Source organism: Cherax quadricarinatus, unplaced genomic scaffold, assembly GCF_038502225.1.
Source record: "Cherax quadricarinatus isolate ZL_2023a unplaced genomic scaffold, ASM3850222v1 Contig2382, whole genome shotgun sequence".
NCBI classification, from domain to species: domain Eukaryota; kingdom Metazoa; phylum Arthropoda; class Malacostraca; order Decapoda; family Parastacidae; genus Cherax; species Cherax quadricarinatus.
In genome coordinates this window covers 1-62,173 of record NW_027197408.1, presented here as the reverse complement: position 1 = coordinate 62,173, position 62,173 = coordinate 1, and the positions used below count along the sequence as shown (strand labels likewise).

The 62,173-nt window shown below is 47.1% G+C and overlaps 1 protein-coding gene across 1 annotated transcript; it reads left to right on the top strand.

The window, feature by feature from the left end:
* The first annotated feature begins 11,981 nt into the window (after positions 1-11,981).
* On the top strand, positions 11,982-46,292 carry LOC128704934 (uncharacterized). The gene is made up of 4 exons (XM_070081340.1): positions 11,982-12,085; positions 12,230-12,308; positions 12,783-13,083; positions 45,634-46,292. The coding sequence occupies exons 3-4, from the start codon at positions 13,020-13,022 to the stop codon at positions 46,020-46,022; spliced, it is 453 nt and encodes a 150-aa protein (XP_069937441.1). The 5' UTR covers positions 11,982-12,085; positions 12,230-12,308; positions 12,783-13,019; the 3' UTR covers positions 46,023-46,292.
* Positions 46,293-62,173: the final 15,881 nt, after the last annotated feature.

Genomic DNA, 62,173 nt, shown 5'->3' with positions numbered 1-62,173 from the left:
TTCTATGTTCAATAAAGCCTAGAGATAAGGCCTGTGTTTCTATCACAACAGGCTTCACCCCAGGTATGGTGCTAATGTTAAAATTGTGAAAATGATGTATCTTGCTTATATTAGATCATTGGTTGATTATGCTGCGCCACTACTTGCTCTTGTGTCTGACTGGAAGCTTGGAGGGCTGGAAAAACTGCAGAACGAAGCAATGAGGATCATCCTAGGATGCCCTCGTACTGCCAAAATTTTAAATATGCAAAAAGAACTTGATATTCCAAGCATCAGAGATCGTGTTACTGAAAGAAATATCCTAATTGGGGTTAATATGCTCAGGCAAGCTCATTCAAACCCCTGCACAGAAGCCCTCCAAACTTTCCTCAGCACTGGTGAACACTCCTCCAGATGGATCGAAAAGACTGGAACCGACCTCCGCATGAATCAGATACATGATCTATGTCAAGTAAGGCAACAGCGGCACTTCTCCGCTCCATGGAATATTACCCCATTCCAAACTACCTTTCCTCCATTTCCCCCCAAACTACTTCTTAAATCACAACCAAAACTTCGCCTTGAAGCCAAACATGAGGCCTTAAGCTGTATTGATAACTTAGTCACACAGCACACACTCTCGCAAATTATTTACGTTGATGGTTCTGTTCACCAATCCACTGGTGCAGCTGGTAGTGCTGCTGTTGTCGTACAGAGTGATGGCTCTCTTAAAGAAATTGGAGCACGCATCAATAATTGGGCCAGTACCCTTCAGACAGAACTGTTTGCCATACTCCTTGCACTGAAATGCATCTATGTATCAAAGATTGACAGTTTAATTGTAACTGATTCTCTGTCATCCATAAATGCTCTCAACTAATTAAGCATAAATTGTGGCATGCTTGTGTCAGAAGCCAGACACAGGTATGGTAGGATTGTGGACAGTGGAGTCAGAGTGCACATGCTGTGGATTCCATCTCACATTGGTCTTCAGATGCATGATAGAACTGATAAATTGGCTAAGCTGTATGCTTTCAAAGAGGGAGTAGATTACAATCTTGGCTTGTCAGGTAGTAGTTTGAGAACAATAATACGAAAAGAACTTCAGCTGAATTTTAAGGACTTAAGGCTCAGGGAGATTGACACCAGAGAGTCCATCTATCATCATTCTATCATGCAGGAGGAGCCACATGTCTATGGTGCATCCAACAAAATAAGCAGACTCTTGGATGTCACTACCGCCCGGCTCCGGCTGGGTTACAAGTATCTTTGGCAGGTTAAATCACCACCACCAGATGTAGACCAAACGAAATGTAAACTTTGCCAGATGGATTATTGTCACACCTTGCGTCATTATGTACTGGAGTGTGATAAAATTAATGAATTTAGAAACAACTCACTCAGAAGTGTTCAAGAAATGGCTAAGTATTTTATCCACAGTGGTATATTACAGACCATTCTGGAGAAATACCCTGACTTTGCTAGCTGTAAATAAAGCATTACCACATATGTGCATGTGTGTGTGTGTGTGTGTGTGTGTGTGTGTGTGTGTGTGTGTGTGTGTGTGTGTGTGTGTGTGTGTGTGTGTGTGTGTGTGTTTGTGTGTATGTGTGTGTGTGTGTGTGTGTGTGTGTGTGTGTGTGTGTGTGTGTGTGTGTGTGTGTGTGTGTGTGTGTGTGTGTGTGTGTGTGTGTGTGTGTGTGTGTGTGTGAGTATGAGTGTGTGTGTATGAGTGTGTGTGTGTGTATGAGTGTGTGTGTGTGTATGAGTGTGTGTGTGTGTATGAGTGTGTGTGCGTGTGTGTGTATGAGTTTGTGTGTGTGTGTGTGTGTGTGTGTGTGTGTGTGTGTGTTTATGTGTGTGTGTGTGTATGAATTTGTATGTGTGTGTGTGTGAGAGAGAGAGACTCAGCAATCAACATTTGCACCAATAACTCACTACAGTTGTGACCGGGTGTGGAAGTGTGAATTGCTCATTACTCTAAAATTTGTTCATGATTGCAGCCATGTATAAACGTAAGTAACCATTCTTACAGTATTCATTACCTTTGTAACTTGTGAGTTCATTACCTTTGTAACTTGTGAGTTCATTACCTTGTACCTAGTTCAGCCATCAAAACTTTGGAGCCCGGTCCCTGGACCCATTGTGTACCTCTGTAATCTGTAAATACCTTTGTAACTTGTCATGATTGTGACTAGACCTACCTGGAGTTCATTACCTTTGTAAATTGTGAGTTCATTACCTTTGTAAATTGTGAATTCATTACCTCTGTAACTTGCTCAGCTATCAAAACTTTGAGGCCCAGTCCCTGGACCAATTATGTACCTCTGTAATCTTTTGACTACCGCCCACAGGATGGGTATGGGGTGCATAATAAACATATTAAACTATTAAACTAACTCTGTCATACATGAGTGACACTCCTGACGCGGAGATCCTGACTCCCTCTCACCTAATATGTGGATGAAGGTTAGAAGCTGCACCTATCTATAGAGATAATCCCAAGGGAAGTGATGAGGATTACAATAACGTGACCGTGTTGAGTGATAAGTTCAAGATGTTAAATAAGGTAATTATTCATTGGTCCGATGTGTGGCGTAAAGAATATCTTCTTACACTACGTGAACACTTTTATGGTGCGCCAGAGGCAGTAAACTGACAGAACATTCAACCAGGTGACATTGTGTTAATTGATACTGAACAACATCGAACATTGTGGCCTCTGGGCAAGGTAGTTACATTATACCCAGATGCACAAGGTGTTGTCAGAAACGTCAAAGTGTTGTGTCGTGGTCAGGAAAGTTAGCGTACCATTAATGATGGAAGGAAAAATGTTCAATCCAGTGCAGATGGAAATCTATGGGAAAGTGACACGAGTGATATTGAAGACACTGACCGAGTGATGCAAGAAGAAATTGTAGTAAGACCCACTAGGAAAACAGCAGTGCAATCTAGAGAGGGCTGGAATCGTCTCCTGGAGGAAGACGCAATTTAAGTCGTCTAACAACGACTTCCGCCCGGCCACAGTTTACCTGGAGAGAGTTTCAGGGGTCAACGCCCCCGCGGCCCGGTCTGTGACCAGGCCTCCTGGTGGATCAGCGCCTGATCAACCAGGCTGTTGCTGCTGGCTGCACGCAAACCAACGTACGAGCCACAGCCCGGCTGATCAGGAACTGACTTTAGGTGCTTGTCCAGTGCCAGCTTGAAGACTGCCAGGGGTCTGTTGGTAATCCCCCTTATGTGTGCTGGGAGGCAGTTGAACAGTCTCGGGCCCCTGACACTTATTGTATGGTCTCTTAACGTGCTAGTGACACCCCTGCTTTTCATTGGGGGGATGGTGCATCGTCTGCCAAGTCTTTTGCTTTCGTAGTGAGTGATTTTCGTGTGCAAGTTCGGTACTAGTCCCTCTAGGATTTTCCAGGTGTATATAATCATGTATCTCTCCCTCCTGCGTTCCAGGGAATACAGGTTTAGAAACCTCAAGCGCTCCCAGTAATTGAGGTGTTTTATCTCCGTTATGCGCGCCGTGAAAGTTCTCTGTACATTTTCTAGGTCGGCAATTTCACCTGCCTTGAAAGGTGCTGTTAGAGTGCAGCAATATTCCAGCCTAGATAGAACAAGTGACCTGAAGAGTGTCATCATGGGCTTGGCCTCCCTAGTTTTGAAGGTTCTCATTATCCATCCTGTCATTTTTCTAGCAGATGCGATTGATACAATGTTATGGTCCTTGAAGGTGAGATCCTCCGACATAATCACTCCCAGGTCTTTGACGTTGGTGTTTCGCTCTATTTTGTGGCCAGAATTTGTTTTGTACTCTGATGAAGATTTAATTTCCTCATGTTTACCATATCTGAGTAATTGAAATTTCTCATCGTTGAACTTCATATTGTTTTCTGCAGCCCACTGAAAGATTTGGTTGATGTCCGCCTGGAGCCTTGCAGTGTCTGCAATGGAAGACACTGTCATGCAGATTCGGGTGTCATCTGCAAAGGAAGACACGGTGCTGTGGCTGACATCCTTGTCTATGTCGGATATGAGGATGAGGAACAAGATGGGAGCTAGTACTGTGCCTTGTGGAACAGAGCTTTTCACCGTAGCTGCCTCGGACTTTACTCTGTTGACGACTACTCTCTGTGTTCTGTTAGTGAGGAAATTATAGATCCATCGACCGACTTTTCCTGTTATTCCTTTAGCGCGCATTTTGTGCGCTATTACGCCATGGTCACACTTGTCGAAGGCTTTTGCAAAGTCTGTATATATTACATCTGCATTCTTTTTGTCTTCTAGTGCATTTAGGACCTTGTCGTAGTGATCCAGTAGTTGAGACAGACAGGAGCGACCTGTTCTAAACCCATGTTGCCCTGGGTTGTGTAACTGATGGGTTTCTAGATGGGTGGTGATCTTGCTTCTTAGGACCCTTTCAAAGATTTTTATGATATGGGATGTTAGTGCTATTGGTCTGTAGTTCTTTGCTGTTGCTTTACTGCCCCCTTTGTGGAGTGGGGCTATGTCTGTTGTTTTTAGTAACTGAGGGACGACCCCCGTGTCCATGCTCCCTCTCCATAGGATGGAAAAGGCTCGTGATAGGGGCTTCTTGCAGTTCTTGATGAACACAGAGTTCCATGAGTCTGGCCCTGGGGCAGAGTGCATGGGCATGTCATTTATCGCCTGTTCGAAGTCATTTGGCGTCAGGATAACATCGGATAGGCTTGTGTTAATCAAATTTTGTGGCTCTCTCATAAAAAATTCATTTTGATCTTCGACTCTCAGTCTGGTTAGCGGCTTGCTAAAAACTGAGTCATATTGGGACTTGAGTAGCTCACTCATTTCCTTGCTGTCATCTGTGTAGGACCCATCTTGTTTAAGTAGGGGCCCAATACTGGACGTTGTTCTCGATTTTGATTTGGCATAGGAGAAGAAATACTTTGGGTTTCTTTCGATTTCATTTATGGCTTTTAGTTCTTCCCGCGATTCCTGACTCCTAAAGGATTCTTTTAGCTTAAGTTCGATGCTTGCTATTTCTCTGACCAGTGTCTCCCTGCGCATTTCAGATATATTGACCTCTTTTAGCCGCTCTGTTATTCTTTTCCGTCGCCTGTAAAGGGAGCGCCTGTCTCTTTCTATTTTACATCTACTCCTCCTTTTTCTTAGAGGAATAAGCCTTGTGCATACATCGAGTGCCACCGAGTTAATCTGTTCTAGGCATAAGTTTGGGTCTGTGTTGCTTAGTATATCTTCCCAGCTTATATCGGTTAGGACTTGGTTTACTTGGTCCCACTTTATGTTTTTGTTATTGAAGTTGAATTTGGTGAATGCTCCCTCGTGACTAGTCTCATTTTGTCGGTCTGGGGCTCCACGCATACATGTCTGAACCTCAATTATGTTGTGATCTGAGTATATTGTTTTTGATATGGTGACATTTCTTATCAGATCATCATTGTTAGTGAAGATGAGGTCTAGTGTATTCTCCAGTCTAGTAGGCTCTATTATTTGCTGGTTTAAATTGAATTTTGTGCAGAGATTTAAAAGCTCGTGTGAGTGTGAGTTTTCATCAGAGCTGCCTCCTGGTGTTATTACTGCAACAATATTATTTGCTATATTCCTCCATTTTAGGTGCCTTAAGTTGAAATCCCCCAGGAGCAAGATGTTGGGTGCAGGAGCTGGAAGATTTTCCAGACAGTGGTCAATTTTTAACAGCTGTTCCTGGAATTGCTGGGATGTTGCATCCGGAGGCTTGTAGACTACCACAATGACTAGGTTTTGGTTCTCGACCTTTACTGCTAAAACTTCCACTACATCATTTGAGGCATTAAGCAGTTCTGTGCAAACAAGTGACTCTGCAATGTACAGGCCAACCCCCCCCCCTTTTGCCTGTTCACTCTGTCACATCTGTATAGGTTGTAACCTGGGATCCATATTTCGTTGTCCAAGTGATCCTTTATGTGGGTCTCAGTGAAAGCCGCGAACATTGCCTTTGCCTCTGCAAGCAGTCCACGGATGAAAGGTATTTTGTTGTTTGTTGCTGGCTTTAGACCCTGTATATTTGCAAAGAAGAATGTTATCGGACTGGTGGTATTGTTGGTACTGGGGGGGGATTTTTTTCCGGCATTAGTATCTGTATCTGTTGGTTTGGAGTGGAGGCCATCGACTGTGGTTCCACTCCAGGAATGACTGGATTTGGTGTACGATTTCTGCCATTTCCTGCCAGTTTTTTTTCCTTCCTGGCACTAAAAAACCTCTCCCTCTTGAGTGGCTGTGGCTACCCAGGTTTTCCCATGGCCTGGATGTTTTGTATCTTTTTGTCCCCTTTAGATGGTATGCCTGGCAATTTAAGTTATAGCACAGTCTTTCCTGTACTGAAGAGGTACACATTTCAGGGTGAAAAAGCTTACAGGAAGGGAGTTTGCATTTTCCTGTTGTCATATGGGCATGACATTTTCTAGGGTGGTCATAGTTGCATGTCCCATCTGTTTTTCCAGATTTCCCATGCCAGCAGATACCAAGTGCATAGTATGTGCACAGGCTTGGTTTCCGCTTGCCTTGGGTTTCTGTGACTGTATTCCCTGTTGGTGCATGTTTCCCTGTCTTACTTCTATCCTCCCTAGCACCAACAATGGAGCTCCCACCAGTTGTTTTTGGTAATTTATCCTCACTATTGCTATTGGAGTCCTCTTGTTTGCTATTTCCTGCGGTATTTCTAGTTTGCAATATTGGTTTTATCTTATCTTTGACTACACTTGTTTCCCTACTATGGCTCCTGTCCCCTATGAGGTCATTTATATGTATTCCTTCCTGCGTATAATTCCCGACTACCTGGACAAAATCTCCAGCTTCACCATTACTGTCTCCCAGGACAGTATCTCCAGCTTCACCATTTCTGTCTCCCAGGACAGCACCTCCAGCTTCACCATTACTGTCTCCCAGGACAGCACTATCAGTCCCACATTTACTGACTACCAGGACATCACCTCCAGCCTTACAGTTTGTGACTACATGGCCAGTATCAAGGGCAGTACCATTCAGCCCAGACTTTTTATGTTCCCATCTGTTGTAGAAAGCTTCCAGGTTTTCTATGAAAGCAGCTTTGATGTTGTCCTCTTTTAATACCCTTGTGATTTTAGTCCACAGATTTTCCTCATTTGGGCATACCCAAAAACACTTCTCTGTTTTAATACTGCTTGTAGCTAGTTCTGGGATATCTGCACAAGGGGCGTGACACCAATTTCCACAAAAATGACAATTTATCCATGTGGAAGCCCGTTTGTTTGACTGACCACAGACTACACACAGCTTCATAATGATTTGAATGGTTGATTTACTGCAATTCTACTAGCAACCTCTTGAATATTATATTAATAACCTTAAATGAAGCTCTAGCTATTTGTATTTCTGTTTCTAACTCTTTTTGTATATTGGACAGCTTACCGTCACGTTCCTGATTTTTAATGTTTGTGTTTATAAGGGCGCCTACAACCCCATCCATTTACAGTCTGCTTTATTGTCCAACGAAACTGTTTGAAACCAGTCCCGGGTTCGGACCAGTCAAGGGTTCGGACCAGTCAAGGGTTCGGACCAGTCAAGGGTCTGGACCAGTCGATCTGCTCTGATCAGTGGGTCACTTATTTAAAACATACTGGTCGGTGATTTGAGCTAACACATGAAGGATCTACTGGAAATTATCTACCCGAGTAATATGTGATTTGACTGATACAAAAGTATAACTTGCGTGTTGAAGAGCCGGTGATATCTGGCAGCTCCTACAATGACGAACGGTCGACCTCCTTGTTTATCAATCGCTGTATCTGGCTTTTCTATTTTTTTTTTTTCCGTCTCCACCACAATAAATGCTATATTATCACTATAGTTGACTGGTGCAAATTTTGGAGGAAGGACGCTTTTTCTGTAGTAATAATTGCTTCTCGTTGTGTATATTGCGACCGCTGGTAACTACAGGTTATATGAAATTCACAGTAACGTCTCGTATTTCAAGAAAAAGAAACTAATGAAAGTCACTCCACTCCACTAAGTACCATTATAATACTGGTTAGTTGCTACTACAACACTGTATTCTGCTATTCACTGGTATCACTAGATTATATGCGAGTACACTAGCAAGCCAGGAAGATTATTAAAAACAGCTGACCTGTGGTAAGTTTCTGGCGACTTCTGGCACCTGCCTCTATAGGCTTATCACTTCATTTACAAATTCACCTGTTTTCAAATGACACTTTAGCCTTTATCATCAATATACTAGGGAGCCACTGTAGTATACACTATACACTATGTATACTCAATGTTATCAGGGAGACTTTCTTTCCTCTGACACGAAAGTTCAATTATTATTATTTTTTTTCACACGGGAAACAGGCCTATGATTCCCCTCTGGCAGTAAACTCTGCTAGGTAGTGCACACTAATTCTCCTTTTTTGACTCAGTATATAATGTTTTCCGCCCAAGATTGGTTCCAGGCGCTAGAGGGATGTATCGTATAGGATTGATGACACAAATTAAAGTTCTAGCACGTAAGAGCGACCGTGAAAACACGAGATAACCCGGAGCACAGTGTGGAAATTATTTAACTTCCGAAGCTATAGTGCTTAATAAGTGTTTAATGTGTTGATTTGGGTCAAAATGTATTTGTATTTTGAATAGAACCAACCGGGTTCGCCCTGCGCCTGCGCGGATGTGCGGGGGGCACAGGTCGACTCAGGGCATGGTGTGAGCGGGAGTTTTTTGAAGGTAGTGAGGAGGCTGTGAAAACATGGAACCACAAAATTGGTGTTCACAGCGGCCTAAGGATTAATATAGGCCTCACTTCATAATAGGAAGTGTCGTAACTGTTCCTGGTGAAGTGTGAGGGAACGAGATTTACGGGACCACCGTAATAAAGTGGTGAAATTAGTAAATAATGGTATGACCTGTGGGGACTGGCGCGTCGCCATGGAGTGTCCCGGGGAAATTACCCGTGGTTTAATCATCACTCATCGGTCTCAGATCTTAATGGAGTGACCTCTATTGTGTATAATAATTATGAGACGTTAAATCATCTTGTGAATGGTAATGTAATCAGTGATAATAACATTAAGTTAAGAGAATGCGGGAAGTGAAATAAGTCGCCCTGCTCCGAGTGAACACATGGTTCCCGTCCCAAGGATAGTGAAGTTCATATGGAATCACGACTTCTAAACCGGGACAAACCAACGGATACCTCGTCCTGCCGGAATAAGAACCGTGTCAGTGTAGCAGGACATCAAAATGAGATGGAGTTTACCTGAAGAGAGTTCCGGGGGTCAACGCCCCCGCGGCCCGGTCTGTGACCAGGCCTCCTGGTGGATCAGAGCCTGATCAACCAGGCTGTTGCTGCTGGCTGCACGCAAACCAACGTACGAGCCACAGCCCGGCTGGTCAGGAACCGACTTTAGGTGCTTGTCCAGTGCCAGCTTGAAGACTGCCAGGGGTCTGTTGGTAATCCCCCTTATGTATGCTGGGAGGCAATTGAACAGTCTCGGGCCCCTGACACTTATTGTATGGTCTCTTAACGTGCTAGTGACACCCCTGCTTTTCATTGGGGGGATGGTGCATCGTCTGCCAAGTCTTTTGCTTTCGTAGTGAGTGATTTTCGTGTGCAAGTTCGGTACTAGTCCCTCTAGGATTTTCCAGGTGTACATAATCATGTATCTCTCCCTCCTGCGTTCCAGGGAATACAGGTTTAGGAACCTCAAGCGCTCCCAGTAATTGAGGTGTTTTATCTCCGTTATGCGGAGTTATGTTGTTAGGTAAGACACATATGCAACAGTTAGGTTATAGCAGACTGATACTGGCCAGTTAGGTATATTTTAATTGGATAAGTTATGAGTGATCCAGCTACATCAAGTGACCACCAGAGAATATCTGGTAAGTGGTGGGATTATGTACAAATGTTTTTCCTTGATGGATGTATCCATGTGTAACCTACCCCATCCCCTTCATTCAGTTAAACTAATATAATCTATACAGTCCACAATTAATTAATAGCGCCGTACTTGAGGGTGCTATCTAATTTATACTGGTCTCGGATAGATATGGATAAGATTGTGAGGGTCGAGGGGCCACCTGCAGTGACCAGAGGTGGTTAAGTTTTCTCACATGTCTACACGGGTGATTACAGTAAACAATATAGTTGTCTCCCAATGAGATTACTTGTATGCATGTAATGTTGAGGTATGTACAAGTAATCACCCCAAAAAAATTTCCATATCCTTAATGACCCTCGTGTAGTAGTCTTAATGACCCTCGTGTAGTAGATAGTCTTAACAGTATGATAATAAGATAGAATCTCCTTTTAGAATAATAATAATAAGATATTATCTCCTTTATATTATAATAAGGTAAAATGACCCCAATGGAAATAAGTCGCTGTCTGACTTTTTAGGGTTATCCTAGGTACTTTACACATATGCTGCTATGTATGATTATCTATGTAACTGTATTTGTTTATACCTACATAAACTTACTTATCCAAATGTGCACCTGTTAACCCTTTTGGGGCCTAGTTCTTAGGCCTTTTGTGTATCCATACGCTCTTGCGCTATCGTCCACAAGATGGATATGGGGTGCACAATAACTAGCCACTTCGGTGGTAAAATCTAATCTAATCTTATGGTTAGAACTAGGGTGGTATCAGCTCGCCTTCGAACCTCTAACTTTCGTTCTTGATTAATGAAAACATACTTGGCAAATGCTTTCGCAGTAGTTCGTCGCAATCAAACCTCTCACCAATGAGAAAAAGGCAGGGTCAAAGACTGCCACAACTCTGGCACCCAACACCTAGGAACAAATCTGGCACCCAGCAACATCTCTGGCACCTAGCAGCACCAAGTAACATCTCTGGCACTCAGCAGCTAAGCACAACTCTGGCACTCAGCAGCTAGCCACAACTTTGGTACCCAGCAGCTAGCCACAACTCTGAGAACCGGCCACAAATCTGGCACCCAACACCCAGCTATAACTCTGGCACCAAACACCCAGCCACAACTCAGGCACCCAGCACCCAGCCACAACTCAGGCACCAAGCACCCAGCCACAACTCAGGCACCCAGTACCCAGCCACAACCCTGGCACCAAACACCCAGCAACAACTCTGGCACCAAACACCCAGCCACAACTCTGGCACCCAGCACCCAGCCACAACTATGGCAAAAAACACCCAGCCACAACTCTGGCACTAAACACCCAGCCACAACTATGGCACCAAACACCCAGCCACAACTCTGGCACCCAGCACCCAGCCACAACTATGGCACCAAACACCCAGCCACAACTATGGCACCAAACACCCAGCTACAACTCTGGCACCAAACACCCAGCCACAACTCTGGCACCCAGCACCCAGCCACAACTATGGCACCAAACACCCAGCCACAACTCTGGCACCAAACACCCAGCCACAACTATGGCACCAAACACCCAGCCATAACTCTGGCACCCAGCACCCAGCCATAACTATGGCACCAAACACCCAGCCACAACTCTGGCACCCAGCACCCAGCCACAACTATGGCACAAAACACCCAGCTACAACTCTGGCACCAAACACCCAGCTACAACTCTGGCACCAAACACCCAGCTACAACTCTGGCACCAAACACCCAGCCACAACTCTGGCACCTAGCACCCAGCCACAACTCTGGCACCCAGCACCCAGCCACAACTATGGCACCAAACACCCAGCCACAACTCTGGCACCCAGCACCCAGCCACAACTATGGCACCTAGCACCCAGCCATAACTCTGGCACCCAGCCACAACTATGGCACCAAACACCCAGCCACAACTCTGGCACCCAGCACCCAGCCACAACTATGGCACCAAACACCCAGCCACAACTATGGCACCAAACACCCAGCTACAACTCTGGCACCAAACACCCAGCTACAACTCTGGCACCCAGCACCCAGCTACAACTCTGGCACCAAACACCCAGCTACAACTCTGGCACCTAGCACCCAGCCACAACTCTGCAGTTGACTCTCCCACTGAGTGCTGGCAGGAGGGTAGCATTCTGAGTCCCAGTAGCGCGCTACACCCCACAGTAGTAGCGCTCTCACCAACTGTGTAGTCCAGTGTTGTCAGTGGTGATATCTATGTGTGTGTAATATATATACATTATATATATATATATATATATATATATATATATATATATATATATATATATATATATATATATATATATATATATATATATATATATATATATATATATATACAGGTAAACATAAGGGATCTCTAAAGACAATGAAGTTTGTGTAGTTGAAAATCTTCACAGCTGAGACAATTTAGGTGGAAAAGTAAGAATGATGTATTGTATATTTTGATTGCAAAACAAGTTATTAGTGTGGAACATTTAATGGTGTTTATATGAGGCTTGTGGAACACTGTAGTAGCTTTATATAGTGTCCGTGGAACACTATAGTAGCTTTATAGTGTACGTGGAACACTGTAGTGGCTTTATATAGTGTGCGTGGAACACTATAGTAGCTTTATAGTGTACGTGGAACACTGTAGTAGCTTTATATAGTGTGTGTGGAACACTATAGTAGCTTTAGAGTGTACGTGGAACACTGTAGTGGCTTTATATAGTGTACGTGGAACACTATAGTAGCTTTAGAGTGTACATGAAACACTGTAGTAGCTTTATAGTGTACGTGGAACACTGTAGTAGCTTTATAGTGTACGTGGAACACTGTAGTAGCTTTATAGTGTACGTGGAACACTGTAGTAGCTTTATAGTGCACGTGGAACACTGTAGTAGCTTTATATAGTGTTTCTGGAACAGAAAAGTGGCTTCATATAGTGTCCGTAGAACACAATAGTGGCTTCATAGTGTCCGTGGAGCATTTTAGGTTGATATAATGTCCGTGGAACAGCGCTTTAAGAGTCAAGACAAAGACACCAGGTTGATGACATTGTATAAAGCAAGTGAATCAAGTTAAATTAAGTAGAGCAAGAGGGAGAATAGTGAAGAAAGTCTTGGTTATTTGTGTCCGCTGCTTCACTAAATGATGATGCTGGTGTTGCTACCTTCCTGGGCGGCTGCCTGCTGCCTGGCTCTCGCTACCATAGGTAAGTTGATCAAATATTTAGCTTTGGAGTAAACACGTTGTATCAAAGGGCAGGATCATTTAAATCCCTTGGATCAAAAGCCCTCTACTGGCATCAAGGCGTGTCTGTTGGTGTGTGTGTGTACTCACCTATTTGTGGTTGCAGGGGTCGATTCACAGCTCCTGACCCCGCATCTTCACTGATTGCTACTAGGTCCCCTCTCTCCCTGCTCCATGAGCTTTACCATACCTCGTCTTAAAACTATGTATGGTTCCTGCCTCCACTACGTCACTTGCCAGATTATTCCACTTCCTGACAACTCTGTGACTGAAGAAATACTTCCTTACATCTCTTTGATTTCTCTGAGTCTTCAACTTCCAATAGTGACCCCTTGTTTCTGTGTCCCATCTCTAGAACATCCAGTCTTTGTCCACCTTGTCAATTTCTCTCAGTATTTTGCATGTCGTTATCATGACTTCCCTAACCCTCCTGTCCTGTGTTGTCAGGCCGATTTCCCTTAACCTTCCTTCGTAGGACATTTCCCTTAGCTCTGGGACTAGTCTTGTTGCAAACTTTTGCACTTTCTCTAATTTCTTGACGTGCCTGACCAGGTGGGTTCCAAATTGGTACTGCGTACTCCAATATGGGCCTGATGTACACGGTATACAGAGTCTTGAACGATTCCTTACTGAGGTTTGCCAGGCGCCCATATGCTGCAGCAGTTATCTGGTTGATGTACGCTTCAGGAGATGTGCTCGGTATTATACTCACCCCAAGATCCTTTTCCCCGAGTGAAGTTTGTAGTCTTTGACCACCTAGCCTGTATTCTGTCTGCGGCCTTCTTTGCCCTTCCCCAGTGATACTTGACCAACCAGGCTGTCAGTGGTACCTGACCAGCCAGGCTGTCAGTGGTATCTGACCAGCCAGGCTATCAGTGGTACTTGACCAGCCAAACTATCAGTGGTACTTGACCAGCCAGGCTATCAGTGGTACCTGACCAGCCAGGCTGCCAGTGGTACCTGACCAGCCAGGCTATCAGTGCTACTTGACCAGCCAGGCTATCAGTGGTACTTGAATAGCCAGGCTGCCAGTGGTACCTGACCAGCCAGGCTATCAGTGGTACTTGACCAGCCAGGCTATCAGTGGTACTTGACCAGCCAGGCTATCAGTGGTACTTGAATAGCCAGGCTGCCAGTGGTACCTGACCAGCCAGGCTGCCAGTGGTACCTGACCAGCCAGGCTATCAGTGGTACTTGACCAGCCAAACTATCAGTGGTACTTGACCAGCCAGGCTATCAGTGGTACCTGACCAGCCAGGCTGCCAGTGGTACCTGACCAGCCAGGCTATCAGTGGTACTTGACCAGCCAGGCTATCAGTAGTACTTGACCAGCCAAACTATCAGTGGTACTTGACCAGCCAGGCTATCAGTAGTACTTGACCAGCCAGGCTATCATTGGAACTTGACCAGCCAAACTATCAGTGGTACTTGACCAGCCAAACTATCAGTGGTACTTGATCAGCCAGGCTATCAGTGGTATCTGATCAGCCAGGCTGTCGTTACTTACCTGGAGTTTACCTGGAGAGAGTTTCGGGGGTCAACGCCCCCGCGGCCCGGTCTGTGACCAGGCCTCCTGGTGGATCAGCGCCTGATCAACCAGGCTGTTGCTGCTGGCTGCACGCAAACCAACGTACTGTGTACAATGACCGACTCACTGTCACCTTCATGGTGATAACGAGTCTCTATAGCAATATATGAAGCAGTGAGTAACATCGTGCGCTAAGACAAGGATAAACCAGAGGAAAGTGTGAGGCAGTGAGACAGTGAGGCAGTGGGTGATGCAATGAGTGAGGCAGTGAGTGAGACTGAGTGAGGCAGTGGGTAACGCAATGAGGCAGTGAATGAAACAGTGAGGCAGTGAGACAGTGAGGCAGTGGGTGACGCAATGAGTGAGGCAGTGAGACGGTGATTCAATGAGTAAGGCAGTGAGTGAGACAGTGAGACAGTGAGTGAGGCAGTGAGACTGTGAGTGAGGCAGTGAGTGAGACAGTGAGTGAGGCATTGAGTGAAACAGTGCAACAGTGAGTGAGGCAGTGAGACGGTGAGTGAGGCAGTGAGTGAGACAGTGAGGCAGTGAGTGAAGTAGCGAGTGAGACAGTGAGTGAGGCAGTGAGACATTGAGTGAGTGCGACAGTGAGTGAGACAGTGAGTGAAACAGTGCGACAGTGAGTGAGACAGTGAGTGAAGTAGTGAGACAGTGAGTGAAGCAGTGAGGCAGTGAGTGAGGCAGTGAGTGAGACAGTGAGTGAAGTAGTGAGTGAGACAGTGAGTGAAGCAGTGAGGCAGTGAGTGAGGCAGTGAGTGAGACAGTGAGACAGTGAGTGAGGCAGTGAGACAGTGAGTGAAGCAGTGAGGCAGTGAGTGAGGCAGTGAGTGAGACAGTGAGTGAGACAGTGAGTGAGGCAGTGAGACAGTGAGTGAAGTAGTGAGGCAGTGAGACAGTGAGTGAAGCAGTGAGACAGTGAGTGAAACAGTGAGACAGTGAGTGAAACAGTGCGACAGTGAGTGAAGCAGTGAGACAGTGAGTGAAACAGTGAGACAGTGAGTGAAGCAGTGTGACAGTGAGTGAGGCAGTGAGACAGTGAGTGAAGCAGTGAGACAGTGAGTGAAGCAGTGAGACAGTGAGACAGTGAGTGAAGCAGTGAGACAGTGAGTGAAGCAGTGAGACAGTGAGTGAAGCAGTGAGACAGTGAGTGAAGCAGTGTGACAGTGAGTGAGGCAGTGAGACAGTGAGTGAAGCAGTGAGACAGTGAGTGAAACAGTGCGACAGTGAGTGAGGCAGTGAGACAGTGAGTGAAGCAGTGAGACAGTGAGTGAAACAGTGCGACAGTGAGTGAGGCAGTGAGACAGTGAGTGAAGCAGTGAGACAGTGAGTGAAACAGTGCGACAGTGAGTGAGGCAGTGAGACAGTGAGTGAAACAGTGCGGCAGTGAGACAGTGAGTGAAACAGTGCGGCAGTGAGTGAGACAGTACTCACCTAGTTGTACTCACCTAGTTGAGGTTGCAGGGGTCGAGTCCAAGCTCCTGGCCCCGCCTCTTCACTGGTCGTTACTTGGTCACTCTCCCTGAACCGTGAGCTTTATCATACCTCTGCTTAAAGCTATGTATGGATCCTGCCTCCACTACATCGCTTCCCAAACTATTCCACTTCCTGACTATTCTGTGGTTGAAGAAATACTTCCTAACATCCCTGTGATTCATCTGTGTCTTCAACTTCCAAATGTGTCCCCTTGTTGCTGTGTCCCATCTCTGGAACATCCTGTCTTTGTTCACCTTGTCAATTCCTCTCAGTATTTTGTATGTCGTTATCATGTCCCCCTATCTCTCCTGTCCTCCAGTGTCGTCAGGTTGATTTCCCTTAACCTCTCCTCGTAGGACATACCTCTTAGCTCTGGGACTAGTCTTGCTGCAAACCTTTGCACTTTCTCTAGTTTCTTTACGTGCTTGGCTAGGTGTGGGTTCCAAACTGGTGCCGCATACTCCAATATGGGCCTAACGTACACGGTGTACAGGGTCCTGAACGATTCTTTATTAAGATGTCGGAATGCTGTTCTGAGGTTTGCTAGGCGCCCATATGCTGCAGCAGTTATTTGGTTGATGTGAGCTTCAGGAGATGTGCCTGGTGTTATACTCACCCCAAGATCTTTTTCCTTGAGTGAGGTTTGTAGTCTCTGGCCCCCTAGACTGCACTCCGTCTGCGGTCTTCTTCGCCCTTCTCCAATCTTCATGACTTTGCACTTGGTGGGGCTGAACTCCAGGAGCCAATTGCTGGACCAGGTCTGCAGCCTGTCCAGATCCCTTTGTAGTTCTGCCTGGTCTTTGATCGAATGAATTCTTCTCATCAACTTCAAGTCATCTGCAAACAGGAACACCTCAGAGTCTATTCCTTCCTTCATGTTGTTCACAAATACCAGAAACAGCACTGGCCCTAAGACTGACCCCTGTGGGACCCCGCTGGTCACAGGCGCCCACTCTGACACAGTGAGTGAAGCAGTGCGACAGTGAGTGAGACAGTGAGTGAAGCAGTACGCAGGTTAATATTAACAGAAACAGTAGGAATGGATAGAATGATTGCTACATTAGTTCACTTATTAAATGCACGAAAGTTACGTAAGTATCAAAGAAAAGGAACAATTGAGAGTTGGATACTTATATTGAAATTAGTGATGAGTGAGGCAGAGAGTGAAGTGCATGGCAATATTTTTATTAAAACAGTTAGGTGTTAGACTTAGGAACAGATGAGGGTACGTCCATCACATAGTTGAGTGAGAACATAACAGCGAACAATGGGAGAGAAGGGAAGTACTATTTTAAGAGCAGGTCTTACACAGGGTCCAGTGATGCCATCACGGAGCAAAAATATATCTGGAAATAAGGTTGCAAAAGAGGCGAATGCCACAATATTATGGAAGATGTTAACCAAAATATTGTTTGATTAATTGGGCTTAAAGCCAATGGAAACACGAGGGTCATTAAGGTTGCAAATACCTACTCTCCACCAGTTATGAATACTTAAAATACAGATATGGGTTTATTAAAGTAAACTTAAAAGTGTATATACAATGAGATACATATACTGGTGCACATGTACGTGCAGTAATACTCACAAATACACCAAGAGATAGTTATACAACATTAAAATATACAACACTTTATGCAAACCAAAATAATAAACTTGAATTCTTTATGATGACTAAGTGTTTTTTGGGAGAGAAGAAGAGAAGTTGTAGAAGTTGAAGTAGAAAGTTTAAACACAGAGAAAAGCAAGGTGATAAGAGTAAGTAAAGAAGAGTGAAACAAAGTAGAGTGAAATTATGTTTATGAGTGGAAGTGTTGATAACTGGGTGAATGAGAGACAAAGCTAACATAGACTAGTGAACCACAAGAACACTGAAGGCTGTACATTACCTTTGTAAATTGTCAGTTCATTACCTTTGTAAATTGTGAGTTTATTACCTCTGTAACTTGCTCAGCTATCAAAACTTTGGAGTCCAGTCCCTGGACCCATTATGTACCTCTGTAATCTTTTGACTACCGCCCACAGGATGGGTATGTGGTGACTACCGCCCACAGGATAGGTATGGGGTGACTACTGCCCACAGGATAGGTATGGGGTGACTACTGCCCACAGGATAGGTATGGGGTGACTACTGCCCACAGGATAGGTATGGGGTGACTACAGCCCACAGGATAGGGCTGGGGTGACTACTGCCCACAGGATAGGTATGGGGTGACTACCGCCCACAGGATAGGTATGGGGTGACTACCGCCCACGGGATAGGTATGGGGTGACTACTGCCCACAGGATAGGTATGTGGTGACTACTGCCCACAGGATAGGTATGGGGTGACTACTGCCCACAGGATAGGTATGTGGTGACTACTGCCCACAGGATAGGTATGTGGTGACTACCGCCCACAGGATAGGTATGTGGTGACTACTGCCCACAGGATAGGTATGGGGTGACTACTGCCCACAGGATAGGTATGGGGTGACTACTGCCCACAGGATAGGTATGGGGTGACTACTGCCCACAGGATAGGTATGGGGTGACTACTGCCCACAGGATAGGTATGGGGTGACTACCGCCCACAGGATAGGTATGGGGTGACTACCGCCCACGGGATAGGTATGGGGTGACTACTGCCCATAGGATAGGTATGGGGTGACTACTGCCCACAGGATAGGTATGGGGTGACTACCGCCCACAGGATAGGTATGGGGTGACTACTGCCCACAGGATAGGTATGGGGTGACTACCGCCCACAGGATAGGTATGGGGTGACTACCGCCCACAGGATAGGTATGGGGTGACTACTGCCCACAGGATAGGTATGGGGTGACTACTGCCCACAGGATAGGTATGGGGTGACTACCGCCCACAGGATAGGTATGGGGTGACTACCGCCCACAGGATGGGTATGGGGTTACTACCGCCCACAGGATGGGTATGGGGTGACTACCGCCCACAGGATAGGTATGGGGTGACTACTGCCCACAGGATAGGTATGGGGTGACTACCGCCCACAGGATGGGTATGGGGTGACTACCGCCCACAGGATAGGTATGGGGTGACTACTGCCCACAGGATAGGTATGGGGTGACTACCGCCCACAGGATGGGTATGTGGTGACTACCGCCCACAGGATAGGTATGGGGTGACTACTGCCCACAGGATAGGTATGGGGTGACTACCGCCCACAGGATAGGTATGGGGTGACTACTGCCCACAGGATAGGTATGGGGTGACTACTGCCCACAGGATAGGTATGGGGTGACTACCTCCCACAGGATAGGTATGGGGTGACTACTGCCCACAGGATGGGTATGGGGTGACTACCTCCCACAGGATAGGTATGGGGTGACTACTGCCCACAGGATGGGTATGGGGTGACTACCTCCCACAGGATGGGTATGGGGTGACTACCGCCCACAGGATGGGTATGGGGTGACTACCTCCCACAGGATGGGTATGGGGTGACTACCTCCCACAGGATAGGTATGGGGTGACTACCGCCCACAGGATAGGTATGGGGTGACTACCGCCCACAGGATGGGTATGGGGTGACTACTGCCCACAGGATAGGTATGGGGTGACTACCGCCCACAGGATGGGTATGGGGTGACTACCTCCCACAGGATGGGTATGGGGTGACTACCTCCCACAGGATAGGTATGGGGTGACTGCCGCCCACAGGATGGGTATGGGGTGACTACCTCCCACAGGATGGGTATGGGGTGACTACCTCCCACAGGATAGGTATGGGGTGACTACCTCCCACAGGATGGGTATGGGGTGACTACCTCCCACAGGATAGGTATGGGGTGACTACCTCCCACAGGATGGGTATGGGGTGACTACCGCCCACAGGATGGGTATGGAATGACTACCGCCCACAGGATGGGTATGGGGTGACTACCGCCCACAGGATGGGTATGGGGTGACTACCGCCCACAGGATGGGTATGGGGTGACTACCGCCCACAGGATGGGTATGGGATGCATAATAAACATATTAAACTAAACGTTAGACATGTGTCTTTAAGATAGAAGATAGGTTGGTTGAATGGTGTACTGAAGACATTATCTTTACGATAGAAGATACGATAGTGTATAGAGAAATGTGTCAAAGACTTTCTGATGGAGACTATAAACAGTACCGACATGTTTTATTCTTTACACAGAATAATTTTAGTTCCGTAGCTGTTATACTACCCCAGCTCATTAAAAGTTCGGTCCTATCTAAGGTATATTGCAACCCTCCCCAGGATGCCACCCACAACAGATGAACAAGGGCAGCAGTTGTAAAGAAATATACTCAACGTTTCCACCCGTGCCAGAGATTGAACCATAGACTCTTAGTATATAAGTTGAGTGCGCTTCCAACCCAGCCACGGGACATCCACTTGTATAGGTGTGAGGCATGGATTTTGGTGTAGTGAAGATGAGGCTGAAGGCAGTAAGGTGGAGACAGGAAGCAGTGAGACTAGAAGCAGTGAGGAGACCAGAGGCAGTGAGACTAGAAGCAGTGAGGAGACCAGAGACAGTGAGACTAGAAGCAGTGAGGAGACCAGAGACAGTGAGACTAGAAGCAGTGAGGAGACCAGAGACAGTGAGACTAGAAGCAGTGAGGAGACCAGAGACAGTGAGGAGACCAGAGACAGTGAGACTAGAAGCAGTGAGGAGACCAGAGACAGTGAGACTAGAAGCAGTGAGGAGACCAGAGACAGTGAGACTAGAAGCAGTGAGGAGACCAGAGACAGTGAGACTAGAAGCAGTGAGGAGACCAGAGACAGTGAGACTAGAAGCAGTGAGGAGACCAGAGACAGTGAGACTAGAAGCAGTGAGACCAGATACAGTAAGACTAGAAGCAGTGAGACCAGAGGCAGTGAGACTAGAAGAAATGAGGAGACCAGAGGCAGTGAGGAGGCCAGAGACGGTGAGATGGAGACAAGAGGCAGTGAGGAGACTAGAAGCAGTAAGGTGAAGACAACAGGCAGTGAGCAGGAGACCAGAGACAGTGAGACTAGAAACAGTGAGGAGACCAGAGACAGTGAGACTAGAAGCAGTGAGGAGACCAGAGGCAGTGAGACTAGAAGCAGTGATCTCAGTAGTAGTAACCAGTTACCAGTAACCAGTGTACCGTTGACTCAACGGTACACTGGTTACTGGTAACTGGTTACTACTACTGAGAGTGAGGAGACCAGAGACAGTGAGACTAGAAGCAGTGAGGAGACCAGAGACAGTGAGACTAGAAGCAGTGAGGAGACCAGAGACAGTGAGACTAGAAGCAGTGAGGAGACCAGAGACAGTGAGACTAGAAGCAGTGAGGAGACCAGAGACAGTGAGACTAGAAGCAGTGAGGAGACCAGAGACAGTGAGACTAGAAGCAGTGAGGAGACCAGAGACAGTGAAACTAGAAGCAGTGAGGAGACCAGAGACAGTGAGACTAGAAGCAGTGAGGAGACCAGAGACAGTGAGACTAGAAGCAGTGAGGAGACCAGAGACAGTGAGACTAGAAGCAGTGAGGAGACCAGACACAGTGAGACTAGAAGCAGTGAGGAGACCAGAGACAGTGAGACTAGAAGCAGTGAGGAGACCAGAGACAGTGAGACTAGAAGCAGTGAGACCAGATACAGTAAGACTAGAAGCAGTGAGGAGACCAGAGACAGTGAGACTAGAAGCAGTGAGGAGACCAGAGACAGTGAGACTAGAAGCAGTGAGGAGACCAGACACAGTGAGACTAGAAGCAGTGAGGAGACCAGAGACAGTGAGACTAGAAGCAGTGAGGAGACCAGAGACAGTGAGACTAGAAGCAGTGAGGAGACCAGACACAGTGAGACTAGAAGCAGTGAGGAGACCACAGACAGTGAGACTAGAAGCAGTGAGGAGACCAGACACAGTGAGACTAGAAGCAGTGAGGAGACCAGAGACAGTGAGACTAGAAGCAGTGAGACCAGATACAGTGAGACTAGTAAGCTAGTGAGACCAGAGACAGTGAGACTAGAAGCAGTGATGAGACCAGAGACAGTGAGAAGAAGCAGTGAGGAGACCAGAGACAGTGAGACTAGAAGCAGTGAGGAGACCAGAGACAGTGAGACTAGAAGCAGTGAGGAGACCACAGACAGTGAGACTAGAAGCAGTGAGGAGACCAGACACAGTGATTAGAGGCAGTGAGGAGACTAGAAGCAGTAAGGTGAAGACAACAGGCAGTGAGCAGATTAGAGGCAGTGAGGAGGCTAGAGGCAGTAAGGGGAAGACAACAGGTAGTGAGGAGATTAGAGGCAGTGAGGAGACTAGAGGCAGTAACGAGGAGACTAAAGGCAGTAGAAGCTATGAGGAGTCTAGAGGCAGTGAGGAGACTAGAGGCAGTAAGGAGGAGACTAGAGGCAGTAAGGAGGAGACTAGAGGCAGTGAGGAGGAGACTAGAGGCAATGAGGAATCTAGAGGCAGTAAAGAGACTACAGACAGTGAGGAGTCTAGAGGCAGTAAGGAGGGGACTAGAGGCAGTGAGGAGACTAAGAGGCAGTAAGGAGGGGACTAGAGGCAGTGAGGAGACTAAGAAGCAGTAAGGAGGGGACCAGAGGCAGTGAGGAGACTAAGAGGCAGTAAGGAGGGGACTAGAGGCAGTGAGGAGGCTAGAGGCAGTGAGGAGGAGACTAGAGGCAGTGAGGAGGAGACTAGAGGCAGTGAGGAGGAGACTAGAGGCAGTGAGGAGGAGACTAGAGGCAGTAAGGAGGAGACTAGAGGCAGTGAGGAGACTAGAGGCAGTAAGGAGGAGACTAGAGGCAATAAGGAGAAGACTAGAGGCAGTGAGGAGTCTAGAGGCAGTAAGGGGAGACTAGAGGCAGTAAGCAGGAAAGTAGAGGCAGTGAGGAGTCTAGAAGCAATTAGGGGGAGGCTAGAGGCAATGAGGATGCTTGAGGCAATTAGGGGGAGACTAGAGGCAGTAAGGAGAAGACTAGAGGCAGTGAGGAGTCTAGAGGCAGTAAGCAGGAGAGTAGAGGCAGTGAGGAGTTTAGAGGCAGTAAGGAGGATAGTAGAGGCAATGAGGAGGAGACTAGAGGCAGTGAAGAGGAGACTAGAGGCAGTGAGGAGTCTAGAGGCAGTAAGCAGGAGAGTAGAGGCAGTGAGGAGTCTAGAGGCAGTAAGGAGGAGACTAGAGGCAGTGAGGAGTCTAGAGGCAGTGAGGAGGAGACTAGAGGCAGTGAGGAGTCTAGAGGCAGTAAGGAGGAGACTAGAGGCAGTGAGGAGTCCAGAGGCAGTAAAGAAGAGACTACAGGCAGTGAGGAGTCTAGAGGCAGTAAGGAGACTAGAGGCAGTAAGTAGGAGACTAGAGGCAGTAAGTAAGAGACTAGAGGCAGTGAGGTATCTAGAGGCAGTAAGCAGGAGACTAGAGGCAGTGAGGAGTCTAGAGGCAATTAGGGGGAGACAAGAGGCAGTATGGAGAAGACTAGAGGCAGTGGGGAGTCTAGAGGCAGTAAGCAGGAAAGTAGAGGCAGTGAGGAGTCTAGAGGCAGTAAGGAGGAGACTAGAGGCAGTGAGGAGTCTAGAGGCAGTAAGGAGGAGACTAGAGGCAGTAAGTAGGAAACTAGAGGAAGTAAGTAGGAGACTAGAGGCAATAAGGAGGAGACTAGAGGCAGCAAGGGGGAGACTAGAGGCAATAAGATAAGATAAGATAAGATAAGATTTCGTTCGGATTTTTAACCCCGGAGGGTTAGCCACCCAGGATAACCCAAGAAAGTCAGTGCGTCATCGAGGACTGTCTAACTTATTTCCATTGTGGTCCTTAATCTTGTCCCCCAGGATGCGACCCACACCAGTCGACTAACACCCAGGTACCTATTTGCTGCTAGGTGAACAGGACAATAGGTGTAAGGAAACGTGTCGCAATTTCCACTCGCCGGGACTCGAACCCGGGCCCTCCGTGTGTGAAGCGGGAGCTTTAGCCACCAGACCACCGGAGGAGACTAGAGGCAGTGACGAGTCTAGAGGCAGCAAGGGGGAGACTAGAGGCAGTGAGGAGTCTAGAGGCAGCAAGGGGGAGACTAGAGGCAGTGAGGAGTCTAGAGGCAGCAAGGGGGAGACTAGAGGCAGTGAGGAGTCTAGAGGCAGCAAGGGGGAGACTAGAGGCAGTGTAGGAGTCTAGAGGCAGCAAGGGGGAGACTAGAGGCAGTGAGGAGTCTAGAGGCAGCAAGGGGGAGACTAGAGGCAGTGTAGGAGTCTAGAGGCAGCAAGGGGGAGACTAGAGGCAGTGTAGGAGTCTAGAGGCAGCAAGGGGGAGACTAGAGGCAGTGAGGTGTCTAGAGGCAGCAAGGGGGAGACTAGAGGCAGTGTAGGAGTCTAGAGGCAGCAAGGGGGAGACTAGAGGCAGTGTAGGAGTCTAGAGGCAGCAAGGGGGAGACTAGAGGCAGTGAGGTGTCTAGAGGCAGCAAGGGGGAGACTAGAGGCAGTGTAGGAGTCTAGAGGCAGCAAGGGGGAGACTAGAGGCAGTGTAGGAGTCTATAGGCAGCAAGGGGGAGACTAGAGGCAGTGAGGTGTCTAGAGGCAGCAAGGGGGAGACTAGAGGCAGTGTAGGAGTCTAGAGGCAGCAAGGGGGAGACTAGAGGCAGTGTAGGAGTCTAGAGGCAGCAAGGGGGAGACTAGAGGCAGTGTAGGAGTCTAGAGGCAGCAAGGGGGAGACTAGAGGCAGTGTAGGAGTCTAGAGGCAGCAAGGGGGAGACTAGAGGCAGTGTAGGAGTCTAGAGGCAGCAAGGGGGAGACTAGAGGCAGTGTAGGTGTCTAGAGGCAGCAAGGGGGAGACTAGAGGCAGTGTAGGAGTCTAGAGGCAGCAAGGGGGAGACTAGAGGCAGTGAGAGGCAGCAAGGGGGAGACTAGAGGCAGTGTAGGTGTCTAGAGGCAGCAAGGGGGAGACTAGAGGCAGTGTAGGAGTCTAGAGGCAGCAAGGGGGAGACTAGAGGCAGTGTAGGAGTCTAGAGGCAGCAAGGGGGAGACTAGAGGCAGTGTAGGAGTCTAGAGGCAGCAAGGGGGAGACTAGAGGCAGTGTAGGAGTCTAGAGGCAGCAAGGGGGAGACTAGAGGCAGTGTAGGAGTCTAGAGGCAGCAAGGGGGAGACTAGAGGCAGTGTAGGTGTCTAGAGGCAGCAAGGGGGAGACTAGAGGCAGTGTAGGAGTCTAGAGGCAGCAAGGGGGAGACTAGAGGCAGTGTAGGTGTCTAGAGGCAGCAAGGGGGAGACTAGAGGCAGTGAGGAGTCTAGAGGCAGCAAGGGGGAGACTAGAGGCAGTGACGAGTCTAGAGGCAGGAAGGGGGAGACTAGAGGCGGTGTAGGAGTCTAGAGGCAGCAAGGGGGAGACTAGAGGCAGTGAGGAGTGTAGAGGCAGCAAGGGGGAGACTAGAGGCAGTGAGGAGTCTAGAGGCAGCAAGGGGGAGACTAGAGGCAGTGAGGAGTCTAGAGGCAGCAAGAGGGAGACTAGAGGCAGTGAGGAGTCTAGAGGCAGCAAGGGGGAGACTAGAGGCAGTGTAGGAGTCTAGAGGCAGCAAGGGGGAGACTAGAGGCAGTGTAGGAGTCTAGAGGCAGCAAGGGGGAGACTAGAGGCAGTGAGGTGTCTAGAGGCAGCAAGGGGGAGACTAGAGGCAGTGTAGGAGTCTAGAGGCAGCAAGGGGGAGACTAGAGGCAATGTAGGAGTCTAGAGGCAGCAAGGGGGAGACTAGAGGCAGTGAGGTGTCTAGAGGCAGCAAGGGGGAGACTAGAGGCAGTGTAGGAGTCTAGAGGCAGCAAGGGGGAGACTAGAGGCAGTGTAGGAGTCTAGAGGCAGCAAGGGGGAGACTAGAGGCAGTGAGGTGTCTAGAGGCAGCAAGGGGGAGACTAGAGGCAGTGTCTAGAGGCAGCAAGGGGGAGACTAGAGGCAGTGAGGAGTCTAGAGGCAGCAAGGGGGAGACTAGAGGCAGTGTAGGAGTCTAGAGGCAGCAAGGGGGAGACTAGAGGCAGTGTAGGAGTCTAGAGGCAGCAAGGGGGAGACTAGAGGCAGTGTAGGAGTCTAGAGGCAGCAAGTGGGAGACTAGAGGCAGTGTAGGAGTCTAGAGGCAGCAAGGGGGAGACTAGAGGCAGTGTAGGAGTCTAGAGGCAGCAAGGGGGAGACTAGAGGCAGTGAGGTGTCTAGAGGCAGCAAGGGGGAGACTAGAGGCAGTGTAGGAGTCTAGAGGCAGCAAGGGGGAGACTAGAGGCAGTGTAGGAGTCTAGAGGCAGCAAGGGGGAGACTAGAGGCAGTGTAGGAGTCTAGAGGCAGCAAGGGGGAGACTAGAGGCAGTGTAGGAGTCTAGAGGCAGCAAGGGGGAGACTAGAGGCAGTGTAGGAGTCTAGAGGCAGCAAGGGGGAGACTAGAGGCAGTGTAGGAGTCTAGAGAGACTAGAGGCAGTGACTATCTAGAAAGCAACATGGGGTGTAAATTTTAAGCCAAGAATAAGGCGCTAGAGTTTAGATAAACAAATACTTTAAAAAAAATACTTAAATGTGGAAGTAGAAGAGGTTAGAATAACTCCAATTCCCTGGATCAAGAGCCATTCAGCGATATCAGTGCACCGCTTAAAGGAAAGCAGACAAAACGCGAAAGGGAGATGGAAACTCACAGGAGAAAAAGGGAGAAAGTGAGAGAGAAGAAAGATACGTCTATTGAGCAGACACGTATCCAATCATGGGAGAGAGTCATTGTGGGACCATAGAGAGTCTCCCATGGCCCTTCATGGAAATGCATGGTGCCACTACCATCAGAAATGGTGATGAATGTCATGCTTGACTGAATATGTGTGGGACAAGGTAACGTGGGACAAGGTAACATGGGACAAGGTAACATGGGACAAGGTAACGTGGGACAAGGTAACATGGGACAAGGTAACATGGGACAAGGTAACGTGGGACAAGGTAACGTGGGACAAGGTAACGTGGGACAAGGTAACATGGGACAAGGTAACGTGGGACAAGGTAACGTGGGACAAGGTAACGTGGGACAAGGTAACATGGGACAAGGTAACATGGGACAAGGTAACGTGGGACAAGGTAACGTGGGACAAGGTAACGTGGGACAAGGTAACGTGGGACAAGGTAACGTGGGACAGGGTGACGTTGGACAGGGTAACGTGGGACAGAGTAACGCGGGTCAGGGTAACGCGGGGCAAGGTAACGCGAGACAGGGTAACGTGGAACAGGGTAACGTGGGACAAGGTAACGTGGGACAGGGTAACGTGGGAGAGGGTAACATGGGACAGGGTAACGTGGAACAAGGTAACGTTGGACAGGGTAATGCGGGAGAGGGTAACGTGGGACAAGGTATCGAGGGACAGGGTAACGTGGGACAAGGTAACGTGGGACAGGGTAACGCAGGACAGGGTAACGTGAGACAAGGCAACGTGGGACAAGGTAACGTGGGACAAGTTAACGTGGGACAATTTAACGTGGGACAAGGTAATGTGGGACAAGGTAACATGGGACAAAGTAACATGGGACAAAGTAACATGGGACAAGGTAACGTGGGACAGGGTAACGCGAGACAAGGTACTTGGGACAAGGTAACGTGGGACAAGTTAACGTGGGACAAGGTAACGTGGGACAAGGTAACATGGGACAAAGTAACATGGGACAAAGTAACATGGGACAAGGTAACGTGGGACAGGGTAACGCGAGACAAGGTACTTGGGACAAGGTAACGTGGGACAAGTTAACGTGGGACAAGGTAACGTGGGACAAGTTAACGTGGGACAAGGTAACGTGGGATAAGTTAACGTGGGACAAGGTAACGTGGGACAAGGTAATGTGGGACAAGGTAACATGGGACAAAGTAACATGGGACAAAGTAACATGGGACAAGGTAACGTGGGACAGGGTAACGCGAGACAAGGTACTTGGGACAAGGTAACGTGGGACAAGTTAACGTGGGACAAGGTAACGTGGGGCAAGGTAACATGGGACAAAGTAATATGGGACAAAGTAACATGGGACAAGGTAACGTGGGACAGGGTAACGCGAGACAAGGTACTTGGGACAAGGTAACGTGGGACAAGGTAGCGTTGGACAAGTTAACGTGGGACAAGGTAACGTGGGACAAGGTAGCGTTGGACAAGTTAACGTGGGACAAGGTAACATGGGACAAAGTAACATGGGACAAGGTAACGTGGGACAAGGTAACGTTGGACAAGGTAACATGGGACAAAGTAACATGGGACAAGGTAACGTGGGACAAGGTAACATGGGACAAAGTAACATGGGACAAGGTAACGTGGGACAGGGTAACGCGAGACAAGGTAACGTGGGACAGGGTAACGCGAGACAAGGTAACGTGGGACAGGGTAACGCGAGACAAGGTACCGTGGGACAAGTTAACGTGAGACAAGGTAACGTGGGACAAGGTAACGTGGGACAAGGTAACGTGGGACAAGGTAACGTGGAACAAGGTAACGTGGGACAAGGTAACGTGGGACAAGGTAACATGGGACAAAGTAACACGGGACAAGGTAACGTGGGACAAGGTAACGTGGGACAGGGTAACGCGAGACAAGGTAACGTGGGACAGGGTAACGCGAGACAAGGTAACATGGGACAAAGTAACATGGGACAAAGTAACATGGGACAAGGTAACGTGGGACAGGGTAACGCGAGACAAGGTAACATGGGACAGGGTAACGCGAGACAAGGTAACGTGGGACAAGGTAACATGGGACAAAGTAACGCGAGACAAGGTACCGTGGGACAGGGTAACGCGAGACAAGGTACCGTGGGACAGGGTAACGCGAGACAAGGTACCGTGGGACAGGGTAAGGCGAGACAAGGTACCGTGGGACAGGGTAACGCGAGACAAGGTAACGTGGGGCAAGGTAACATGGGACAAAGTAACGCGAGACAAGGTATCGTGGGACAGGGTAACGCGAGACAAGGTAACGTGGGACAGGGTAACGCGAGACAAGGTACCGTGGGACAGGGTAACGCGAGACAAGGTACCGTGGGACAGGGTAACGCGAGACAAGGTACCGTGGGATAGGGTAAGGCGAGACAAGGTACCGTGGACAGGGTAACGCGAGACAAAGTAACGTGGGACAAGGTAACATGGGACAAAGTAACGCGAGACAAGGTACCGTGGGACAGGGTAACGCGAGACAAGGTAACGTGGGACAGGGTAACGCGAGACAAGGTACCGTGGGATAGGGTAACGCGAGACAAAGTACCGTGGGACAGGGTAACGCGAGGCAAGGTAACGTGGGACAGGGTAACGCGAGACAAGGTAACGTGGGACAGGGTAACGCGAGACAAGGTACCGTGGGATAGGGTAACGCGAGGCAAGGTAACGTGGGACAAGGTAACATGGGACAAAGTAACGCGAGACAAGGTACCGTGGGACAGGGTAACGCGAGACAAGGTACCGTGGGACAGGGGGACAAGGTAAGGGGACGAGACAAGGTACCGTGGGACAGGGTAAGGCGAGACAAGGTACCGTGGGACAGGGTAACGCGAGACAAGGTAACGTGGGGCAAGGTAACATGGGACAAAGTAACGCGAGACAAGGTACCGTGGGACAGGGTAACGCGAGGCAAGGTAACGTGGGACAAGGTAACATGGGACAAAGTAACGCGAGACAAGGTACCGTGGGACAGGGTAACGCGAGGCAAGGTACCATGGGACAGGGTAACGCGAGACAAGGTACCGTGGGACAGGGTAACGCGAGACAAGGTACCATGGGACAGGGTAAGGCGAGACAAGGTACCGTGGGACAGGGTAACGCGAGACAAGGTAACGTGGGACAAGGTAACGTGGGACAAGGTAACGTGGGACAAGGTACCATGGGACAGGGTAACGCGAGACAAGGTACCATGGGACAGGGTAAGGCGAGACAAGGTACCGTGGGACAGGGTAACGCGAGACAAGGTAACGTGGGACAAGGTAACGTGGGACAAGGTAACGTGGGACAAGGTACCATGGGACAAAGTAACACGGGACAAGGTAACCATGGGACAGGGTAACGCGAGACAAGGTACCGTGGGACAGGGTAACGCGAGACAAGGTAACGTGGGACAAGGTAACGTGGGACAAGGTAACGTGGGACAAGGTACCATGGGACAGGGTAACGCGAGACAAGGTACCATGGGACAGGGTAACGCGAGACAAGGTACCGTGGGACAGGGTAACGCGAGACAAGGTACCGTGGGACATGGAACCGCGAGACACGGTACCATGGGACAGGGTAAGGCGAGACAAGGTACCGTGGGACAGGGTAACGCGAGACAAGGTAACGTGGGACAAGGTAACGTGGGACAAGGTAACGTGGGACAAGGTACCATGGGACAGGGTAACGCGAGACAAGGTACCATGGGACAGGGTAACGCGAGACAAGGTAACGTGGGACAAGGTAACATGGGACAAAGTAACGCGAGACAAGGTACCGTGGGACAAAGTAACGCGAGACAAGGTACCGTGGGATATGGTAACGCGAGACAAGGTACCGTGGGACAAAGTAACGCGAGACAAGGTACCGTGGGACAAAGTAACGCGAGACAAGGTACCATGGGACAGGGTAACGCGAGACAAGGTAACATGGGACAAAGTAACACGGGACAAGGTAACGTGGGACAAGGTAACGTGGGACAGGGTAACGCGAGACAAGGTAACGTGGGACAGGGTAACGCGAGACAAGGTACCGTGGGACAGGGTAACGCGAGGCAAGGTACCGTGGGACAGGGTAACGCGAGGCAAGGTAACGTGGGACAAGGTAACATGGGACAAAGTAACGCGAGACAAGGTACCGTGGGACTAGTAAGTGTGTAAGACAATAAAGCAGAAGATGGTAATCTGGGATGTTGGATAACATAGAAATATGTGACACAAGAAAGTTAATAATAATGTGAAGGAAGAAGTAAAGATGAGATATAGAAGAATGAGGTGGCACAAAAGAGTGATAAACGGGGGACGGGATAAGGGTAAATAAGGGACTCTTGGACTTGACAGAAAGAGAAGAAACATACATGGAAAATACGAGAGAAACACCAGAGAGAGAGGGAGGGGAAAAGATAAAGAAGAAAGACACAAGAGAGCGAAGAGAGTTTGATACGAGGTGATGTAACAGGATAAAGGTTGGATTAGAGGAGAGATGAAGGGATGGAACTGTGTAGTTGAGTAGTGATGCACTACGAGGGTGAAAAAGATGGATTATATGAGGGAGGAATATTCGCTGGCGAGGGAGGGACAGATGGAGGGACGTATGAAGGGAGGGAGAGATGGAGGGATGTATGAAGGGAGGGACAGATGGAGGGACGTATGAAGGGAGGGAGAGATGGAGGGACGAATGAAGGGAGGGAGAGATGGAGGGACGTATGACGGGAGGGAGAGATGGAGGGATGTATGAAGGGAGGGAGAGATGGAGGGACGTATGAAGGGAGGGAGAGATGGAGGGACGTATGAAGGGAGGGAGAGATGGAGGGATGTATGAAGGGAGGGAGAGATGGAGGGATGTATGAAGGGAGGGAGAGATGGAGGGACGTATGAAGGGAAGGAGAGCTGGAGGGATGTATGAAGGGAGGGAGAGATGGAGGGATGTATGAAGGGAGGGAGAGATGGAGGGACGTATGAAGGGAGGGAGAGATGGAGGGACGTATGAAGGGAGGGAGAGATGGAGGGATGAATGAAGGGAGGGAGAGATGGAGGGACGTATGAAGGGAGGGAGAGATGGAGGGACGTATGAAGGGATGGAGAGATGGACGGACGATGAAGGGAGGGAGAGATGGACGGACGAATGAAGGAAGAGGGAGAGATGGAGGGACGTATGAAGGGAGGGAGAGATGGAGGGACGAATGAAGGGAGGGAGAGATGGAGGGACGAATGAAGGGAGGGAGAGATGGAGGGACGTATGACGGGAGGGAGAGATGGAGGGACGTATGAAGGGAGGGAGAGATGGACGGACGAATGAAGGGAGGGAGAGATGGACGGACGAATGAAGGGAGGGAGAGATGGAGGGACGTATGAAGGGAGGGAGAGATGGAGGGACGAATGAAGGGAGGGAGAGATGGAGGGACGAATGAAGGGAGGGAGAGATGGAGGGACGTATGACGGGAGGGAGAGATGGAGGGACGTATGAAGGGAGGGAGAGATGGACGGACGAATGAAGGGAGGGAGAGATGGAGGGACGTATGACGGGAGGGAGAGATGGAGGGACGTATGAAGGGAGGGAGAGATGGACGGACGAATGAAGGGAGGGAGAGATGGAGGGACGTATGAAGGGAGGGAGAGATGGAGGGACGAATGAAGGGAGGGAGAGATGGAGGGACGTATGAAGGGAGGGAGAGATGGAGGGACGTATGAAGGGAGGGAGAGATGGAGGGACGAATGAAGGGAGGGAGAGATGGAGGGATGTTTGAAGGGAGGGAGAGATGGAGGGACGTATGAAGGGAGGGAGAGATGGAGGGACGAATGAAGGGAGGGAGAGATGGAGGGACGAATGAAGGGAGGGAGAGATGGAGGGACGTATGAAGGGAGGGAGAGATGGAGGGATGTATGAAGGGAGGGAGAGATGGAGGGATGTATGAAGGGAGGGAGAGATGGAGGGATATATGAAGGGAGGGAGAGATGGAGGGACGTATGAAGGGAGGGAGAGATGGAGGGATGTATGAAGGGAGGGAGAGATGGAGGGATGTATGAAGGGACGTATGAAGGGAGAGAGAGGAGGGACTTATGAAGGGAGGGAGAGATGGAGGGACGTATGAAGGGAGGGAGAGATGGAGGGATGTATGAAGGGAGGGAGAGATGGAGGGAGAGATGTAGGGAGAGATGGAGGGACGTATGAAGGGAGGGAGAGATGGAGGGATGTATGAAGGGAGGGAGAGATGGAGGGATGTATGAAGGGAGGGAGAGATGGAGGGACGTATGAAGGGAGGGAGAGATGGAGGGATGTATGAAGGGAGGGAGAGATGGAGGGATGTATGAAGGGAGGGAGAGATGGAGGGATGTATGAAGGGAGGGAGAGATGGAGGGATGTATGAAGGGAGGGAGAGATGGAGGGATGTATGAAGGGAGGGAGAGATGGAGGGATGTATGAAGGGAGGGAGAGATGGAGGGATGTATGAAGGGAGGGAGAGATGAAGGGAGGGAGAGATGGAGGGATGATGAAGGGAGGGAGAGATGGAGGGATATGGAGATGGAGGGATGTATGAAGGGAGGTAGAGATGGAGGGACGTATGAAGGGAGGGAGAGATGGAGGGATGTATGAAGGGAGGGAGAGATGGAGGGACGTATGAAGGGAGGGAGAGATGGAGGGATGTATGAAGGGAGGGAGAGATGGAGGGACGTATGAAGGGAGGGAGAGATGGAGGGATGTATGAAGGGAGGGAGAGATGGAGGGACGTATGAAGGGAGGGAGAGATGGAGGGATGTATGAAGGGAGGGAGAGATGGAGGGACGTATGAAGGGAGGGAGAGATGGAGGGACGTATGAAGGGAGGGAGAGATGGAGGGACGTATGAAGGGAGGGAGAGATGGAGGGATGTATGAAGGGAGGGAGAGATGGAGGGACGTATGAAGGGAGGGAGAGATGGAGGGACGTATGAAGGGAGGGAGAGATGGAGGGACGTATGAAGGGAGGGAGAGATGGAGGGACGTATGAAGGGAGGGAGAGATGGAGGGACGTATGAAGGGAGGGAGAGATGGAGGGACGTATGAAGGGAGAGAGAGATGGAGGGATGTATGAAGGGAGGGAGAGATGGAGGGATGTATGAGGGAGGATGGAGGGATGTAGGAAGGGAGGGAGAGAAGGAGGGATGTATGAAGGGAGGGAGAGATGGAGGGATGTATGAAGGGAGGGAGAGATGGAGGGATGTATGAAGGGAGGGAGAGATGGAGGGATGTATGAAGGGAGGGAGAGATGGAGGGACGTATGAAGGGAAGGAGAGATGGAGGGATGTATGAAGGGAGGGAGAGATGGAGGGATGTATGGAGTGAGAGATGGAGGGATGTATGAAGGGAGGGAGAGATGGAGGGACGTATGAAGGGAGGAAGAGATGGAGGAATGTATGAAGGGACGGAGAGATGGAAGACGTATGAAGGGAGGGAGAGATGGAGGGATGTATGAAGGGAGGGAGAGATGGAGGGACGTATGAAGGGAGGGAGAGATGGAGGGATGTATGAAGGGAGGGAGAGATGGAGGGATGTATGAAGGGAGGGAGAGAGGGAGGGATGTATGAAGGGAGGGAGAGATGGAGGGATGTATGAAGGGAGGGAGAGATGGAGGGATGTATGAAGGGAGGGAGAGATGGAGGGATGTATGAAGGGAGGGAGGATGAGAGATGGAGGGATGTATGAAGGGAGGGAGAGATGGAGGGATGTATGAAGGGAGAGCGAGAGATGGAGGGAGTATGAAGGGAGGGAGAGATGGAGGGATGTATGAAGGGAGGAGAGGAGGGACGTATGAAGGGACGGAGAGATGGAGGGATATATGAAGGGAGGGAGAGATGGAGGGATGTATGAAGGGAGGGAGAGATGGAGGGACGTATGAAGGGAGGGAGAGATGGAGGGATGTATGAAGGGAGGGAGAGATGGAGGGACGTATGAAGGGAGGGAGAGATGGAGGGATGTATGAAGGGAGGGAGAGATGGAGGGATGTATGAAGGGAGGGAGAGATGGAGGGATGTATGAAGGGAGGGAGAGAGGAGGGACGTATGAAGGGAGGGAGAGATGGAGGGATGTATGAAGGGAGGGAGAGATGGAGGGACGTATGAAGGGAGGGAGAGATGGAGGGATGTATGAAGGGAGGGAGAGAGGAGGGACGTATGAAGGGAGGGAGAGATGGAGGGATGTATGAAGGGAGGGAGAGATGGAGGGATGTATGAAGGGAGGGAGAGAGGAGGGACGTATGAAGGGAGGGAGAGATGGAGGGATGTATGAAGGGAGGGAGAGATGGAGGGACGTATGAAGGGAGGGAGAGATGGAGGGACGTATGAAGGCAGGGAGAGAGGAGGGACGTATGAAGGGAGGGAGAGATGGAGGGATGTATGAAGGGAGGGAGAGATGGAGGGACGTATGAAGGGAGGGAGAGATGGAGGGATGTATGAAGGGAGGGAGAGATGGAGGGACGTATGAGGGAGAGATGGAGGGATGTATGAAGGGAGGGAGAGATGGAGGGACGTTTGAAGGGAGGCAGAGATGGAGGGACGTATGAAGGGAGGGAGAGATGGAGGGACGTATGAAGGGAGGGAGAGATGGAGGGATGTATGAAGGGAGGGAGAGATGGAGGGACGTATGAAGGGAGGGAGAGATGGAGGGATGTATGAAGGGAGGGAGAGATGGAGGGACGTATGAAGGGAGGGAGAGATGGAGGGATGTATGAAGGGAGGGAGAGATGGAGGGATGTATGAAGGGAGGGAGAGATGGAGGGATGTATGAAGGGAGGGAGAGATGGAGGGATGTATGAAGGGAGGGAGAGATGGAGGGATGTATGAAGGGAGGGAGAGATGGAGGGACGTATGAAGGGAGGGAGAGATGGAGGGATGTATGAAGGGAGGGAGAGATGGAGGGATGTATGAAGGGAGGGAGAGATGGAGGGACGTATGAAGGGAGGGAGAGATGGAGGGATGTATGAAGGGAGGGAGAGATGGAGGGACGTATGAAGGGAGGGAGAGATGGAGGGACGTATGAAGGGAGGGAGAGATGGAGGGACGTATGAAGGGAGGGAGAGATGGAGGGACGTATGAAGGGAGGGAGAGATGGAGGGACGTATGAAGGGAGGGAGAGATGGAGGGACGTATGAAGGGAGGGAGAGATGGAGGGACGTATGAAGGGAGGGAGAGATGGAGGGACGTATGAAGGGAGGGAGAGATGGAGGGACGTATGAAGGGAGGGAGAGATGGAGGGACGTATGAAGGGAGGGAGAGATGGAGGGACGTATGAAGGGAGGGAGAGATGGAGGGACGTATGAAGGGAGGGAGAGATGGAGGGACGTATGAAGGGAGGGAGAGATGGAGGGACGTATGAAGGGAGGGAGAGATGGAGGGATGTATGAAGGGAGGGAGAGATGGAGGGACGTATGAAGGGAGGGAGAGATGGAGGGACGTATGAAGGGAGGGAGAGATGGAGGGATGTATGAAGGGAGGGAGAGATGGAGGGACGTATGAAGAGATGGAGGGATGTAGGGAGGGAGATGGAGGGATGTATGAAGGGAGGGAGAGATGGAGGGACGTATGAAGGGAGGGAGAGATGGAGGGACGTATGAAGGGAGGGAGAGATGGAGGGATGTATGAAGGGAGGGAGAGATGGAGGGACGTATGAAGGGAGGGAGAGATGGAGGGATGTATGAAGGGAGGGAGAGATGGAGGGACGTATGAAGGGAGGGAGAGATGGAGGGATGTATGAAGGGAGGGAGAGATGGAGGGATGTATGAAGGGAGGGAGAGATGGAGGGACGTATGAAGGGAGGGAGAGATGGAGGGATGTATGAAGGGAGGGAGAGATGGAGGGACGTATGAAGGGAGGGAGAGATGGAGGGATGTATGAAGGGAGGGAGAGATGGAGGGATGTATGAAGGGAGGGAGAGATGGAGGGATGTATGAAGGGAGGGAGAGATGGAGGGACGTATGAAGGGAGGGAGAGATGGAGGGATGTATGAAGGGAGGGAGAGATGGAGGGATGTATGAAGGGAGGGAGAGATGGAGGGATGTATGAAGGGAGGGAGAGATGGAGGGATGTATGAAGGGAGGGAGAGATGGAGGGACGTATGAAGGGAGGGAGAGATGGAGGGATGTATGAAGGGAGGGAGAGATGGAGGGATGTATGAAGGGAGGGAGAGATGGAGGGATGTATGAAGGGAGGGAGAGATGGAGGGACGTATGAAGGGAGGGAGAGATGGAGGGACGTATGAAGGGAGGGAGAGATGGAGGGATGTATGAAGGGAGGGAGAGATGGAGGGATGTATGAAGGGAGGGAGAGATGGAGGGACGTATGAAGGGAGGGAGAGATGGAGGGACGTATGAAGGGAGGGAGAGATGGAGGGATGTATGAAGGGAGGGAGAGATGGAGGGACGTATGAAGGGAGGGAGAGATGGAGGGACGTATGAAGGGAGGGAGAGATGGAGGGATGTATGAAGGGAGGGAGAGATGGAGGGATGTATGAAGGGAGGGAGAGATGGAGGGACGTATGAAGGGAGGGAGAGATGGAGGGATGTATGAAGGGAGGGAGAGATGGAGGGATGTATGAAGGGAGGGAGAGAGGAGGGATATGAAGGGAGGGAGAGATGGAGGGACGTATGAAGGGAGGGAGAGATGGAGGGACGTATGAAGGGAGGGAGAGATGGAGGGACGTATGAAGGGAGGGAGAGATGGAGGGACGTATGAAGGGAGGGAGAGATGGAGGGACGTATGAAGGGAGGGAGAGATGGAGGGACGTATGAAGGGAGGGAGAGATGGAGGGATGTATGAAGGGAGGGAGAGATGGAGGGATGTGTGAAGGGAGGAAGAGATGGAGGAATGTATGAAGGGAGGGAGAGATGGAGGGACGTATGAAGGGATGGAGAGATGGAGGGATGTATGAAGGGAGGGAGAGATGGAGGGACGAATGAAGGGAGGGAGAGATGGAGGGAGAGATGGAGGGATATGAAGGGACGGAGAGATGGAGGGACGTATGAAGGGAGGAAGAGATGGAGGGATGTATGAAGGGAGGGAGAGATGGAGGGACGTATGAAGGGAGGGAGAGATGGAGGGACGTATGAAGGGAGGGAGAGATGGAGGGATGTATGAAGGGAGGGAGAGATGGAGGGACGTATGAAGGGAGGGAGAGATGGAGGGAAGTATGAAGGGAGGGAGAGATGGAGGGACGTTTGAAGGGAGGGAGAGATGGAGGGATGTATATGAATGCATGAAGGAGTGAGAGATGGAGGGATGTATGAAGTGAGGGAGAGATGGAGGGACGTATGAAGGGAGGGAGAGATGGAGGGATGTATGAAGGGAGGGAGAGATGGAGGGACGTATGAAGGGAGGGAGAGATGGAGGGATGTATGAAGGGAGGGAGAGATGGAGGGATGTATGAAGGGAGGGAGAGATGGAGGGACGTATGAAGGGAGGGAGAGATGGAGGGATGTATGAAGGGAGGGAGAGATGGAGGGACGTATGAAGGGAGGGAGAGATGGAGGGATGTATGAAGGGAGGGAGAGATGGAGGGACGTATGAAGGGAGGGAGAGATGGAGGGATGTATGAAGGGAGGGAGAGATGGAGGGATGTATGAAGGGAGGGAGAGATGGAGGGATGTATGAAGGGAGGGAGAGATGGAGGGATGTATGAAGGGAGGGAGAGATGGAGGGACGTATGAAGGGAGGGAGAGATGGAGGGATGTATGAAGGGAGGGAGAGATGGAGGGATGTATGAAGGGAGGGAGAGATGGAGGGATGTATGAAGGGAGGGAGAGATGGAGGGACGTATGAAGGGAGGGAGAGATGGAGGGACGTATGAAGGGAGGGAGAGATGGAGGGATGTATGAAGGGAGGGAGAGATGGAGGGATGTATGAAGGGAGGGAGAGATGGAGGGATGTATGAAGGGAGGGAGAGATGGAGGGATGTATGAAGGGAGGGAGAGATGGAGGGAAGTATGAAGGGAGGGAGAGATGGAGGGATGTATGAAGGGAGGGGAGAGATGGAGGGAGAGATGTATGAATGGAGGTAGAGATGGAGGGACGTATGAAGGGAGGGAGAGATGGAGGGATGTATGAAGGGAGGGAGAGATGGAGGGATGTATGAAGGGAGGGAGAGATGGAGGGATGTATGAAGGGAGGGAGAGATGGGGAGGGAGAGATGTATGAAGGGAGGAGATGGAGGGACGTATGGGGAGGGAGGGGAGGGAGAGATGGAGGGATGTATGAAGGGAGGGAGAGATGGAGGGATGTATGAAGGGAGGGAGAGATGGAGGGACGTATGAAGGGAGGGAGAGATGGAGGGACGTATGAAGGGAGGGAGAGATGGAGGGACGTATGAAGGGAGGGAGAGATGGAGGGATGTATGAAGGGAGGGAGAGATGGAGGGACGTATGAAGGGAGGGAGAGATGGAGGGATGTATGAAGGGAGGGAGAGATGGAGGGATGTATGAAGGGAGGGAGAGATGGAGGGACGTATGAAGGGAGGGAGAGATGGAGGGACGTATGAAGGGAGGGAGAGATGGAGGGACGTATGAAGGGAGGGAGAGATGGAGGGACGTATGAAGGGAGGGAGAGATGGAGGGACGTATGAAGGGAGGGAGAGATGGAGGGATGTATGAAGGGAGGGAGAGATGGAGGGATGTATGAAGGGAGGGAAAGATGTAGGGACGTATGAAGGGAGGGAGAGATGGAGGGACGTATGAAGGGAGGGAGAGATGGAGGGATGTATGAAGGGAGGGAGAGAGGAGGGACGTATGAAGGGAGGGAGAGATGGAGGGATGTATGGAGGGAGAGATGTATGAAGGGAGGGAGAGATGGAGGGACGTATGAAGGGAGGGAGAGATGGAGGGATGTATGAAGGGAGGGAGAGATGGAGGGATGTGTGAAGGGAGGGAGAGATGGAGGAATGTATGAAGGGAGGGAGAGAGGAGGGATGTATGAAGGGAGGGAGAGATGGAGGGATGTATGAAGGGAGGGAGAGATGGAGGGACGTATGAAGGGAGGGAGAGATGGAGGGACGTATGAAGGGAGGGAGAGATGGAGGGATGCATGAAGGGAGGGAAAGATGTAGGGACGTATGACGGGAGGAAGAGATGGAGGGACGTATGAAGGGAGGGAGAGATGGAGGGATGTATGAAGGGAGGGAGAGAGGAGGGACGTATGAAGGGAGGGAGAGATGGAGGGATGTATGGAGGGAGAGATGTATGAAGGGAGGGAGAAATGGAGGGACGTATGAAGGGAGGGAGAGATGGAGGGATGTATGAAGGGAGGGAGAGATGGAGGGATGTATGAAGGGAGGGAGAGATGGAGGGATGTATGAAGGGAGGGAGAGAGCAGGGATGTATGAAGGGAGGGAGAGATGGAGGGATGTATGAAGGGAGGGAGAGATGGAGGGACGTATGAAGGGAGGGAGAGATGGAGGGACGTATGAAGGGAGGGAGAGATGGAGGGATGCATGAAGGGAGGGAAAGATGTAGGGACGTATGAAGGGAGGAAGAGATGGAGGGACGTATGAAGGGAGGGAGAGATGGAGGGATGTATGAAGGGAGGGAGAGAGGAGGGACGTATGAAGGGAGGGAGAGATGGAGGGATGTATGGAGGGAGAGATGTATGAAGGGAGGGAGAGATGGAGGGATGTATGAAGGGAGGGAGAGAGGAGGGACGTATGAAGGGAGGGAGAGATGGAAGGATGTATGGAGGGAGAGATGTATGAAGGGAGGGAGAGATGGAGGGACGTATGAAGGGAGGGAGAGATGGAGGGACGTATGAAGGGAGAGATGGAGGGACGTATGAAGGGAGGGAGAGATGGAGGGACGTATGAAGGGAGGGAGAGATGGAGGGATGTATGAAGGGAGGGAGAGATGGAGGGACGTATGAAGGGAGGGAGAGATGGAGGGATGTATGAAGGGAGGGAGAGAGGAGGGACGTATGAAGGGAGGGAGAGATGGAGGGATGTATGAAGGGAGGGAGAGATGGAGGGACGGATGAAGGGAGGGAGAGATGGAGGGACGTATGAAGGGAGGGAGAGAGGGAGGGATGTCTGAAGGGAGGGAGAGATGGAGGGAAGGATGTAGGGAGGGAGAGATGGAGGGATGTATGAAGGGAGGGAGAGATGGAGGGACGTATGAAGGGAGGAAGAGATGGAGAGACGTATGAAGGGAGGGAGAGATGGAGGGATGTATGAATGGAGGAAGAGATGGAGAGATGTATGTAGGGAGAGATGGAGGGATGTATGAAGGGAGGGAGAGATGGAGGGATGTATGAAGGGAGGGAGAGATGGAGGGACGCATGAAGGGAGGGAGAGATGGAGGGATGTGTGAAGGGAGGGGGAGATGGAGGGACGTATGAAGGGAGGGAGAGATGGAGGGATGTATGAAGGGAGAGATGGAGGGATGTATGAAGGGAGGGAGAGATGGAGGGACGTATGAAGGGAGGAAGAGATGGAGGGACGTATGAAGGGAGGGAGAGATGGAGGGATGTGTGAAGGGAGAGATGGAGGGACGTATGAAGGGAGGGAGGGATGGAGGGATGTATGAAGGGAGGGAGAGATGGAGGGATGTATGAAGGGAGAGATGGAGGGATGTATGAAGGGAGGGAGAGATGGAGGGATGTATGAAGGGAAGGAGATGGAGGGACGTATGAAGGGAGGGAGAGATGGAGGGATGTATGAAGGGAGGGAGAGATGGAGGGATGTATGAAGGGAGGGAGAGATGGAGGGATGTATGAAGGGAGGAAGAGATGGAGGGACGTATGAAGGGAGGGAGAGATGGAGGGACGTATGAAGGGAGGGAGAGATGGAGGGACGTATGAAGGGAGGGAGAGATGGAGGGATGTATGAAGGGAGGGAGAGATGGAGGGACGTATGAAGGGAGGGAGAGATGGAGGGATGTATGAAGGGAGGGAGAGATGGAGGGACGTATGAAGGGAGAGATGGAGGGACGTATGAAGGGAGGGAGAGATGGAGGGACGTATGAAGGGAGGGAGAGATGGAGGGACGTATGAAGGGAGGGAGAGATGGAGGGACGTATGAAGGGAGGGAGATATGGAGGGACGTATGAAGGGAGGAAGAGATGGAGGGACGTATGAAGGGAGGAAGAGGTGGAGGGATGTATGAAGGGAGGGAGAGATGGAGAGATGTGTGAAGGGAGGGGGAGATGGAGGGACGTATGAAGGGAGGGAGAGATGGAGGGACGTATGAAGGGAGGGAGAGATGGAGGGATGTATGAAGGGAGGGAGAGATGGAGGGATGTGTGAAGGGAGGGAGAGATGGAGGGACGTATGAAGGGAGGGGGTGATGGAGGGACGTATGAAGGGAGGGAGAGATGGAGGGATGTATGAAGGGAGGGAGAGATGGAGGGACGTATGAAGGGAGGGAGAGATGGAGGGACGTATGAAGGGAGGAAGAGATGGAGGAATGTATGAAGGGAGGGAGATGAGGGACGTATGAAGGGAGGGAGAGATGGGGAGGGAGATGGAGGGATGTATGAAGGGAGGGAGAGATGGAGGGATGTATGAAGGGAGGGAGAGATGGAGGGACGTATGAAGGGAGGGAGAGATGGAGGGACGTATGAAGGGAGGGAGAGATGGAGGGATGTATGAAGGGAGGGAGAGATGGAGGGATGTATGAAGGGAGGGAGAGATGGAGGGATGTATGAAGGGAGGGAGAGATGGAGGGACGTATGAAGGGAGGGAGAGATGGAGGGATGTATGAAGGGAGGGAGAGATGGAGGGATGTATGAAGGGAGGGAGAGATGGAGGGATGTATGAAGGGAGGGAGAGATGGAGGGATGTATGAAGGGAGGGAGAGATGGAGGGATGTATGAAGGGAGGGAGAGATGGAGGGATGTATGAAGGGAGGGAGAGATGGAGGGATGTATGAAGGGAGGGAGAGATGGAGGGATGTATGAAGGGAGGGAGAGATGGAGGGACGTATGAAGGGAGGGAGAGATGGAGGGATGTATGAAGGGAGGGAGAGATGGAGGGATGTATGAAGGGAGGGAGAGATGGAGGGACATATGAAGGGAGGGAGAGAGGAGGGATGTATGAAGGGAGGAGAGAGGAGGGACGTATGAAGAGGGACGTATGAAGGGAGGGAGAGATGGAGGGACGTATGAAGGGAGGGAGAGATGGAGGGATGTATGAAGGGAGGGAGAGATGGAGGGATGTATGAAGGGAGGGAGAGATGGAGGGATGTATGAAGGGAGGGAGAGATGGAGGGATGTATGAAGGGAGGGAGAGATGGAGGGATGTATGAAGGGAGGGAGAGATGGAGGGATGTATGAAGGGAGGGAGAGATGGAGGGATGTATGAAGGGAGGGAGAGATGGAGGGATGTATGAAGGGAGGGAGAGATGGAGGGATGTATGAAGGGAGGGAGAGATGGAGGGATGTATGAAGGGAGGGAGAGATGGAGGGATGTATGAAGGGAGGGAGAGATGGAGGGATGTATGAAGGGAGGGAGAGATGGAGGGACGTATGAAGGGAGGGAGAGATGGAGGGATGTATGAAGGGAGGGAGAGATGGAGGGATGTATGAAGGGAGGGAGAGATGGAGGGATGTATGAAGGGAGGGAGAGATGGAGGGACGTATGAAGGGAGGGAGAGATGGAGGGATGTATGAAGGGAGGGAGAGATGGAGGGATGTATGAAGGGAGGGAGAGATGGAGGGACGTATGAAGGGAGGGAGAGATGGAGGGACGTATGAAGGGAGGGAGAGATGGAGGGACGTATGAAGGGAGGGAGAGATGGAGGGATGTATGAAGGGAGGGAGAGATGGAGGGATGTATGAAGGGAGGGAGAGATGGAGGGATGTATGAAGGGAGGGAGAGATGGAGGGACGTATGAAGGGAGGGAGAGATGGAGGGATGTATGAAGGGAGGGAGAGATGGAGGGATGTATGAAGGGAGGGAGAGATGGAGGGATGTATGAAGGGAGGGAGAGATGGAGGGATGTATGAAGGGAGGGAGAGATGGAGGGACGTATGAAGGGAGGGAGAGATGGAGGGATGTATGAAGGGAGGGAGAGATGGAGGGATGTATGAAGGGAGGGAGAGATGGAGGGATGTATGAAGGGAGGGAGAGATGGAGGGACGTATGAAGGGAGGGAGAGATGGAGGGATGTATGAAGGGAGGGAGAGATGGAGGGACGTATGAAGGGAGGGAGAGATGGAGGGATGTATGAAGGGAGGGAGAGATGGAGGGACGTATGAAGGGAGGGAGAGATGGAGGGACGTATGAAGGGAGGGAGAGATGGAGGGATGTATGAAGGGAGGGAGAGATGGAGGGACGTATGAAGGGAGGGAGAGATGGAGGGATGTATGAAGGGAGGGAGAGATGGAGGGATGTATGAAGGGAGGGAGAGATGGAGGGATGTATGAAGGGAGGGAGAGATGGAGGGATGTATGAAGGGAGGGAGAGATGGAGGGATGTATGAAGGGAGGGAGAGAGGGAGGGACGTATGAAGGGAGGGAGAGAGGGAGGGACGTATGAAGGGAGGGAGAGATGGAGGGATGTATGAAGGGAGGGAGAGATGGAGGGACGTATGAAGGGAGGGAGAGATGGAGGGACGTATGAAGGGAGGGAGAGATGGAGGGATGTATGAAGGGAGGGAGAGATGGAGGGATGTATGAAGGGAGGGAGAGATGGAGGGATGTATGAAGGGAGGGAGAGATGGAGGGATGTATGAAGGGAGGGAGAGATGGAGGGATGTATGAAGGGAGGGAGAGATGGAGGGATGTATGAAGGGAGGGAGAGATGGAGGGATGTATGAAGGGAGGGAGAGATGGAGGGATGTATGAAGGGAGGGAGAGATGGAGGGATGTATGAAGGGAGGGAGAGATGGAGGGATGTATGAAGGGAGGGAGAGAGGGAAAGATCAATGTACACCAATACACACACTGAGGCATCTTTTTGAAGACATGTCTCTCCTGTCACCACCTTGCTCACTTCACATCACTTCATTAATAATGTAAGACATTTTATTGAAGACATGTCTCTCCTGTCACCACCTTGCTCACTTCACATCACTTTACTAATAATGTAAAACATTTTATTGAAGACATGTCTCTCCTGTCACCACCTTGCTCACTTCACATCACTTTACTAATAATGTAAAACATTTTATTGAAGACATGTCTCTCCTGTCACCACCTTGCTCACTTCACATCACTTTACTAATAATGTAAAACATTTTATTGAAGACATGTCTCTCCTGTCACCACCTTGCTCACTTCACATCACTTCATTAATAATGTAAGACATTTTATTGAAGACATGTCTCTCCTGTCACCACCTTGCTCACTTCACATCACTTCACTAATAATGTAAAACATTTTATTGAAGACATGTCTCGTGTCACCACCTTGCTCACTTCACATCACTTCACTAATAATGTAAAACATTTTATTGAAGACATGTCTCTCCTGTCACCACCTTGCTCACTTCACATCACTTTACTAATAATGTAAAACATTTTATTGAAGACATGTCTCCTGTCACCACCTTGCTCACTTCACATCACTTCACTAATAATGTCCTACCACAATATATTCACTTACGTCCTGAATATTAAGACAGATAAAAATCTAAATTAAACTTATATATACAAGTGACTGTTTACTACAATGTATATAGGTGATTGTTTATTGTGTACTGGTTAATGTTTATTATGTACTGGTGAATGTTTATTATGTACTGGTGAATGTTTATTGTGTACTGGTGAATGTTTATTATGTACTGGTGAATGTTTATTATGTACTGGTGAATGTTTATTATGTACTGGTGAATGTTTATTATGTACTGGTGAATGTTTATTATGTACTGGTGAATGTTAAGTGTGTACTTGAGAATGTTAAACAAAATTTGCTTGTTACACAGGAGCTTGTGTAGTGCTATCATCAACGATACACTCGGCTTACACTCACCTGCCACACCAAAGTGAGAATCCTGGTTCAGCACGTGTCACTAGAAGTGCTAGTATTAATGCTGATACCAGCGGAGTCATCGTGAACCTGGAGATGGCTCTGAGCGGCAGCAGCAGCAGTCCGGTGGAGCCCATCAGACCGCTACTGGACCTGAGTGGCAGCGAGGAGGGAGAGGTGCAATCAGAGGACCCACAACCAAGGTTCGACCAGTCGGCGCCTCATAATGTGTCTGGTCTGACTGGCACAGCTGCCTACCTTCACTGTCTAGTACTTAATCTAGGCAACAGGAGCGTGAGTACAGCATATTATTATGTAGCAGCATCAACATGCAATAAACAATAACAACATACAACTCACATCAAAATACAAACAGAAGTTTACATGCAGAAGAAACTATCATGTTTCAGTCTCTGATACTCTCTCACCTACGTTATATTATAAGTTGTGTTTCACTTATCCTTCACTACCTACTTACATATTCATAAAAAAGTCACATGTTGTAGTCTCGTCCTTATATACCGTCCTTTTACTCTTTTAGTTTTACAGGTCCTCGATAATGTGAGAAATCACGAAAGTGCTTGGAATTTCACTATTTTTTACACTGGTTGCTCTATACACACACACTAATATATATATATATATATATATATATATATATATATATATATATATATATATATATATATATATATATATATATATATATATATATATGTATATAAAGTGGTGGTGGAGGAGGTGAATGCACTTTAGTTAAATTAGTGGTGAGTGTAGCCTGGGAGAAGAATATAACGAGCACTTGAGAGTATCTCGTTGGTTCTCTCACAATGTATATATGAATATTTTTATCTACGATCCTAATTATATTTCAGAGTTTTATTCTGTAAATTGTTGTTACGACGCACAGATTATTTATATAAAATTATTTTGTGGACAATGTATTTATAATTATTAAGTCTGATGCGAATGTACACACCAAGATAAAGAATTACTTTTCTAAATAAATTTGTTATTAAAGAAAGTTATTTATATAAACTAATAGTTATATACCTTCATAATTAACTATATGAGATTATAAACTGTCTGTACCCAGGTTATATATAACCATTAATTTTTATGTTCATGCTTTATCTGATTATAAACTGTTTATACTTACTTACGTTATATAACACCACAATATATATATATATATATATATATATATATATATATATATATATATATATATATATATATATATATATATATATATATATATGTATATATATATATATATATATATATATATATATATATATATATATATATATATAACATTAACAACACTGCGACTAACCAAGGACTTGAACCCCATGTTGCTTTGGCCTCCCTCATGGTGAGCGAAAACCACATGACGCTCTAACCCACAGGATCACCAAATCCTGCAAGTATCACGCACTCAGCAGAGCTAGGTGTTTTACCGTGATCCGGGGACATACGGTGGTGTGGGTACCTCTGAGCTAATTTCATTCTACTCCTCGTTTGGTGTACTAGCCTCAGCGAGCAATATTTTATATTACTGTAACCACGAACAAGCGGTACTGATCAATAACAACACTGCGACTAGTCAAGGACTCGAGCCCATGTTGTTTTGGCCCGCCTTATGGTGAGCGAAAACCACATGTTCGTGGTTACATTAACATAAAATACTGCTTGTTGAGGCTTCCCACGTCCAGGACTCAAGTCTGGCTAACCAGTTCCCCTGAATCCCTTCACAAAACATTACCCTGCTTACACTCCAACAGCTCGTCAGGTCCCAAAAACTATTCGTCTCCATTCACTCCTATCTAACACGCTCACACATACCTGCTGTATGTCCAAGCCCCTTGCACACAGAGCCTCTTTTACCCTCTTTTTACAAAATGGGAGTTGACACAGTTATTTTTTTTTGCTGATGATACTGTTCTATTGTGAGATTCTGGAGAGAAGTTCCACAGGTTAGTTGACGAGTTTGGGAAAGTGTCAACACAGGTTTGAGTAAGGTGATGAAGGTATCAAACGAGTTAGAGAAAGAAAAAACTAAATATCAGATTGGAAGGGAATATGGAAGAAGAGAATGTATTCAGATATTTAAGAGTAGACTTGTCAGCGGATAGGTTTATGAAGGACGAGGTAAACCATAAAATTGATGAAGGAAAAATGGTGGGTGGTGCACTGAGGTATTCGTGGAGACAAAGAACGTTATCCATGGTGGCAAAGAAGGGAATGTACGAGAGTATAGTGGTACCAACATTTATGTGTGTGTGAAGCATGGGTTGTGAATGTTAAAGCAAGGAGGAGGCTGGAGGCAGTGGAGATGTCGTGTCTAAGGGCAGTGAGTGGAGACGAATGGTTTTTGGGAATTGACGAGCTGCTGGAGTGTGAGCAGGGTAATATTTTGTGAAGGGATTCAGGGAAAACGGTTAGCCGGACTTGAGTCCTAGAGGTGCGAAGTACAATGCCTGCACTTTAAAGGAGAGGTTTGGGATATTTGTTGTTAGTGTGTGTAACATTAATCTCATCTTGTGCTCAATTTAAACGATTAATAGTTATTCATAACGGTATGTAAACTTTCCGTGGTGACATACAGGACATATATACACTGGGAGCGCTTGAAGTTCCTGAACCTGTACTCCTTGGAACGCAGGAGGGGAGAGACACATGATTATATACACCTGGAAAATCCTAGAGGGACTAGTACCAAACTTGCACACGAAAATCACTCACTACGAAAGCAAAAGACTCGGCAGACGATGCAACATCCCCCCAATGAAAAGCAGGGGTGTCACTAGCACGTTAAGAGACCATACAATAAGTGTCAGGGCCCAAGACTGTTCAACTGCCTCCCAGCATACATAAGGGGGATTACCAATAGACCCCTGGCTGTCTTCAAGCAGGCACTGGACAAGCACCTAAAGTCGGTACCTGATCAGCCGGGCTGTGGCTCGTACGTTGGATTGCGTGCAGCCAGCAGTAACAGCCTGTTTGATCAGGCTCTGATCCACCATGACACCTGGTCACAGACCGGGCCGCGGGGGCGTTGATCCCCGGAACTCTCTCCAGGTAAGCTCCAGGTAAACACTGAGAAGTGTATACCTCCTAGTATATATACACTGATAGTTTACATTAGTCCCTGTCTTAGGTATTAAAGTATTTTGACTGGTAATATACAGGTAATATGCAACCTTAATGACTCTCGTTTAGTAGATAGCATTCAAACCTAATTAACCAACCAACTCTGGTTGTGAAGTTTGAGTCTTGAGTGCCTTACTAAGCCATCCGTTTTTCGGTCTAAACAGCGGGAAGATTGCCCATGTCGTCAGTATTTATTTGACTTGTAGTCTGTGACTTAGAGGAAATTACTGAGACAGTTTCAACTGCATCTAGTGTAGGCAGAGTTGTTTTGTTAACATTGTTATTATGATCCCTGTAATGTCAGTAAACTCTTCACTACAGCAAGAAATTAGCATCATCGTAACAAGTTATTAATACAGTTATACTAGGTATTCTGAGTCTGTGTACAGCTTTCCAATTCTTGTTCGAATAGTGTATTGTGAGTGTGTGTGACGCCGGGGCTGTGTTACACTAAGCTTAGTCAGCACAAACTAAAATGGCTGAGTAAGAAAGAGCCATAGTTGGCTTCCTTTCCTTGATGGAGATACAGAAGCTGAAACTTAACAAGAACAGAGTAACCAAGCAAGTTTTATCAGATGGATTGACTGTATCTTTGTAAGATCGACTGACTGTATCCTCTTACAGATGGACTGACTGTACTATCTTACAGATGGACTGACTGTACTATCTTACAGATGGACTGACTGTACTATCTTACAGATGGACTGACTGTACTATCTTACAGATGGACTGACTGTACTATCTTACAGATGGACTGACTGTACTATCTTACAGATGGACTGACTGTACTATCTTACAGATGGACTGACTGTACTATCTTACAGATGGACTGACTGTAGCCTCTTACAGATGGACTGACTGTACTATCTTACAGATGGACTGACTGTACTATCTTACAGATGGACTGACTGTACTATCTTACAGATGGACTGACTGTACTATCTTACAGATGGACTGACTGTACTATCTTACAGATGGACTGACTGTACTATCTTACAGATGGACTGACTGTACTATCTTACAGATGGACTGACTGTAGCCTCTTACAGATGGACTGACTGTACTATCTTACAGATGGACTGACTGTACTATCTTACAGATGGACTGACTGTACTATCTTACAGATGGACTGACTGTACTATCTTACAGATGGACTGACTGTAGCCTCTTACAGATGAACTGACTACTGTCTTCAGAGAGACTGACTGTATCCTATTACAGATGGACTGACTGGTAGTACCCTCTTACAGATGGACTGACTGGTAGTACCCTCTTACAGATGGACTGACTGGTAGTACCCTCTTACAGATGGACTGACTGGTAGTACCCTCTTACAGATGGACTGACTGGTAGTACCCTCTTACAGATGGACTGACTGGTAGTACCCTCTTACAGATGGACTGACTGGTAGTACCCTCTTACAGATGGACTGACTGGTAGTATCCTCTAACAGATGGACTGACTGGTAGTACCCTCTTACAGATGGACTGACTGGTAGTACTCTCTCACAGATGAACTAACTGTACTCCTTGAGATGCACTCTGGAACTGGAAATATTTACGTATATTTATTCTCAACCATTACTGGAACAAATAATGCAAACAGATATTGGATTGAAGTTGGTATAAACCTTGGTAATAAATACCGACAAGTTGGTTTAGAAAGACACGTAAGCAAACACTATAACATAATAGTTAACATGGTGTGTAGACAAGGTATACTGCAGGCTTCAACCAATGTCCGTCAGATGACATTGACATAACAACAGCCCTACAAAACTATAATTATACTGATAGTCAAGCACGTGAGGGACATTGAGTGCTTAGTTAATGGAGGTAATCAGGATTAATACATGGAAAGAGAGGGAGATTACAGGTCCTTGAGTTAATATACTTTACTAGCAGCATCCAGGTCAACACTGTACCCTTACACGAAGTATTTGTTAAGTGGTTACTGTTGAACCTCTCACCACTGGAACGAGTAATTGGTATTTACTACATAAAAGTCATAAAGTTGCTTATGGAACATGAGTGAAGTGTTTTTCGCACGTCATGAGTGACGCTGCGAAACAAAGTAACCTGGTATCTTCATGGTCAACACGTATCTTCTTCAGGAAGAATCAGGTTAATGTTTTAACCAATGAGTTTCTGAGTCTCAGTCTCACTAACCAGAGATATGTGGCTCTTGGCAACAGTTATGAGGTTATTATTCCTGTCTCACAGCTGCGAATTTGCCTCGCTTAGAGTGGGTAAAGTGTGTGGTAAGAGTGTTTAACGGTACTTGCCGCAGGGTAAACCAGCCAGCTCAAACCAAGAAAAAGTCCCACTACCATCCTATATGACACAAACTTCCTTCATAAACAAGTGAATACACAGGCAAAAGATGCTATCCCAGCTCAACTCTTTACAAAACTTGATACCAAGGCATACTATCACTTTCTCCCAGCTTACCGCTCACGATAGTCGACTATCACCAGCAACCTATTTACTATTAGGTGAACAAGAGGCAGCAGAGGTATGGTACTGACGCAATCCTCTCTAACATCACCACACAGTGTTCTAACTCAGTAACATCACCACACAGTGTTATAACTCAGTAACATCACCACACAGTGTTGTAACTCAGTAACATCACCACACAGTGTTGTGTCTCAGTAACATCACCACACAGTGTTATAACTCAGTAACATCACCACACAGTGTTATAACTCAGTAACATCACCACACAGTGTTGTAACTCAGTAACATCACCACACAGTGTTGTGTCTCAGTAACATCACCACACAGTGTTATAACTCAGTAACATCACCACACAGTGTTATAACTCAGTAACATCACCACACAGTGTTATAACTCAGTAACATCACCACACAGTGTTGTGTCTCAGTAACATCACCACACAGTGTTATAACTCAGTAACATCACCACACAGTGTTATAACTCAGTAACATCACCACACAGTGTTGTGTCTCAGTAACATCACCACACAGTGTTATAACTCAGTAACATCACCACACAGTGTTGTGTCTCAGTAACATCACCACACAGTGTTATAACTCAGTAACATCACCACACAGTGTTATAACTCAGTAACATCATCACACAGTGTTGTGTTTCAGTAACATCAATACACAGTGTTATAACTCAGAAACATCACCACACAGTGCTGTAACTCAGTAACATCACCACACAGTGTTGTGTCTCAGTAACATCACCACACAGTGTTGTGTCTCAGTAACATCACCACACAGTGTTATAACTCAGTAACATCACCACACAGTGTTGTGTCTCAGTAACATCACCACACAGTGTTATAACTCAGTAACATCACCACACAGTGTTGTAACTCAGTAACATCACCACACAGTGTTGTAACTCAGTAACATCACCACACAGTGTTATAACTCAGTAACATCACCACACAGTGTTATAACTCAGTAACATCACCACACAGTGTTATAACTCAGTAACATCACCACACAGTGTTATGACTCAGTAACATCACCACACAGTGTTGTAACTCAGTAACATCACCACACAGTGTTGTAACTCAGTAACATCACCACACAGTGTTGTAACTCAGTAACATCACCACACAGTGTTATAACTCAGTAACATCACCACACAGTGTTGTAACTCAGTAACATCACCACACAGTGTTATAACTCAGTAACATCACCACACAGTGTTGTAACTCAGTAACATCACCACACAGTGTTATAACTCAGTAACATCACCACACAGTGTTGTAACTCAGTAACATCACCACACAGTGTTGTAACTCAGTAACATCACCACACTACGTTGTGCCTCAGTAACATCACCACACAGTGTTATAACTCAGTAACATCACCACACAGTGTTGTAACTCAGTAACATCACCACACAGTGTTATAACTCAGTAACATCACCACACAGTGTTATAACTCAGTAACATCACCACACAGTGTTATAACTCAGTAACATCACCACACAGTGTTATAACTCAGTAACATCACCACACAGTGTTATAACTCAGTAACATCACCACACAGTGTTGTAACTCAGTAACATCACCACACAGTGTTATAACTCAGTAACATCACCACACAGTGTTGTAACTCAGTAACATCACCACACAGTGTTGTGCCTCAGTAACATCACCACACAGTGTTGTAACTCAGTAACATCACCACACAGTGTTGTAACTCAGTAACATCACCACACAGTGTTATAACTCAGTAACATCACCACACAGTGTTGTAACTCAGTAACATCACCACACAGTGTTATAACTCAGTAACTCAGTAACATCACCACACAGTGTTATAACTCAGTAACATCACCACACAGTGTTATAACTCAGTAACATCACCACACAGTGTTATAACTCAGTAACATCACCACACAGTGTTATAACTCAGTAACATCACCACACAGTGTTGTAACTCAGTAACATCACCACACAGTGTTATAACTCAGTAACATCACCACACAGTGTTATAACTCAGTAACATCACCACACAGTGTTATAACTCAGTAACATCACCACACAGTGTTATAACTCAGTAACATCACCACACAGTGTTATAACTCAGTAACATCACCACACAGTGTTATAACTCAGTAACATCACCACACAGTGTTATAACTCAGTAACATCACCACACAGTGTTATAACTCAGTAACATCACCACACAGTGTTATAACTCAGTAACATCACCACACAGTGTTATAACTCAGTAACATCACCACACAGTGTTATAACTCAGTAACATCACCACACAGTGTTGTAACTCAGTAACATCACCACACAGTGTTGTAACTCAGTAACATCACCACACAGTGTTATAACTCAGTAACATCACCACACAGTGTTATAACTCAGTAACATCACCACACAGTGTTATAACTCAGTAACATCACCACACAGTGTTATAACTCAGTAACATCACCACACAGTGTTATAACTCAGTAACATCACCACACAGTGTTGTGTCTCAGTAACATCACCACACAGTGTTATAACTCAGTAACATCACCACACAGTGTTGTGTCTCAGTAACATCACCACACAGTGTTGTAACTCAGTAACATCACCACACAGTGTTGTAACTCAGTAACATCACCACACAGTGTTATAACTAAGTAACATCACCACGACCTGGTCACAGACCACACAGTGTTATAACTCAAACATCACTCAGTAACATCACAGTGTTATAACTCAGTAACATCACCACACAGTGTTATAACTCAGTAACATCACCACACAGTGTTATAACTCAGTAACATCACCACACAGTGTTATAACTCAGTAACATCACCACACAGTGTTATAACTCAGTAACATCACCACACAGTGTTATAACTCAGTAACATCACCACACAGTGTTATAACTCAGTAACATCACCACACAGTGTTATAACTCAGTAACATCACCACACAGTGTTATAACTCAGTAACATCACCACACAGTGTTATAACTCAGTAACATCACCACACAGTGTTATAACTCAGTAACATCACCACACAGTGTTATAACTCAGTAACATCACCACACAGTGTTGTAACTCAGTAACATCACCACACAGTGTTATAACTCAGTAACATCACCACACAGTGTTATAACTCAGTAACATCACCACACAGTGTTATAACTCAGTAACATCACCACACAGTGTTATAACTCAGTAACATCACCACACAGTGTTATAACTCAGTAACATCACCACACAGTGTTATAACTCAGTAACATCACCACACAGTGTTATAACTCAGTAACATCACCACACAGTGTTAGTAACATCACCACACAGTGTTATAACTCAGTAACATCACCACACAGTGTTATAACTCAGTAACATCACCACACAGTGTTATAACTCAGTAACATCACCACACAGTGTTATAACTCAGTAACATCACCACACAGTGTTATAACTCAGTAACATCACCACACAGTGTTATAACTCAGTAACATCACCACACAGTGTTATAACTCAGTAACATCACCACACAGTGTTATAACTCAGTAACATCACCACACAGTGTTATAACTCAGTAACATCACCACACAGTGTTATAACTCAGTAACATCACCACACAGTGTTATAACTCAGTAACATCACCACACAGTGTTATAACTCAGTAACATCACCACACAGTGTTATAACTCAGTAACATCACCACACAGTGTTATAACTCAGTAACATCACCACACAGTGTTATAACTCAGTAACATCACCACACAGTGTTATAACTCAGTAACATCACCACACAGTGTTATAACTCAGTAACATCACCACACAGTGTTATAACTCAGTAACATCACCACACAGTGTTATAACTCAGTAACATCACCACACAGTGTTATAACTCAGTAACATCACCACACAGTGTTATAACTCAGTAACTCAGTAGTAACATCACCACACAGTGTTATAACTCAGTAACATCACCACACAGTGTTATAACTCAGTAACATCACCACACAGTGTTATAACTCAGTAACATCACCACACAGTGTTATAACTCAGTAACATCACCACACAGTGTTATAACTCAGTAACATCACCACACAGTGTTATAACTCAGTAACATCACCACACAGTGTTATAACTCAGTAACATCACCACACAGTGTTATAACTCAGTAACATCACCACACAGTGTTATAACTCAGTAACATCACCACACAGTGTTATAACTCAGTAACATCACCACACAGTGTTATAACTCAGTAACATCACCACACAGTGTTATAACTCAGTAACATCACCACACAGTGTTATAACTCAGTAACATCACCACACAGTGTTATAACTCAGTAACATCACCACACAGTGTTATAACTCAGTAACATCACCACACAGTGTTATAACTCAGTAACATCACCACACAGTGTTATAACTCAGTAACATCACCACACAGTGTTATAACTCAGTAACATCACCACACAGTGTTATAACTCAGTAACATCACCACACAGTGTTATAACTCAGTAACATCACCACACAGTGTTATAACTCAGTAACATCACCACACAGTGTTATAACTCAGTAACATCACCACACAGTGTTATAACTCAGTAACATCACCACACAGTGTTATAACTCAGTAACATCACCACACAGTGTTATAACTCAGTAACATCACCACACAGTGTTATAACTCAGTAACATCACCACACAGTGTTATAACTCAGTAACATCACCACACAGTGTTATAACTCAGTAACATCACCACACAGTGTTATAACTCAGTAACATCACCACACAGTGTTATAACTCAGTAACATCACCACACAGTGTTATAACTCAGTAACATCACCACACAGTGTTATAACTCAGTAACATCACCACACAGTGTTATAACTCAGTAACATCACCACACAGTGTTATAACTCAGTAACATCACCACACAGTGTTATAACTCAGTAACATCACCACACAGTGTTATAACTCAGTAACATCACCACACAGTGTTATAACTCAGTAACATCACCACACAGTGTTATAACTCAGTAACATCACCACACAGTGTTATAACTCAGTAACATCACCACACAGTGTTATAACTCAGTAACATCACCACACAGTGTTATAACTCAGTAACATCACCACACAGTGTTATAACTCAGTAACATCACCACACAGTGTTATAACTCAGTAACATCACCACACAGTGTTATAACTCAGTAACATCACCACACAGTGTTATAACTCAGTAACATCACCACACAGTGTTATAACTCAGTAACATCACCACACAGTGTTATAACTCAGTAACATCACCACACAGTGTTATAACTCAGTAACATCACCACACAGTGTTATAACTCAGTAACATCACCACACAGTGTTATAACTCAGTAACATCACCACACAGTGTTATAACTCAGTAACATCACCACACAGTGTTATAACTCAGTAACATCACCACACAGTGTTATAACTCAGTAACATCACCACACAGTGTTATAACTCAGTAACATCACCACACAGTGTTATAACTCAGTAACATCACCACACAGTGTTATAACTCAGTAACATCACCACACAGTGTTATAACTCAGTAACATCACCACACAGTGTTATAACTCAGTAACATCACCACACAGTGTTATAACTCAGTAACATCACCACACAGTGTTATAACTCAGTAACATCACCACACAGTGTTATAACTCAGTAACATCACCACACAGTGTTATAACTCAGTAACATCACCACACAGTGTTATAACTCAGTAACATCACCACACAGTGTTATAACTCAGTAACATCACCACACAGTGTTATAACTCAGTAACATCACCACACAGTGTTATAACTCAGTAACATCACCACACAGTGTTATAACTCAGTAACATCACCACACAGTGTTATAACTCAGTAACATCACCACACAGTGTTATAACTCAGTAACATCACCACACAGTGTTATAACTCAGTAACATCACCACACAGTGTTATAACTCAGTAACATCACCACACAGTGTTGTAACTCAGTAACATCACCACACAGTGTTATAACTCAGTAACATCACCACACAGTGTTATAACTCAGTAACATCACCACACAGTGTTATAACTCAGTAACATCACCACACAGTGTTATAACTCAGTAACATCACCACACAGTGTTATAACTCAGTAACATCACCACACAGTGTTATAACTCAGTAACATCACCACACAGTGTTATAACTCAGTAACATCACCACACAGTGTTATAACTCAGTAACATCACCACACAGTGTTATAACTCAGTAACATCACCACACAGTGTTATAACTCAGTAACATCACCACACAGTGTTATAACTCAGTAACATCACCACACAGTGTTATAACTCAGTAACATCACCACACAGTGTTATAACTCAGTAACATCACCACACAGTGTTATAACTCAGTAACATCAACCCACAGTGTTATAACTCAGTAACTCAGTGTTAACATCACATCACACAGTGTTATAACTCAGTAACATCACCACACAGTGTTATAAGTCAGTAACATCACCACACAGTGTTATAACTCAGTAACATCACCACACAGTGTTATAACTCAGTAACATCACCACACAGTGTTATAACTCAGTAACATCACCACACAGTGTTATAACTCAGTAACATCACCACACAGTGTTGTGTAACTCAGTAACATCACCACACAGTGTTATAACTCAGTAACATCACCACACAGTGTTATAACTCAGTAACATCACCACACAGTGTTATAACTCAGTAACATCACCACACAGTGTTATAACTCAGTAACATCACCACACAGTGTTATAACTCAGTAACATCACCACACAGTGTTATAACTCAGTAACATCACCACACAGTGTTATAACTCAGTAACATCACCACACAGTGTTATGACTCAGTAACATCACCACACAGTGTTATAACTCAGTAACATCACCACACAGTGTTATAACTCAGTAACATCACCACACAGTGTTATAACTCAGTAACATCACCACACAGTGTTATAACTCAGTAACATCACCACACAGTGTTATAACTCAGTAACATCACCACACAGTGTTATAACTCAGTAACATCACCACACAGTGTTAACTCATAACATCACACACAGTGTTGTGTCTCATCAACTCAGTGTTGTGTCTCAACATCACCACACAGTGTTATAACTCAGTAACATCACCACACAGTGTTATAACTCAGTAACATCACCACACAGTGTTATAACTCAGTAACATCACCACACAGTGTTATAACTCAGTAACATCACCACACAGTGTTATAACTCAGTAACATCACCACACAGTGTTATAACTCAGTAACATCACCACACAGTGTTATAACTCAGTAACATCACCACACAGTGTTATAACTCAGTAACATCACCACACAGTGTTATAACTCAGTAACATCACCACACAGTGTTATAACTCAGTAACATCACCACACAGTGTTATAACTCAGTAACATCACCACACAGTGTTATAACTCAGTAACATCACCACACAGTGTTATAACTCAGTAACATCACCACACAGTGTTATAACTCAGTAACATCACCACACAGTGTTATAACTCAGTAACATCACCACACAGTGTTATAACTCAGTAACATCACCACACAGTGTTATAACTCAGTAACATCACCACACAGTGTTATAACTCAGTAACATCACCACACAGTGTTATAACTCAGTAACATCACCACACAGTGTTATAACTCAGTAACATCACCACACAGTGTTATAACTCAGTAACATCACCACACAGTGTTATAACTCAGTAACATCACCACACAGTGTTATAACTCAGTAACATCACCACACAGTGTTATAACTCAGTAACATCACCACACAGTGTTATAACTCAGTAACATCACCACACAGTGTTATAACTCAGTAACATCACCACACAGTGTTATAACTCAGTAACATCACCACACAGTGTTATAACTCAGTAACATCACCACACAGTGTTATAACTCAGTAACATCACCACACAGTGTTATAACTCAGTAACATCACCACACAGTGTTATAACTCAGTAACATCACCACACAGTGTTATAACTCAGTAACATCACCACACAGTGTTATAACTCAGTAACATCACCACACAGTGTTATAACTCAGTAACATCACCACACAGTGTTATAACTCAGTAACATCACCACACAGTGTTATAACTCAGTAACATCACCACACAGTGTTGTAACTCAGTAACATCACCACACAGTGTTATAACTCAGTAACATCACCACACAGTGTTGTAACTCAGTAACATCACCACACAGTGTTATAACTCAGTAACATCACCACACAGTGTTGTAACTCAGTAACATCACCACACAGTGTTATAACTCAGTAACATCACCACACAGTGTTATAACTCAGTAACATCACCACACAGTGTTATAACTCAGTAACATCACCACACAGTGTTATAACTCAGTAACATCACCACACAGTGTTATAACTCAGTAACATCACCACACAGTGTTATAACTCAGTAACATCACCACACAGTGTTATAACTCAGTAACATCACCACACAGTGTTATAACTCAGTAACATCACCACACAGTGTTATAACTCAGTAACATCACCACACAGTGTTGTAACTCAGTAACATCACCACACAGTGTTATAACTCAGTAACATCACCACACAGTGTTATAACTCAGTAACATCACCACACAGTGTTATAACTCAGTAACATCACCACACAGTGTTATAACTCAGTAACATCACCACACAGTGTTATTACTCAGTAACATCACCACACAGTGTTATAACTCAGTAACATCACCACACAGTGTTATAACTCAGTAACATCACCACACAGTGTTATAACTCAGTAACATCACCACACAGTGTTATAACTCAGTAACATCACCACACAGTGTTATAACTCAGTAACATCACCACACAGTGTTATAACTCAGTAACATCACCACACAGTGTTATAACTCAGTAACATCACCACACAGTGTTATAACTCAGTAACATCACCACACAGTGTTATAACTCAGTAACATCACCACACAGTGTTGTAACTCAGTAACATCACCACACAGTGTTATAACTCAGTAACATCACCACACAGTGTTATAACTCAGTAACATCACCACACAGTGTTATAACTCAGTAACATCACCACACAGTGTTATAACTCAGTAACATCACCACACAGTGTTATAACTCAGTAACATCACCACACAGTGTTATAACTCAGTAACATCACCACACAGTGTTATAACTCAGTAACATCACCACACAGTGTTATAACTCAGTAACATCACCACACAGTGTTGTGTCTCAGTAACATCACCACACAGTGTTATAACTCAGTAACATCACCACACAGTGTTATAACTCAGTAACATCACCACACAGTGTTATAACTCAGTAACATCACCACACAGTGTTATAACTCAGTAACATCACCACACAGTGTTATAACTCAGTAACATCACCACACAGTGTTATAACTCAGTAACATCACCACACAGTGTTATAACTCAGTAACATCACCACACAGTGTTATAACTCAGTAACATCACCACACAGTGTTATAACTCAGTAACATCACCACACAGTGTTATAACTCAGTAACATCACCACACAGTGTTATAACTCAGTAACATCACCACACAGTGTTATAACTCAGTAACATCACCACACAGTGTTATAACTCAGTAACATCACCACACAGTGTTATAACTCAGTAACATCACCACACAGTGTTATAACTCAGTAACATCACCACACAGTGTTATAACTCAGTAACATCACCACACAGTGTTATAACTCAGTAACATCACCACACAGTGTTATAACTCAGTAACATCACCACACAGTGTTATAACTCAGTAACATCACCACACAGTGTTATAACTCAGTAACATCACCACACAGTGTTATAACTCAGTAACATCACCACACAGTGTTATAACTCAGTAACATCACCACACAGTGTTATAACTCAGTAACATCACCACACAGTGTTATAACTCAGTAACATCACCACACAGTGTTATAACTCAGTAACATCACCACACAGTGTTATAACTCAGTAACATCACCACACAGTGTTATAACTCAGTAACATCACCACACAGTGTTATAACTCAGTAACATCACCACACAGTGTTATAACTCAGTAACATCACCACACAGTGTTATAACTCAGTAACATCACCACACAGTGTTATAACTCAGTAACATCACCACACAGTGTTATAACTCAGTAACATCACCACACAGTGTTATAACTCAGTAACATCACCACACAGTGTTATAACTCAGTAACATCACCACACAGTGTTGTGTCTCAGTAACATCACCACACAGTGTTATAACTCAGTAACATCACCACACAGTGTTATAACTCAGTAACATCACCACACAGTGTTAGTAACATCACCACACAGTGTTATAACTCAGTCATCACCACACAGTGTTATAACTCAGTAACATCACCACACAGTGTTATAACTCAGTAACATCACCACACAGTGTTATAACTCAGTAACATCACCACACAGTGTTATAACTCAGTAACATCACCACACAGTGTTATAACTCAGTAACATCACCACACAGTGTTATAACTCAGTAACATCACCACACAGTGTTATAACTCAGTAACATCACCACACAGTGTTATAACTCAGTAACATCACCACACAGTGTTATAAGTAACATCACCACACAGTGTTATAACTCAGTAACATCACCACACAGTGTTATAACTCAGTAACATCACCACACAGTGTTATAACTCAGTAACATCACCACACAGTGTTTTTTCTCAGTAACATCACCACACAGTGTTATAACTCAGTAACATCACCACACAGTGTT

Excerpts from the sequence above, each read along its gene's own strand:
- LOC128704934 (XM_070081340.1), top strand. The coding sequence starts at position 13,020 with ATGATGATGCTGGTGTTGCTACCTTCCTGGGCGGCTGCCTGCTGCCTG. Across the intron at positions 13,084-45,633 it reads CCTGGCTCTCGCTACCATAG|GAGCTTGTGTAGTGCTATCA; the intron begins GTAAGTTGATCA and ends CTTGTTACACAG.